The sequence below is a fragment of the Zingiber officinale genome, chromosome 1A (assembly GCF_018446385.1).
Source record: "Zingiber officinale cultivar Zhangliang chromosome 1A, Zo_v1.1, whole genome shotgun sequence".
In the NCBI taxonomy this organism is placed as follows: domain Eukaryota; kingdom Viridiplantae; phylum Streptophyta; class Magnoliopsida; order Zingiberales; family Zingiberaceae; genus Zingiber; species Zingiber officinale.
Genome location: NC_055987.1, coordinates 33,740,640 through 33,812,728, shown reverse-complemented (window position 1 = coordinate 33,812,728; position 72,089 = coordinate 33,740,640). Strand labels below are relative to the sequence as shown.

The following is a 72,089-nucleotide window of genomic DNA, read 5'->3' as shown; positions in this document are numbered from 1 at the left end:
TGGATACTTCTAGAGGACCGTACGCTTGACGGTCTAGAGATCCGGCACCTTGGACGAGCGGGATTCGCGAAGGGCGCGCTTCAAAGGTATAACCTTTTTCTTCATGTAGATCTAGAAGTAGATCTAAGTAGAAACTCGTACATGTAAATTTTTGAAATCTTTCCTTCGCACGAGATCCAGTGGCATGGGTGATTCGGGGTTTCCGCGATGCGAAAACGCGGTTTTCGCGGCCCGAAAAACCCAACATGTATACCATTACTTGATACTAAGTCCATTAAATAGGATTGTGCCCCTTCAGTTGGAGAAGATCACACACTCCTAAATAATTTCCTATAACCATCCATTAGGGAAATTTGATCTAGTGATCCGCAACAAACCCATCCGTTGTGGAGGGAGGCACGCAGAGCCAACACGCAAGCTTGTTACATCACTTACAAACCAGTAATGGAGACCATGGGATTTATTAAAATCCCTCTCCCACTTAGTTATTTAAAAATGAGGATTTTAAACTATCCTAGCATACATCACATGCATACACACACATCACAGTAAATAAAAGTAATATATATGGAAATTATTTTCCAACTATTATGGCATTATTCTGTTACTATCCTCCATGTGCACCAACCCTAGCTGCTGCCATCTTTAGCCACCGCCATCGGGTCGAGTTGTCGCATACATCTTGCTTCTTATTCCGCTGCGCCTCTGGTGCTCCAAAAGTACCACACCTCGCAAGAATCCGATCCGCGACAAAAATAAAATTTTACATATATCGATCCTATATTCCACAAGGGAATGTACATATATTCTAGATCGAACAAAAAATAAAATTCAAAAAATAATACAGCTCCTGCTGTATTTGATACATACAATCATGCACACAAATAATGCCCTTGACATGTCCAAGGATCTAATCACACACAACATCAATAAGTCATAATAGTTGGAGCCTGCAACCAAAGAGTTAGCACATTCTACTATTATCCTGCCTAAATTATGTATGACATGTGCATAACCTATTTGAATTCTAAACACACAGAGGCAAACCCTAGCTCTGATACTAATTGTTGGTTAGTCCTAGAAAAACGTATCGATTCCACTGTACAAAAAATTTTTTGTACAAGTGTCGAACCTTTCCTTAAATAACCTATTGTGTTCTTTAGAAGTTAAATTAGGAATCGCAGACGGAACTTAACATCATTGATTCCAAATTTAACTTATATGTTCTTAATGGTTTAGATTTGAATCGCAAGTGGAACTTAACACTATTGATTCAAATCTACCTAAGTTATTAATTCCATAAATATTAATTTCCAAAATTGGCTTCCAGAACTGCATGGTGAGGCACATGACCTTCTTAGATATGGGAGCAACCACCACCGCCTAGGCAAAGCCTTTTAAGGAAAGCTCATATTTATTTCCTTAAATAACTCTAGGTTAACCAAAAGGAACAATCGAATCACAAATTCGAAAAAGAAGAAAACACAAACTCGAAAAATAAATTCGAAAAACTAGATCTAATTGCCTCTTGTATTTAGAATTCTTACAAAGAAAATAACTAGTATGATGTGGAAGAAAATTACTAGTTATACCTTCTCTTTGTAAGCTAATGACCTCGAGATCTTCTGCCGTATTCCTCGCCTCGCCTTGGACGTCGTGTGGGCGACGATCCTCAAGATGAACACCACCCAAAAGCTTCCTCCTCTTCTTCTAAAATCCGGCCGCCACCACCACCAAGGAGAAGAGAGCAAAAGGGAAAAGAGAAGGGAGAGAGGGGGTCGGCCACTTGATGATCTCCAAGCAAGAGAATAAGAATTGTATCTCATGAAGCCCTCTCACTCCTTTTTTTATATTACTTGTCCAAGGCAAATAAGGAAAAACTTTTACAATTTTCCTTTTCCCTTTTTATTTTCCTTTTTTTCCTCTTGATTGAATCAATCACCAAATCAATGGTTGTGATCAATCCTATTTGGTTTAGGATTGGGTTTGGCCGGCCCCTTGCTTGGGCACCAAGCAAGGTGGCCGGCCACCATATTTAGGAAAGAAAAAATAATTTTTTATAAAATTTTACAAGAAGAAAAAACTCTTATAAAATTTTACAAACTCTCTTTCCTAAAGTTAAAAAAAGGAAAATTTTAAAAAATTAAAACCATGTTTTAAAATTTAAAACTTCTCTTATAAAATTTCCTTTTTTAACATGAAGATAGAAAATTTTAATTTTAAAACTTATCTTCCTTTTTTTCTTAAACTATGAGGATGGTTAAAAAAGGAAAGTTTTAAAACTTTTAAAACTCTCTATTAAAACATGTTGCCAAATTCAAATAAGGAAAGTTTTTAAAATTAAAATCTCTTTTTTAAAACTTATAGTTTTCTACAAAGAGAAAAACTTCAAAAACAACCCTCCTTGATTGAATATTGTGGTCGGCCCCTACTAGCTTGATCACCAAGCAATAGGGCTAGCCCTTTAAGAGAAGATATGGTCGGTCATTGCTTGGTGACCAAGCAATGGACCGACCCCCTTCTTGGACACCAAGATGAGTCTTTCTTTGGATGGACTTGAGGCTCTAATGAGGCTACGATAGAGACCTAGAAGAGAAATTGGTTTTGTCCTTCCGATGAGCTTGAGTATCCCGTGTTCGCCCTGAACACACAACTCAAGTTCATCGATAATAACTCATTCCACTAGAGAGTTATTATCGCACAACCGCACCAATCCCAAATTACATTATGGGCTCCTTCTTATCATGAGTGTGTTAGTCTCCCTGTGTTTAAGATTATGAATGTCCACTAATTAAGTAAGTTACTGACAACTCACTTAATTAATATCTAGCTCCAAGAGTAGTACCACTCAACTTCATTGTCATGTCGGACTAAGTCCACCTGCAGGGTTTAACATGGCAATCCTTATGAGCTGCTCTTGGGGACATTCTCAACCTAGATAACTAGGACACAGATTCCTTCTATAATCAACAACACACACTATAAGTAATATCATTTCCCAACTTATCAGGCATATTGATTTATCGAGCTAAACCTCACCCTTTGATAAGTTAAAGAAATAAATATTAGATATATGTGCTTGTTATTATATTAGGATTAAGAGCACACACTTCCATAATAACTAAGGTCTAGTTCTTTTACTAAGTCGGTACAAAAAGAACTTACCTAAATGATCCTACTCAATACACTTAAAGTGTATCAGTGTAATTTATTAGTCAAGATAAACTAATACTTAATTACACTACGACTATTCTGATAGTTTGTTCCTTTCCATCTTAGTCGTGAGCTACTGTTTGTAATTTATAGAGAACCGACAACATGATCTTCTGAGTGTGACACTACACTCCATGTTATATACTATATAAATTAATTGAACAATTACATTTAACAAATAAATATAAATATTGACCAATGTGATTCTTTTATTTCAAAAATAAATGTTTACAAAAGCTAAGCTTTTAGTATACACTCCAACAAAAGTAGCCTTTGACCAATAGCTTAAGAACAACATTTGCTACGACTTTCATATTTACGCGCTACTCCGAAAAGGCTCCAGCGACACCGAAAGACTGCTCCGAAGTTCGAAGAACGAAGATTTCTTCATATTTCCTTTCTATTTGTCGGTAATGTTTACATTTTATCTATTGTACTTAATTTTATAAATACATTTCGAATTGATAGTGATTGTCCATTGAAAGCACTCTCACGTGCGGGCCTTGGAATGAGAATCGTCGAAGGTTCCAAACCAAGTAAAATTACTTGTGTTAGCGTATATTTTTGTTCTCTCTCTTTTCCATTGCGTGACTTATTTTAAATCGTAATTTTTTATTAACGTTTTTCACCCTCCTAGCATATTTATGGTCCTACATCCCTCCTTTCTCTCAACTTCTCATGCAAACCTCCTCTCATTTAATTGAGTTTTTTTGTTGTTCTTTTCCTTTTTATTATTATTATGGGTTGGTTCTCCTTTTTCATAAAATAGGTCATGTTTTGATTAAATATTAAAAATTAATTAAATTTCACTTTAAAAATTAAAATATATCAAAAATATATAAAACTATTGAACTTATGTCAGCAGGGGCAAAATGTGTAAATCTCTCTGTTTCCTTTAAATCTCGATATAAGATAGTGTAGCAATCTCATATAAATTAGATTTGAATGGGCGATCGAGAGTTCTCTAGATCTGATCTAACGGTGGAAGTCGCTCTAAATTTGATCTAAAGATACTGATCTTCATCAAAGATCCTAATCTGCTCTCTCTTAAATTGGATGGGTTGTATCATGATGGATGACTCAAGTCTCCTAAAATCTTAGATAAACGATCTAGATTGCTTTAAAGTTTGATCTCCTCATTTAAACTTGGATTTGAGCTCAATTTGGTATGATATGACTTCGATCCATGATCTTGATGCCTACAAAGAATACATTCAAATATTAGCATCAAATACAGTAAATATGAAATAATTCATAATTAAGTCTAAAAATAAATGTAACTTATGAAATATGATATAAATATGAAATTAACACGTGAACAAATCTTATATATATATATATATATATATATATATATATATATATATGAGTCAAAATATCATATTAAAATGATGATTATCAGTGCTCGATCAACCAATCTATTAGGGCTCATTTAGTTCCAGGGACCTCTAAGACTATAGAAACTATGAAGGAAAGTAAGCATAAATAACATGGCAAGGACCAGTTTTTATTAAGTATTGTAGCAAAAAGTGAAATTTTTCATCCTAACGGTCTCACACGGTTGGCCCATGTTCATCTTATAAAAGATAAATTGAGAAACTCTAGTTAATTTTTATTAAGCATAACTTACCTCACCTCACAATTATGATATTGATGTTTGCCTCACCTAGGGAAGAGGACTTTCTCTCATTTTAATATTGGTGTTTACACTGTCGTAGCTTTGCCCTATTTCACACAAGCAAATGAATCACTTCTTGTTATAAGTATATTATTATTATTATTATTATTATAATATATATATATATATATATATATATATATATATATATATATATATATATATATATATATATATATATATGATTTAATTACTGTCAGTTAATTTAATTTAGTAATTGCTAACCCTAGCAAACACAAGAAGTTGACAAACAATCCTCTATTTCATAGCCGTTGTCCAGGAGGTTGGATGATCTATCAATCTTGACCGTCGAATTTCATAATTTTCGGCGCCGAAGACGACTCGAGCGTCGATTTCTCTAGGGTGACGATAAACGCTCCAGACTCTAGATTGACGCAATCGGACGGTCAAAGTTGAAAGCAAGTAGCCGTTGGCGGTTCCAGGGACCGTTCTCGAACGTTGAGGTCATCGAATGTCTACCGCGGCGACCGTTACAGATGCGCGACTTTTTTTATTTATTTATTTTGTTTTTTTTTCCCATTTCAAACTCATTTCTTCCTTCAACGGCCTGTAGTTTTTCCCAATCTTTTCTCTGTTTCCTTCCGTTCGATCCCCCAAAATCTTCGCTTTCTTGTTTCTATTTGTGTGATTCTGTCTCGAGTTTGCTTTTCGAGAAGATCCATGGCGAGCCGGCGGGCATCGTCACCCGCTTCCCCGGTGACGATCACTGTCTGCTCCTCTGGTGGGAAGGAAGGCGGCGATGGACCCCTCCGCCGGAGCATCGGCTTGACTAGTCCGGTCCCGCGCCACTCCTTCTCCAATAAACCTGACTCCCCTGCCGCCAGGCCTTCCAGCTGCGGCCTCTCAGGCAACGGGGCGCGGTACTGCTCCGTGGCCGAGAACGACGAGAGCCATGAACGCACCTCCTCCGACTTCGTCCGTTACACCGTCCACATCCCGCCGACCCCGGACCACCAGCCGGCACCTCCGCCGGAAGAGACCGACGAGCCTGAGCTTCAGCCTCACCGAAGCTTCATCTCCGGCACCATCTTCACCGGCGGGTTCAATTGCGTGACCCGCGGCCACGTCATCGAGTGCTCGGCCGAAAGCGTGCAGGTGGCGAAATCCGCTGGGCTCTTCTGCAAGATCAATGGATGCGACGGCGAGGCGCTCCTCAAAGGGATAAAACCGCCGTGCGAATGCGGGTTCCTGATCTGCAAAGACTGTTACTCGGAGTGCGCCGGGGACGGAGGAGGGCTGTGTCCTGGGTGCAAGGAGCCTTACGGGACCGTGATCGACGAGGAGGGTGAGGGTTCGGCTTCTGAGGACGAGGGGAGAACCCTTCCTTTGACCTCGATAGCGGAGTTCAATCTCAAGTCCGGGAAGAGGCTATCGATGGTGAAATCGATGAAAGCACCGCACCAGCCAGGGGAGTTCGATCACAACCGTTGGCTCTTCGAGACCAAGGGAACATACGGGTATGGCAATGCAGTGTGGCCGACAGATGGATTCGGCGGCAACGGAGCTGAGTACAAGGGTTTCGAGGAGCCACCGGACTTCGAGGGAAAATGCAGAAGGCCACTGACAAGAAAGAATGCGGTGTCCCAAGCAATTCTCAGTCCATACAGGTAATTAACGCAATAATTTGCTAAAAAAACAAAAAAAAAATTTCGAATGATTACATAACACTTCTGTTTGATCGGTGAATCTATAGATAGCATTTGCTTCTACAATTGAGAATGAAATTTGCTCAACAATTTCTGATTGCTCTTCAGGATGCTCATAGTGATTCGCCTTCTTGCCCTTGGCCTTTTCCTTACTTGGAGGATTCGACACCCTAATCATGATGCCATATGGCTATGGGGAATGTCTGTAGCTTGTGAGGTGTGGTTTGCATTTTCTTGGCTCTTAGACCAGCTTCAGAAGCTTTGTCCAGTTAACAGAGCAACGGATCTCTCCGTCCTCAACGAACGCTTCGAGTCCCCGAGCATTAGAAACCCCAAAGGCCGATCTGATCTTCCCGGAGTCGATGTATTTGTGTCGACAGCTGATCCAGAAAAAGAACCGCCTTTAGTCACAGCAAACACAATCCTCTCCATCCTTGCAGTCGACTACCCGGTTGAGAAACTTGCTTGTTACTTATCAGATGATGGAGGTTCTCTTCTGACATTTGAAGCCCTGGCTGAAACTGCTAGCTTTGCAAGAATTTGGGTTCCCTTCTGCAGAAAGCATGCCATAGAGCCAAGGAACCCGGAGTCCTACTTTGGCCAGAAGCGCGACTTTCTAAAGAACAAAGTCCGTCAGGATTTTGTTCGAGAGAGGAGGAAGGTTAAGAGGGAATATGATGAGTTTAAAGTAAGAATAAATTCTTTGCCTGAATCCATCAGGCGGCGATCTGATGCATACAATGCACACGAAGAGCTCCGATCTAAGAAGAAACAAATGGAGATGAAAGACGACATTTTGGAACCGACTGAGTTTGTCAAAGCAACCTGGATGTCTGATGGATCACACTGGCCTGGGACATGGTTTTCAGCTGCACCTGATCATTCTAGAGGCGATCATGCTGGAATAATTCAGGTAAAATATTACTTAATTACCTCACTCTTGTTCTTTGTATCGATTCAGTAATTGTCTATAACTTCAGATATTTGATACCATTATATCTTATCATTCATAGGTGATGCTAGTTCCTCCAAACCCTGAACCAGTAATGGGAAATGTGGAACAAGAAAGTTTTAATCTTATAAACACCACTGACGTCGACATCAGACTTCCAATGCTTGTCTATGTTTCCCGCGAGAAGAGACCAGGATATGATCACAACAAGAAGGCTGGTGCGATGAACGCTTTGGTTAGAACAAGTGCAATAATGTCCAATGGCCCCTTCGTTCTGAATCTGGATTGTGATCACTACATCTACAATTCCTTGGCTCTAAGAGAAGGGATGTGCTTCATGCTTGACAGAGGTGGTGACAGGATATGCTATGTCCAATTTCCTCAGAGGTTTGATGGAATTGACCCTAGTGACAGGTATGCTAATAACAATTTGGTGTTCTTTGATGTCACTATGAGGGCCATGGATGGATTGCAAGGTCCGATGTATGTTGGAACAGGCTGCATTTTTAGAAGGACTGCTCTTTATGGGTTTAGCCCTCCTCGTGCCACCGAACACCATGGTTGGTTTGGAAGGAAGAAGACTAAACTTTTCCTGAGGAAACCTACAATGGGGAAGAAGCATGATCGCGAGGAAAAGGACATCATATTACCACCTATCGCAGATGATGAGAACGACGAGTTAGATATAGAATCAGCATTGTTGCCAAAGAGGTTTGGTAGTTCAGCCACTTTAGCAGCATCCATTCCAATAGCTGAATATCAAGGAAGGCTACTTCAAGACATGCCTGGAGTTCGACAAGGCAGACCTGCCGGTTCTCTGGCTGTCCCTCGCGAACCACTCGATGCTGCAACGGTAGCGGAAGCAATCAGTGTTGTATCTTGCTTCTACGAGGACAAAACGGAATGGGGCCAACGAGTTGGTTGGATATATGGTTCTGTCACTGAGGACGTTGTGACAGGTTACAGGATGCACAACAGAGGGTGGAGGTCGATCTACTGCGTCACCAAGAGGGATGCATTCAGAGGGACAGCTCCAATCAATCTAACCGATAGGCTGCATCAAGTCCTCCGGTGGGCGACCGGTTCAGTCGAGATATTCTTCTCCCAAAACAATGCAATCTTTGCGAGCAGGAGGATGAAGTTCTTGCAAAGAGTAGCCTACTTCAACTGTGGCATCTACCCCTTCACTTCAATCTTTCTATTGGTGTACTGCATTCTTCCAGCAATCTCTCTATTCACAGGCCAGTTTATTGTTCAATCCCTCAGCGTTACATTTTTGATACTGCTCCTCGCAATCACCATTACTCTCTGCTTACTCGCATTGTTGGAGATCAAGTGGTCCGGCATCACATTGCACGAGTGGTGGAGGAATGAGCAGTTCTGGTTAATTGGAGGTACTAGCGCTCACCCAGCTGCTGTCCTGCAAGGATTGCTGAAGGTCATTGCCGGCGTTGACATATCATTCACTTTAACATCAAAGCCTGCGACGGATGATGACGCTGCTGCTTTCGCTGAGCTCTACGTCGTGAAGTGGAGCTTCTTGATGGTGCCTCCAATTACAATTATGATGATGAACATGATAGCCATAGCCGTGGGGACTGCGAGAGCAATGTACAGTCAGTTCCCACAGTGGAGCAGGCTTCTGGGAGGTGTGTCCTTCAGCCTCTGGGTTCTTTGCCATCTGTATCCGTTTGCTAAAGGCCTGATGGGAAGGAGAGGGAAGGTGCCGACGATCGTATTTATATGGTCTGGTCTACTCTCGAGTATCATCTCCTTGCTTTGGGTTTACATAAGCCCCCCAGCAGGAGGAAGGAGGGATTACATGAGCTTCCAGTTCCCTTAGGAAGGAGGGTACGGGTTTGCTTTCAATATTTTCTACATGAAGCTTCCTCCAGTTTCCTTAGGTGGAAGGAGAAGTACCATACATGAAGATGACTCCAGGTTTAGTCTCCACCTGGCGCGTACAAAATAGCTGAAGCTTTTTTAGTTCATCTACCGGTTATCAGTGTTTTAGCTGTTAGATTCAGTTAGTCTGCAGTTTTAGCTACCTTAGAATTTGCATCTCACATTATGTCTCAATTTGTGTGTGTTTGTTATGATATAGTTGAAATATTTGAATCAGATGTTGATCTGTACATGGAATTATTAGTCTAGATAAACGAACTCTGCAGTCTGGAATCTGGAGTAGATGCACCAGCGGATCAACAATTCCAACAACTATTTACATAAAAAATTCTCTAGTGTCCAACAACCGAAATAGAGTTTGGGCAAAAAAAAATTAATAAATAAATTGTAACTATTACTGACTGCTTGCTATAAATAAATTATAATTGTTACACTATAATATTAATTAGTGATTACGGCGGTTTTTGTTTGAAATAATTATAACTATAATTTGTTTTATACAAGTATCCCGATTTTACTAATTTTTGAATAGACGGTTCATTCCGTCCCCACTAAGTAAATTCAGAAATTATATGTAATAGAAATAATGAAATTAAAATAAACTAGAAAAATAGGAAAAAATCAGAATGGACATTCCATTTCTGATTAAAATCACATGAACAGTCCATTTAAAACGATCCGTCCAAGATATTTTTATATTATCTGGTTATTTGGCCGTGTATAAACTAGTAATTAAAAAAATAATGAATCAGATGACACTGAACCTGAAGAGAGTAATCCGGTTCTATAGAAGATGACACTGAACTTGAGGTGAGTGATCCGGCTCTATAGAAATTTTCCATCGATAACTAGGATAAATTAGAAAGTGTTTACGGTATGCGGCCTAGAAGTCTAACATCTTATGGTTGCGCACACCATTTAGAGGAAAAATCCCTACAAATATATCATAACTAGGGATTAAGTCATGAGCGTCTAGATGACAACTTAACGTTCTTCAACTGCACCATAGCCTCGAGGATAAAAGTTAGCAACTAGCTTCTATAACAATGATTTTATATTATTTTTGTTTTACTTATTTGAGTGATAATAGGATTAAAATAAATGATAGAAACTCTAGATATTTATTGTATTTCAAATTAATATAATTTAATCATAATCAAGTGAGTAGGCAATAAATATAATTTCTATAACGAATAAAAACTAATCAATAATAACTAATTAGAAATTAGAGGGGGCGAACCTCCCACCTTAGGTCCGTCCCTCAAATGACGGAGCGTCTCCATGTTTACGGAGCTACTCCGTTGTCAGTGAATTTTTTTAATTAATTTTGTTTTCAATATTTGTTATTAAAAAAAGCTTACACACACCACGTTGAACAATAAATGTTCAATGTTTATTTTTTCTTAAAAAATAAAAATATTAAAATATTTAAAAAAAACAAAGGGCTAGTCAACGTTGAACAACAAAGGGTTAGTGAACGTTAAAATTGAACTGTTGAACAACGGCTATTCAACAGTTAATTTACTTTTATTTAAAAATTTGTCTATAAATATACTCTCAATATTTCATTATTTTTATCATTTTCTTAATTCTTTATTTCTTTCAATCATGAAAATATATGAGAAGACTTGATGTCTAAAAAAACTACATCGATTTATGCTCCGTGAACTCTAAATAAATGATTGAAGAAAATGCGGAGGATATATATGAACAAATAATGCTCTGGCTATATGAGTAACAACAAATTGTACATCAAAGAGTTCAAAGTTCTTTTGACAAAACATATATGAGAAGATATTTAAATCTGGATCGTGAAGTCAGATATGCTCGTCTTTTTAACGATTATTTCTCTGATGAGCCAATATATCTTGATTATATATTTCGACATTGATTTCAAATGCAAAGAGGGTTATTCCTTTGTATAGTAAATGCCTTGAAAATCATTTAGAATATTTTTAATGAAAGATCGATGCGACAGGAAAAAAAGGTTTATTGTCACTTCATAAATGTATAGCAACTATCCGCCAATTGGCATATGGAGTCCTTGCTGATAATTATGATGAGTACCTACGAATTGTTGAAACAACTGTCATCCAATGCTTATTTAACTTATGTCGATGTGTAATTGAAGTGTTAGCGGCTTAATATTTGAGAAGACCTAATGTTGTTGATATCCAACACTTGATTAACATGCATGAGCAGAGACACGACTTTCCTGACATGTTCGGTAGTCTTGATTGCATGCATTGGCAATGGAAAAAATCGCCCCATCACTTGGAAATGCCAGTTTACTTGGAGAGATCATAACATTCCAACAATTGTGCTTAAAACAATCACATTTACAGACTTGTGGATATGACATGTCTTTTTGAGATCGCAAGGTCGCGTAATGATATCAATGTGTCTAATGAATTACCTTTATTCAACAACGTTTTATAAGGAAATGCATCTAAGGTTAATTTTACAATTAACAATACACAATATACAAAAGGATACTATATAATCGATGAGATCTATCTGGAATTAGCTACTTTCGTCAAGAGCTTTCCGTGCCCCGAGAATCCCAAGAGAAAAATATTTAAGGAACGACAGGAGGTCATGAGAAAGAATGTCGAATGGGCATTTGGAGTGCTCCAATTTCGATGGGCAATGATAAGGGGTTCAATATGATTTTGGTACCAGGATAATTTGAAGGATATCATGTATACATGTATTATTTTATACAACATGATTAATGAGAATGAGGACGATGCAGTAGTCAATTGGGCGGATGATGAAGGAGATCCTTCATCACAAATATTTCAAGGCTCCACCCAAAAATTCTAAGAATACTTCCGGAGGAATTGCGAACTACGTGATAATCAAATGCATTATCACTTCGAGCCAATATATTTGCACACACTAAGATGTAATCAGTAAAAAAAATAATTTATTAATTATGATAATGTTATATTTTTATTTGATATATGGTAATATTTATGTATTTTTTAATTATTAATGTTATTTAGGGGTTAGTAATTTATGGATTTAAATTTTATAAAATTTTAAATACATATAAGGTAAAATAGGAGGAAGAGATAAGAAATATATATATAATTAAAATATATATATATGGGACCACCGAGAATTTGTTGAGCGCTTTATTTATTTATTTATTATTTTTTTTTTACTGGTGACTATGGATGCTCTGAAGGTAAAATGTAAGAGTATTTTTGGAATAAAATCATGAAAATATATATATATAGAGAGAGAGGTGTGATCTCCTGGCGCGCAGGAGATCGCTCGGTTTTTTTTATTTTTTTAATATTTTAAATTAAAAAAATTAATATTTCCTTATATAAATTTCTAATACATTAATATATCCTCTCAACATATTATAATACTCAATAACTACTTAAATTAATTTTATTTTATTTTATTTTTTAAAACTAAACACTATAACCTAATTGGGAAGTCTGAACCCTAGAGGTAAAATCTAAAAAAGAAAATAACTTTAATACTATAACCCAAAGTCTGAACCCTAAAAATAAAATTTTTAAAAAATATTTTAATTATTTTTTAATTCATAAATAAAAAAAACGATTGATATCCTGCGCGACGTGCACACGCAGGATAACAACTTCGTATATATATATATATATATATATATATAAAGATTTAATATGACATTTCTATTAATTTGAGGTATCATTTTGATTTTTTCAAAAAAAAAATTATATAAATTTCTACCTTCTTTAATGAGTTGTTGAACTTAACACCAACGTTGCTTTGTACAGCCACAACTAGATTCAACACGGATTGCAAGGATGCTACAAGAAGCGGATCCGAAACCCGAATTATGGATCCGCCTATTCTATCCTAAGATCCCTCAACGATCGCCGTCCTTCTGGGCACAAATGATGACGTGGACGGAAACGGACGGTTTAGTCGTATGTTAGCGCATGAAGCACCGTATGCGGACTGTTCAGGCCACGATAATAAACCGATGCGTTCTGAATCGCTTTTGTAGCAAAGGAGAGTGTAGGGGAGGAGATCGGGCATTTCTTCGAGGTGGAAATCTAGGGCGCAGGCGCAACGAAGGAGTTTGTGGATTGGATTACGGCGGACGCTGCTCCTCTCGTCGTCCTTCGTTGCTCGAGGGTTAGGGCATGCAGGGATGGAACTCGAGGAGCTGGTTAAGGAAGGAAAAGAAGGCGAGGAGGTCGTGCACGACGTTGCCTGCTCGATCTGCCTTGAGGCCGTGAAGAGCAGAGGGGGCCGAGCCACTGCTCGGCTGCAATGCGGGCACGAATTCCATCTAGGTTAGTTTCTCTGGATGATTTTCTTCTTTCATTTTTTCTTTGTTTCTGCTCCTTATATATGTTTTTTTCCCGTTGGTATCTGGTGTTTCTACATGGTAGGCAGTGAGATTTGATGGAAAGATGCCTTTTTGGTGGTCTATTTAGGATAATTTCTGGTTTGCAACACAAAATTTCTAAAGAGAAGTAATTACTTCTGTATTTTCCCCTCTTTTCTAATGATGGAAAGATGCCTTTTAGGTGATCTACTTAAGGTTAATTTTTGGTTTGCAATACAATTTCTAAAGAGAAGTAATTACTTCTGTATTTTCCCCTCTTTTCTTATGATGTATATTTTTTGATTCTGTCAAATCTGGCAAATTATTATGAATTAGAGACAAGTACAACTACTTCCATCCTACATGAGCTGCTTGCGTTTGTGAGAATTCCTGCTGATTCTTTACACTAAGTTTGTTCATTCTCTGGAATTAGGAGTAAGGGAGAGGAAAAGGAAGGAAAGATAGGGAAGGGCAGTCACAAAAAAATTTCAAAGCAACATATATACTTCTTCCTTAGTTTCCGGTAACACCTTACTGAGAAAGTGGGCGCGATTTGTTCCAGAGAAAACTCTCTCCATAGTTTGGTATGCTATTTTTCTATTAGAAAATCATATTCCAACAGACAGGTTTTAGCTTCACTTGACCACTACCACTGCCCTGTTCTCTCTTTGACAGACCAATGCCGCAATTGAGATTTTACTTACTTCTTAAGATTCATGTTCTCAAGTTACAATGGGAAAAAAATTTAAACCAAAAAGAATCATGTTGCGCCGTATATTCAAAATTACTACAATTAATATACCGCTTCAATCAATCTTGACCAACAGGTAAAAAAAATGATATAAACTATATTCCACCAGGAGAAAAAAAAATGCGTGCACTTTGGTAATTCGGTAACAAGCTTTGATTATTCTCTTTAGAAGTAAGAGTCATGTTTTGAATTTTGATTTATTAGACAAGATATAAAAGGGACAAAGTTAAACAACATAAACAGTAAAGAGCTAGGGGAGATTCAAAAAAGTTAATTTGTAAATCTTGAATCTATTGAAAGATAGCAAAATAAGCGATAGCGGCATCTGAATGCTAGATGATATTCTAAACAGCAGGAATAATAATAAGTTGTTTAGATCAGATGAACTCTGTGAACAAAAATATCAAAGAAATGTGAAGCAAAACCCCTCAATATCTACTGAAATGGCGTTCAGATGGACATGTGGTGCTAATCATAGAAGATTGTACGATATAATGCAAATGGATGTTGGAGATAATTCTGGCAGATAAATAAGAAAAAGGTATCCAAGGTTAGACTGCTCCGTCCTTTGACCAAGCAAGATATACAATGAAATGATCAATAAGGTGAGTCTGTGCATTGAACATGCCAGTTGAAGTAAGATGATCATAGTAAAAGACTTTGAGATTATGATGCTAAGATATCCAATAAAACTGATCTAAATATTCTTACTAGGTACAATCAGAAAAAAGCAACTGCACTTGCTGTGCTAGTGCCTGGGTTGTTTACCTCATCAATAAGTCCTGGAATTTGGTTGCTCTACTACTATCAATGCTTCTTGAGGAGGCTGTGCCAGCAGGGAGGAGGAGGGAGAGGGTCGAGATGGTAAAGCAAGATTAGCTGCGTCTGCTGGAAGGGATGTGTTCTCTCGCTGAAACCAAGCCTCATGAGAGTTGGGTTTCTTGATTGCTCAAAATGGATGATTGGAGGAGTTGAGGGCGAAACTGGGAAAAAGGAGTGTGGTAGCAATCTTGCGGGGAGGAACGACTCCTGGTCCAATGTCTGAGAGGAGGATGAGGATGGTCATGTTAGAAAGCACAAGAGGTTGTACTTGCATTATTGTGGGTTCAGTTCTATGGAGAGGGCTTCACGGGGGACCATAAATTCTACTTTTTGCAACCACCTCTCTCTCATAATTTATGATCGGGCACCCTTTTTTCATGGGAGGGCCCTTACACTTTAAGGACATTATAATAGGATTTTTTTACTGCATTTACCTCCAAGTTATATCCAATTTTTCTGTTTTATTGTCCTTCAAAAGCAAATAAGCTGGACATCCATATTGTAAAGTGCAGACTAGGTTGCACATGTTGAGTTTTCTTTGATTTAATTTACTGCTACAAAAGAATTCCAACTCTATGTTAGTAAATAATTCTTAATTTTCTGAGTTCCAACTTTTATATTTGTTTTTGCATGAGGAAATGAGAATTGAAACTCCATTTCTTATGTTTGGAATTAAAGGATACCATATTTGATACTATATATTATATATGTTATAGAATTCTTTAGTGCCATGTTTTTTAGAAATTTTCAAAAATCATAAGACTGTGATAAGAAGGGGAGCCTTGGCGCAATGGTAAAGTTGTTGCCATGTGACCAAAAGGTCACGGGTTCGAATCCTGGAAACAACCTCTTGCACAAAGCAGGGTAAGCCTGCGTACAATGGATCCTTCCCCGGGACCCCGCATGGCGGGAGCTTCGTGCACCGAGCTACCCTTTTTTTTTTATAAGACTGTGATGATATAATTCTTTTTACTGGAGTCTTCTGTATCCTCACTTTGTGATAGTAGAATTGTAGTTCTCATTTTTGTTATTTTCCAAAAATTAGTAATCTGATACATACAAACAATTATAATTTTATATTTGTTGCACTAAAAAATGTTCTTGTCAGCACTATAGTCACTCTTCACTTTGCCTATCTCCTAGTATCTGTGGTGATGATATATTCTGTTAAATATCTTGTTAAGCTATTCCAAAATAGCAGACGGGTGCTGGTGCAACTGCTAAAACTTGAGAGTGTGTTGGGCCTTTGTTTATTTATGATGACTTTAACATGATGATGATTAAATGTTGCATTTTCTCTTCAGAAACTTGTTGTTTTTGGTCATTTCCAGACCATGGCTCACCATATCAAACTTCCAGATTTTCATTTCCCAATTAGAGCTCAATAACTACAATCTTATTCTCTCCAAGGTTTCTTTTATCTTTCACTTTATGACTGTTCTCCCTTCTTTTTTCACAGTTTGTAAAGAGACACAAACTGGTGTGATAAAAGGTTGCCAAATAATGGTTCCTATTGTGGAATTGCAAATCCTATCAAATCTTAAATTCAATTACAAATTGTAATATAATTTAAAAAGTTTTCTACCTGGAATAAGTTTTACATTCTAATATTCTATATGATATCTACAATAAGGCAATTCTATTTTGTATCGCAACATGATTAATGGGGCATGTTGATTGATACGGGTTATAAGGAGTGGATCTCGTGTAATAATGTGAAAGGGAATATAAGGAGAAGAGGGAAGAAATAGGGAGGCTCGGATAAGATGAATGCACTCAATAAGAAAATCCCGATCGGAAATATAGGGCCGATTGGGATAAAACTAACGGAGCGCACAATGTAAGTAGGTATATTCGGTAGACAAAGCTCGGCCAAGCATATAGTGCGAACGAACCCAAATGGGTGAAGTATTAGCAAGCACACCTACGCCCAATAGGGGAGCTTCGATCGAGCATGAAATACCGACCGAGAATATAAGTCCGGTCGTGTATATAAGCCCGACTGAACTAAAACAGACAAAAAATTGGCGCGTTCAGATATGCCCGGTAGTAGAGGTTCGACCAAGCATAAAGTACCGGCCGAGTTAAAATAACAAAGGGTCACTGAACCTAGGAACACTTAGCAAGAAAAGCTCCACTAAGCTTAAAGGCGTGTATCCCTAAGCAATCTCTGTAATTGGTCAAGCGAAGATCGATTGCATATCATAAGGCCCAACATGACTCAATAGGCAAAGCCTGAGCGGGCATCAACACAATGTAGGCACAATACACTCCGTAGTAGAAGCCTGGTCGAGCATACACATAACTCGTTCGGTAATATAATCTCGGGCGATCGAGCAGGCATATGAACCAAGGTTGTCAGAAGGGGTTCGACTCAATACGCTCGATAGTAGAAGCCCGGTTGAGCATACACATAACTCATTCGGTAATGTAATCTCGGGCGATCGAGCCGACATACAAACCAAGGTTGTCAGAGGGGACTCGGCTTGGAAGTATCCGGTCGGACATAGGGACAATACACTCGATAGTAGAATCCTGGTCGAGCATACACATAACTCATTCGGTAATGTAATCTTGGGCGATCGAGCCGACATATAAACCAAGGTTGTGGGGACTCAGCTTGAAAGTATCCGGTCGGACATAGGTACAATACGCTCGGTAATACAATCCCGAGCAGGTATATCAACACGCACCTTTATGAGGCTATTAGTATGAGATCGGCCTGGTAAAATTTGGTCGGGCATAAAGACACTCACGTTTATTAAACCTCATGAACATAGCCAGTAAGGAGTATTATAATTAAATATGAGTGGGGTATGAGAATAATATATGATCATATGACATTTTGGTTAATTTAGCGGAAAACAGTTTCTAGAAACTTCTGTAAGTGCGCTAGACGACAAAGAAGGTACATATGGGGTATAAAAAGATTCCTTAAACTATTATTGTAGGTACTTACGTCATCTCATAACAAACCGGGGTCCACTTCATGATCGCGGAGGTTATATGAGGTGGTATAAAAAGGGGAATCCTCTCCGTTGGCAAAGTACGCAAAACGCCACCGCTGAAACCCTAGTTCCACTTCGATTTTTACTATATTTCATCTTCTTCCCACTTGAAACAGAGGGGACTGACTTGAGCGTCGGAGGGCCTAGCCAGGGATTCCCACCCCGATCTTGGGTCACTAGCGCTTTGTTGGTTGGTTCCGTAGTGCGCACGAGGCGACAGCATCTGTCGTAATATTGAGTTGTGGTTTTCTTCATCACGGTGCTCCAATTCGTCGGAGTCTTTCCTAGATCTGCTTTGGGTTTCTCAGATCTAGCTTCAACCTGCTATTCTCATCGCTGAAAGGTACTTTTGACTGGATTTCTTCGGGATCTTCTTTGGTTTTCTTAGATCCATTATTATTCGCTTTCCTCGGGGTCGTCGCCTATCTCTCCTCCAGAGTCATCGTTTGTCGTCCCCAGCTTTTCATCCCGTTACGCTTTCAGACATGATCAAATTTGGCGTCGTCTGTGAAATAATAGGTTGAAGCTAGATCTGAGAAACCTAAAGCAGATCTAGTGAAGACTCCGGCGAATTGAAGCACCGTGATGAAGAAAACACAGCTCGATGTTCCGGCAGTTGTTGTCGCCTCCTGCGTACTACGGAACCAACCAACAAAGCGTCAGTGACCTAAGACCGGGGTGGGAATCCCTAGCTATGCCCTCCCACGCTCAAGTCAGTCCCCGCTGTTCCAAGTGGGAAGAAGTACAGTAAAAATCGAAGTGGAACTAGGGTTTCAACGATGGTGTTTTGCGTACCTTGCCAACGGAGAGGATTCCCCTTTTTATATCACCTCATATAACCTCCGCGATCATGAGGTGGACCCCGGTTTGTTAGAGTTTGTTATGAGATGACGTAAGTACCTGCAATAATAGTTTAAGGAATCTTTTTATACCCCATATGTACCTTCTTTGTCGTCTAGCGCACTTACAGAAGTTTCTAGAAACTGTTTTCCGCTAAATTAACCAAAATGTCATATGATCATATATTATTCTCATACCCCACTCATATTTAATTATAATACTCCTTACTGGCTATGTTCATGAGGTTTAATAATCGTGAGTGTCTTTATGCCCGGCCAAATTTTACCAGGCCGATCTCATACTAATAGCCTCATAAAGGTGCGTGTTGATATACCCGCCCGGGATTGTGTTACCGAGCGTATTGTACCTATGTCCGACCGGATACTTCCAAGCTGAGTCCCCTCTGACAACCTTGGTTTGTATTTCGGCTCGATCATCCGAGATTACATTACCGAACAAGTTATGTGTATGCTCGACCGGGATTCTACTATCGAGCGTATTGTGCCTATGTCCGACCGGATACTTTCAAGCCGAGCCCCCTCTGACAACCTTGGTTTGTATGTCGGCTCGATCGCCCGAGATTACATTATCGAACGAGTTATGTGTATGCTCGACCGGGCTTCTATTATCGAGCATATTGAGTTGAGCCCCTTCTGACAACCTTGGTTCGTATGCTTGCTCGATCGCTCGAGATTATATTACCGAACGAGTTATGTGTATGCTCGACCGGGCTTCTACTACGGAGCATATTGTGCCTACATTGTGTTGATGCCCGCTCGGGCTTTGCCTATTGAGTCATATTGGGCCTTATGATATGCAATCGATCTTCGCTTGACCGATTACAGAAATTGATTAGGGATATACGCCTTTAAGTTTAGCGGAGCTTTGCTTGCTAAGCGTTCCTAGGTTCATTGACCCTCTGTTATTTTAATTCGGTCGGTACTTTATGCTTGGTCGAACCTCTACTGCTGGGCGTATCTGAACGCACTAATCCTTTGTCTGTTTTAGTTCAGTCGAGCTTATATACTCGATCGGACTTATATTCTCGGTCGGTATTTCATGCTTGATCGAAGCTCCCTTGCTGGGTGTAGGTGTGTTTGCTAATACTTCATCCATTTGGGTTCGTCCGACACTATATGCTTGGCCGAGCTTTGTCTGCCGAATATACCTACTTACATTGTGTGCTCCGTTAGTTTTATCCTGGACCTATATTTCCGACTGGGATTTGTTTATTGAGCGCATTTATCTTATCTGAGCCTCCCTATTGTAGGATCGAAAAGAATTTAGATATCTCCACAATTGCATGTTATTGTCCACTTTGGGCTTAAGTCCTCATGGTTTTGCTCTTGGGCTCTACCCAAAAGGCCTCATGCCAATGGAGATATCTTTCTCTTATAAACCCATGATCTTTCCCATGTGTTTTCAATGTGGGACTATGTTTGCAACCCCAACAATCCCCCCTTAAACAAAGGACCACATATTTCCCATGTCCGATCCTTGATCCACCAGGTCTTCGTACCCCTCGGTTCACCTGACCTACTAGGATTTCCTTGCCTAGCCGCAACTAGGACTTCCTGCCTGGTGTCTGGTCCTTTTGATCCGAATATTGGAGCCCCCACTTTCTTTGTTAAAGGTCAATATTGTACCCACATGGGTCAACCATAGCTCTTGTGCACAGTCGGCGGTTAAACCTTCTGGCAGTCCGGGCTCTGATACCAATTGTAGGATCGAAAAGAATTTAGATATCTCCACAATTGTATGATATTGTCTACTTTGGGCCTAAGCCCTCATGGTTTTGCTCTTGGGCTCTATCCAAAAGGCCTCATGCCAATGGAGATATCTTTCTCTTATAAACTCATGATCTTTCCCATGTGTTTTCAATGTGGGACTATGTTTGCAACCTTGCAACCCCAACACCTATGTCTTCCTTCTTCTCCTTATATTCAGTGTTGCAGATTTTGCTAGGCGCCAGTCGGGCGCTCGACTGGCGCCTAGCGCCTAGGCGGTGCCTAGGCGCTCTAGATACCATGTGGTCTTTTAGTGAAAATGTGAAATACACATTGATCTCAATGAAATACCAAAATTCAAAACAAGTAACAACTAGCAAGTGATACCAAAATGAACATCAAGTAGCCTAAGCTAAATAGCAAATAGCATCAAGCTATTCAAAGTTCCAACTTCAAAGGAAAAAAAACATGGAAACAAACTAGTAGTCTAGTACAAACTACAAACTACAAAGTACACACTACAAAGATAACAATCATAACATCAGTTTGTACTACAAATCCTTAGGAAAATTCCTCTCCTTCTCCATATTCTTCTATGATATGCTCTTCATCTGATTCAAAATCAAACTCATACACACTCACTTCCTCCTCACTCTCGGATTGAAAGTCATCCTCATCAAGTTCTCTAAGTCTACTACTTCTTCTAAGCCTAAGCGCTTCATCTGCTCCCATAGCATCACTAACAACTTTCCAAGTCATGCCTGTGTCGTGTTCAACTTCATCATCAAGCCCATCAACAATCCAATCTTGTGTAGAATTTGCATCACTTGCTAGAAGAACCTCAATATTCCTCTCTTTTTCCCTATTTTTCTTGTTCATCAGTTTTGCATTGAATTGAACAAAGACTAGATTATTTAATCGACGTGTATCTAGTCTATTCCTTTTCTTTGTATGCACCTACAAATACAATTAATATTTATGAGAACATAATGAACTATTAGTCTATTAGTATTAAAATAGTTTAAGACTTTAAGCTACTAACCCCTTCAAATGTACTCCAATTTCTTTCACACCCCGATGAACTAGTAGTTAAAGAGAGGATCTTCATAGCAATTTTCTGCAAGTTAGGAGTCAATGCACCAAAAGTCGACCACCAATTTGCTGCGTAATTATAAAAAAATAAGTCAATAACATGAATAATATTAATAACCTCAAACAATAATAATATTATGAATATTTATTTAATTACTTGGATCAAACTTGTCATCATTCAATGAACATACTTTTACTGCAATGGGTTTTCCAAAGATAGACTCCTTTTTCTTATACATGGGTAACTCCTCACTCAAAATGATATTTTGCATATCAATATCCCCAAAAAAGATAACATCCATACAATCAATGACCCCAATTGAGACAGTTTGATCCAAATAAAGAAGCGGATCCTTATAATGATAAAAAGGATTCAACAAATAAGCCATCAGATGCAGTGGACTATCTAGCCTATCTTTCATCTTTGCATCAATAATATCAATAATATGCTGATAGTTTTTTGGAACATTACTTAGAGCATTCTTAATATCTTTCTTAGCTTGCAGAAGCTCACCATACACAAAACCCATAGATGGTTTCTTATCAGCATCAACAATTCGAAGCACCTTCACCAAAGGTGCAAAAACCTTCAAGCACAATGACACACCAGTCCAAAATCCAATACTCAACACTGTTGTGTAAGATGTTTTCCCTTTAACACTCTTGGAAAATTTGCATTCTTCTCAATCAGTGCTAGTAAACATTGTCCTTAATTGACTTTTTTTCTCAGATAAACTTTGCAAAGTTAGAAATGCTGAAGCAAATCTAGTCACCCCTGGTCTCACAATATCTCTCTTCTTTGTATATGATCTCATCAATGTCAAGGTCTTATGGTGAGCATAAATAAATATAGTTAATGCCTTGGCTTGATCAATGACTTTCTTGAACCTTGGTATACTTGCAATACTTTCAAGCATAAGATTTATAGAATGAGTAGCACATGAGGTCCAAAAGATTGTTGGCCTCTTCTCCTTCAACAACTTTGCAGCTCCCATGTTATTTGAGGCATTATCAGTTACTATTTGAACAACATTTTCTGGACCAACCTATTGAATGCATTGCTCTACATACTCATAAATTAGTTGACTTGTATGAGTTTCATCTGAAGATTCTTTAGAGGAAAGAAAAACGGTGCCTAATCTAGAATTGACACACAAGTTCATAATTGACCTCCTTTTTCTGTCACTCCAAGCATCTGTAATAATTGAGCACCCATTCAATTTCCATTCTTCTTCATTTGTCTTCAGTGAGCCTTTGATCCTGTCAACCTTTTTCTTCAAATACGGCTCGCTCATTTCATATCTAGTAGGAGGTTTAAACCCTGGCCCAAATTGACCAACCGCCTCCATCATCACCTTAAAGCTATCTCTATCAACAACATTAAAAGAAACACCAGCTTCATATGCCCATCTACAGACATTCTTTAACCAAACTTGTTCTTTCTTTGAAAAGAGCATCATTGATGTTTTGTTCCCGCTTGCTCTTTGCTAAGTTCAAAGGAGTCTCGGGGTTAATGACACTTGAAAACTTATCCATAGGACCAAGGGTACGTGATGGTTTCATGGTCCCAAAAGATTCTTGAAATTCATCCACATCAATGTCTTTTCGAATATTCACATCCAATCTTAAAGATTCCTCTTCAATTTTCTTGTTTCTCTTCTTCATCTTTCCCTCATTAATTGCATTCCTACACTTAGCTTGATCATCTTTTGAAGACTTTGGACATGCAGACACATTTCCCATTATGTGTGCTACGTGTTCTTTTATTCTGTAAACTCCTCCGGACATAACTTTCCCACATAAAATACATTTGACTTTGTCCAAGTTCTTTGCATCAATTAACATCCCATACACCCATCCAACATCATTCGATTTTCGTTTTAGTACTTTACAATCTTGAGAAGCTTGAGAAACACTAACCGAGCCCGAACCCTCGGGAGCAGTTGAAGATGCCATAATTGCATAATAGTAGCAGGCCAATGAAAAAGCTTCTAATGAAAAATTGAAGAATTGTAACACTAACAAAAGCTTCCAATGAAAAATTGTAACCGGTAAACCTCATTAATTCAGTAAGTATTACTGTATTAGCAATTTAGCATGTCAAATCTCTTTAATCGACCAAGAAGCATCAAAGAAGAACCAAGATGCAAGATGGCAGAAGCACCGAGAAGCATCGAAGAACCAAGAAGCATAAAAGAAGAAGCAAGAAGGAAGAAGCACCAAGAAGCATCGAAGAACCAAGAAGCATAAAAGAAGAAGCAAGAAGGAAGAAGCACCAAGAAGCATCGAAGAACCAAGAAACATCAAAGAAGAAGCAAGAAGGAAGAAGCACTAAGAATCATCGAAGAACCAAGAAACATCGAAGAACCAAGAAGGTAGAAGCACCAAGAAGAACCAAGAAGCATCAAAGAAGCAGCAAAGAAGAAGTGAAGAACTAAGAAGCAAGAAGGCAGAAGCACCAAGAAGCATTGAAGAACCAAGAAGGATCAAAGAGGAAGCAAGAAGGCAAGCAAAAAGCATGGAAGAATCAGAATTCACCAGTGGTGCAGATTCTTGCTTCTTCGAGTTTGATGCAGAGATATTAGGGCGCCGGAGAGATTCTAGCGAGGCGTGGCAGAGAACGGTGGAAGGGTGGACCAGAATGAACGCAGCGACGCTGGCGGCAGAGAGATGTGCAGCAAGATTAGGGTGGGTGGCAGAGAGATGTGCAGCGAGATTAGGGCGGGTGACAAAGAGATGTGCAGCGAGATTAGGGTTGGAGCTGTGGAAAGAAACATAGTAGTTTTGGGCTTTTGGGCTATAAATAATTATAGAAAAAAGGGTTTGGTCCAAAACAAAAAAAAAATCTGTTTGGTCTAGGCGGCGCCTAGGCCGAACAGACCGCCTATTTGGCGCCTAGGACCGCATATAAATAGTACCGCCTAGTTTGGCCGAATATGAGGTTTTCGGTTCGGCTAGGGGCCGCCTAGCGCCTAGGTGGCTGCCTAGGCCGAAATCTACAACACTGCTTATATTCCCTTTCACATTATTACACGGGATCCACTCCTTATAACCCGTATCATTGATCTTGATTAACGACGATAAAATATGGTTCATATTTCACTTATAAAAAAATTTCAAAATATTGTCTTTCAATTAAAAAATGAAATGACAATAGTACATTTCACATTGACTATCTTTAGCAATGGAACACTCACCATTGATTCTTTGGGCCAACATTTTTTTTTTCTACTTCAAACTTCATCCTTCCTAGCCTCTGCATTTGTATCCTTTTATAACATTCATATTTATTTATTTATGTGATAGGCTGGCTTACTTTTTGATGGGTTGGGTTTATTTAAATTAAAAAGGGCAACTCGGTGCACGAAACTCCCGCTATATGGGGTCCCAGGGAAGAATCCATTGTACACAGCCTTATCCTACTTTTTTGCAAGTGACTGTTTCCAGGATTTGAATTCGTGATCTTTTGGTCACAAAACAACAATTTTACCGTTGCGCCAAGGCTCCCCTTCGGTTGGGTTTATTTAATTTATTGGATTTAATTTTGATGAGTGCTATTTGATCTTTAACGAGGATTCTTTCTCTTTTTTTTTCTCTCATAATATAAAAATGTAGAATCACATTTAATTGAATTGTCACTCTCCCTTTAAGTTCTGATTCAGATGTCTACACCTATCATGACAATACAGATTGCCAACCCTATGGTTTTATTAACTACGATTGGAATTTCTTAAGTTTTGGTTGACATCCACCATTGATCATTCAACTCTGAATTCCTGATGTTCACACTCTTCGGAACATACCTTTTTGACTACAATATTTTCTGAGTTTCAGAGTTTAAAGGTCAGCTACCTTAGCTCTTCATAACGTGAACCTGTTTAGTGTGCTTAGTTTTTCTCATTACATGCTGTTTAAAGTTAAACTAAAGACGAAGTTAACTTATGCTCACAGGTGAATCATCTAATTTTTTTTTTCAAACAATTATTCTTATGCTAAATATGATGATTACCTGCCATGATAAATTGGCTTTTCCAGCTAGAACTTTAGCGGACTTACTAATTGTCATTGCCAAATTATTTGTTTCAGATTGCATTGGTTCTGCCTTTAATGCTAAAGGAGTGATGCAATGCCCGAATTGTCGAAAAGTTGAAGAGGGAGGAAATTGGCTCTACTCAAATGGCTGCCATCCAACTCCAGATCTTGTTGTCGATGAGTGGATGCACAATGAAGACCTTCACAATCATAGTTACACTGAACCTGTATGTTGATAATGATGAATTATTACTCCTCATTATGCACATTTGTATTTGTTTAAACTTTCAATAACCCATCCCATTTAGATATTGAACATTTATAAATCTCACTAAGAAAAAAAAATTCATACCTGACTATGCATGACTTCTTGAGTATAATGGTTTCTGTGATTCCATTTCTCCTGTTGTCTCTTATTATTTGTCAGATCTTTTGTTTCAATTGAATTTTTTTTCTCATCACACTTTTCTATTTGTTTCTACAGTCAGATGGAGGTCATTGGTGCCCTTTCAGTGGCTTGGCAAGAATTCAATCACTGTTTGAGTAAGTTAGACATTATATGATCTTTCTATATTGTATAATGGCAACCACTTTTTACTATTTGTGCTTTGACAAGATTTGTAACCATCCTTATTTTTCAGAAATAAATGCCATTGTTTTTTGTTTTTTATGTTGAAAATTAAGAGTTGGAGATTGAAAACTACGGTAAGCTTGGAAGCAGCCCCCCATTCCCACCACAACATTAGATCTAATGAGGTTAACTAAGTTTTGGAGGAAAGGACCTATATGATATCACAACCAAAATTTATAAATTTTAAGGATCATATTTTGGCCTGACCAGAGAACCGAACACCCGTTCGGCCTAGTTGGAGAATTGGACATGCACTCAGTTTGACCGGAGAAATACTCTTGCAACTTATAGTGTTCAGTAAAAGTGTACTTAGAAGTACTCTTGCTTAAGTAAAACAATGATGATATAAAAAATATATTTAAAATAATTATTTTTAATTGAATTTAAGAGTTACTTATAAATTGTATATTTAATCTTGATTCTTATTTTTATATGTGATTAAATTATCAGTATTTTTATTTTATTTTAAAATTATTACTATATGATTTATATTAAAATTTTAATTATTTTTCAAACCTACAATTTGCTTTACACGCTAGAATGCTTATAGTATACTCCCATGAGCTGATGTAGTTGGTTCATGCAAGGGTGTTGCTGCCCGGGTCGATTCCCGGGAGTGCGAAAGGCCTGTTGCTTCAATCTCTTTTTGCATGTGCTGCTGTTGCTGGGTGAAGCCATCGTGATTTACCTCCCTTCTAGATAGTGGGGGCCACCTTGGAGGAGTTGTCGAGGTGATAGTTTTATCTATTGCTATCAATAGAATGCTTATAGGATATTCATAATGTACAATATCTTACTATTTTATTAAAAATCTCCCCCCTTTTCTAACTAACTTTTGGTGAAGCCTAAAATGTATTTACGTTAATGTCCTTTTTTCTATTTATACTAAAAATAATTCCAAGGTTTATTAGTAATTCCACAAGCGAAACAATCAGTGATCTAGAGTTCGAGACTCAGCTATAGCGTATTATTATGAATTTTTCTCATTATTAATTTTCTTTGGTTGTTTTATATAAAAAATATAGTTCTCTTTAGTCTCATATCTTAGAATTGATAATACTATGATCAAAGAAGGTTCTATAAATATTTTAGACCGACAATGTTAAAAAATATACTTTTCTTAGTTTTTTTTACTAAGACAAGTATAATATTAAATTAAAATAATTTTTTGCATAGAGAAACCTGTTAAAGTAGTTTGTTGCTGGGATTCTCTAGCGTCATTATTATATGGGTCTGACGAATCTTACCCAAATAATTAATTCTTAGTTTATAAGGGTGGTACTAGAAAATCCAAAAAATTCAGATTTTCAAAGACCCAAATAATTTATATATTATTATATTATACACGCAACGCGTGTGCACGATCACACTAGTGTTTATAGTTAAAATTTGCTCTATACGGTATAAATTTTATTGTTTTTCAAAGCTACAATTTGCTTATTTTATAACCATCCCCCTTTTTAGGGGAAATCAAACCCAATGAAGCAGAAATATGATTGATCAAAGATTATAAGCTTTGATCATTCCAATTATTTCACATGTCATGGTTCTTAGAATTTGATTATCAAATCTTGTGTAAGATACAGAGCTTCTTGTTCAAATTATGAAACATCTCAATTTATAAATTTATAAATTGTGTTCTTCCTTTCTGCCTCGTAACTAACAAAAGTTGCATTTATGGTCTGTTTCCTTTCTGATGAATTTGGGTGTCAAAGGTTTATCGGTAACTGCTAGAAGTAAACCTTGAGGTAGATATACATAATACTGTAAATCTAACTGCATGTTTGAATGACTTTCTCTTGTGTGTTTTTTTGTAAACTCATGTTGCACGGGAATTGCATTGGGTTAGTTAATTATTGAACTTTTGTTCATAAATGGAGCACAGTTCGCATAATTCTTTTCTAACGCACTCCCTTATTGTTGGTGGTGACCATATTCCTTGCTAAAAGCCGCAATCTTTATAGTACATTAGTGACCTAACTTATCTTTTCTATTTTCTAGGGAAGGTGAATCTTCTTCAGCTGTTGCTTGTAAGTTGATGCTTCGGAAATATTAAATAGACACAATGTGAACTAAATTGGAATAATCAAGGATAATTTTGTTTTCACAGTTCGTGATCTTTTTGGATATCATGGTATTATGACTGAGCACCAGGCTACCATGTCATCAACTCATCCCTGCCCTTTCATAGCTCACACACAATGGCTCCAACCTCCTCCCAATCATTCAACATTTGATTTACAGCCTGATGGTCTTGGATATCACCAACAATGGAGTTATTTCTCGAGACCAAGAGATACTCACACTCGAATTGCGGCACTAAATAATTTGCGAAATCATGCTTGGGGACATCACCATCATCCATATTACCCTCCTAATGCCCACATTAACAGTGCTGATCTAGCATCTCACTTTTCAAGGTCTGAAACAGATGGTTTTCCTAGTGCCGATTCTGTTTTCCCTCCATTTGTTTTCAGCCACAGGTGAGTTATGTTCATCTATCTATTTATGATATGCCAACTTGTGCATTCATTCAAATAATATGACTGGCAATTGTCGTATCTACAATCCCTGATTAATATGTTCGCGTGTTTAACTTTACTCGGTTATTATTCATGCCCCCCACATAGTTCAACTTTGCTTGATGTACACTCACTGTGTGATGATTCTAACGTCTCTGTTTCTGTTTCCTTGCAGAAATGGCTCGAGACCTGGAGCTACCAGTTCCTCTGTTCCCCCCATGGTTCCACCGCACCCTAGAACCCTTGCCAATTTTCCTGAAGTCTACCAGCGTCAAAATTCTCAAAATGTGCACGGAACAAACATGCCACAGCCAGCAAACTGGAGGGGTGTCAATTCAGGAGAACAGGCATGGCCTTTCTTGATATCTTCAACCGTTTCTTTCAATGCCGGGGCAATTCAAAATATCGGTCGCCATCCATGGGAGCCTGATGATGCATCGACACATCTGTTTTCACCTGTTGGCAGGGAATTCATTGCCGGGGGCCCTTACCCTCAGCCAAATGGTGCATCAGATTCCAACTCTCCGATGAACTACTTGCTGCTGCCGAATGGCCCCGAGAGGTTATCAGTGCAAGCTGGATACAACCAAACAATACCTCCAGCTTGCATGCTGTCCCTGATGTGATGCAAATCTGCCATTTCTAGACACTGATCTATATTTCATTTCGGGATATACAAATAGTCGACTTCCTCAAGTCTCTCCATAAACTATGATTGGCTGCCCTTGGTCGCAAAGCTTCGAAGTAGTTCTGTTTGGACTGCATCCATCGTTTATAAACATCGCGGACATGTCTATTCTCATGGATAAGATGAATGACCAGAAATGGCATGATTGAAACAATCTGTTTTTAAACTCTTAGTGATGGGAAGACCCTCATAAGTTTAAAAGCCTGCACATTTTCTTTGTGGGAAAATGTATCGTCAAATTATAAGCTATTTTCCCGAGTCTTCAGTGAAACGAAGACCATCTGTACATTCGAAAAGCAGATGCTTTACTTCTCTTTTTAGTCGCATTTTGACTGCATGGCTGAATGATGCACATTAGTACACGCGTCAACACTGGTGGGCGTGTTTATGTATTTGATTATTTAAATGTTTTGGGTTTTGCCTTCTCGCATGGTTTGATTAAATTTAAAATATAATTTATTTAAATCTAAAAGTCGAGTGTCAAGAAATTCGTTCCCTATGATGTTTGATATACTGCTAATAATATCTGATTAATCTTGAAAGTGATCCGTTCGGCTTTAGGGAATTTTTTTATCGATTATCAGTTAAATTAAAAAGCACAAATAGATCATAATTGATGGTCTAATATCATAGTATGTTTAAACTCCCTAAATTTAATATACCCTAAGTGATATTTTTCATAATTCATAGTTTGGGAGTAATATATATAGTGTTTATTATTTTTTTATACCAGGTATATCTTATAATTTGAATAATTATGGGGAAAACGGTTCAATCTCACATTTCATCCACAAAGTAAATCTAAAAAGTATAGTAGTTCTTGACGTGATGTCCAATTTCACCTATAGTTTAATTATCGTAAGTACGTTCTACGTGAGAATTGAACTCTGATTGTTTCGGAAAAATACTATGCTTCTTACTCACCACACTAAGCGCTGGGGCATATGATGCTTTATCATTTGTATATCAGATATTTAGATCTTATAGCTTGATTAATTTTGAAATAGACGGTTTGATTTCACATTTCACCCACAAAGTAAATCAGAAAGTATTCGCGATGATCAATATTCGCGATGGTCCGTCCAAAGCTACCAACGTCCTTAGGTTTGTCATCCTATGGAAAGCAAAATATCCTGTAATACATCATTGTTGAAATTTAAAACTTAGGTGTCTGAGCGCAACACCAAACCCATGAGAGCATATGATGTTTTATCATTGCATAAAAAATGAAGTTAGTCATCTTAGCGATACTTCTAGGATGACCCCACACATTTTGAAAAAGATAAATCAAAGGGGGCATTTGTTATAGCGTAGCAGTCTTCTATATGAGAGAAGTCAAACAATCAACGAGTTTACATCCACTGAACAATAACTTTAAGACTTATTGTATCAAATATCCATATAGACATCAATTGCATCAACTCGTGAGGGCATATGATATTTTATCATTGAAGTAATAAGGTGATATTACTAATTTCAAATGTTCTAATATCATCCGCCCCATAGTAAAATATAAATAGATAAATTATAGAAAATATTTTACTTAATACAGTATATATATATATATATATATATATAGCTTATTTTTTTTTAAAAAAAAGGTTTGCTTTGCTTTAAAAAATACTTTATCAAAATGGCTAAATTTAATTCCCAAGAGATTTTATTTATTTATTTTCCAAATGTTAAAAAAATACTTTTTTTATGTAATTAAATACACATTTGCTTTCCATTTTTATTTGTTGAATTTTGTACTGATTCAAGCTCAATTTTTTTTTTTTAAAAAAAAGTTTTAAAGTATTTCCAAAAATTAAGCGCGTTCTAATTTGACAATTAGGAAGGTTTTAAAGGGCCCATGTTTTAAAACTTCTTATTTGGGCATTCGAAAAAACTGAGGGACCAACCCTAGCTTGAACAAAAAGCTACGGTGGAAGTTGTCAAGGGGCATCCCCCCTTTCCATCTTTAAATTGCCAACTTTTCTCCGCCACCCCCCTGCGTGCCGTTTCCAACTCTCTTCGACGAAAAGCGAAAGAGACCAAGACAGAGCGGAGGAGCGATCGTCCGAGGAGGATGGCGGAAGGTCCGAACTCGTTCGAATCTTTGAGGAAATGGGTGGTGGAGCACAAGCTTCGAGCAGTCGGTACTTCTCTCCCCTTCTTTCTGTCGATTGTGTGTGCGAGGGGGATCTGATTGGTTTGGATCTGACATGATTTTTTATATCGTGTTTTGTTTGTGGCGAAAAGGTTGCCTTTGGCTCAGCGGGATCGCGGGCTCCATCGCCTACAACTGGTCTCGCCCTAACATGAAAACCAGCGTTAAGCTCATCCACGCGAGGTTTGTTATCTCTGATCTCTTCTTCTTCTTCTTCCCTCGGCTTATATATTCTGAAATTTATTTATTCGCAAAGAGTTGTATCTAGGAATTGCGGCTTCTGATTGTAATCGATTGTTTCAAGGGTTTACTTTTTGAGAATTAGGATTTTTTAGTTGGAAAAACATTAAATAATGTCTATGGTTTAATTGCCGAAAAGAAATAATGTTTACCTTTTTGGTTTTGATTCTTGTTAAAGAATCGGGGTGGTTTGAATAGCTCGTCGCACTTCAGTTGCTTGCTTTGATGATGTTGTTGCAGCGGAAAACACTCAAGCAACTCTCACAATGCTAACACAGGGAATTTACTTGGTATCCACCTCAAGAAGAAGTGACTAATCCAAGGATCCAACCCTCATTCACTCATCTACTATGAAATAACTCTTTCTCAGTAACTACCGGAGGCGGAGAAGCCTCGTATAAACTCACACACAAAGATATACAAGAAGAAATAAATACAAGCTAATACAATATCAAATCTTACAAGATTTACAATGAAGAAACCCTAGCTTGCTTTTTTTCTTGCTTGTGTGGAACGTCTCTTGACCTTGGAAGTGCAGCAACATTTTTTTCCAATAAGCTTCAAGAACTGGCGAGAACATGTGAGAATCGTGAGAGAGGAGAGCATAGAGAGATATTGAGGCGCTGCGAGGAAGACGACTTTAAACTTGATGCTTCCTTCGCAATGGTCACATCCCAATCGATTGATCAATCGATTGGGGAGACTTGAATCGATCGAATGATCGATTCAGAGCGACTCTGTGCTCTGTTGGAAAAGGCCTGAATCGATCAGCTGATCGATTCAGCCTTTATCGCGACTTGCGTGATTTCCAGCTCCCCAATCGATCGACCGATCGATTAGGAAGGCTTCTGTGCCCGTGATTCAGGCTCTCAATGTTGATCGATTGGCTTCCCTTTGACTTGTTTAAACCAAGTTTAAGATCCCCAAATTCAACATCCAGTCAACCGTGACATGTTGGAATTCCTCATGCCTAGCATCCGGTCAATTTTGACCTGCTGGTGAAGATGTCCGGTTAATCTTTTGACTCACTTAGACTTTCACCAGATGTCCGGTCACCCTTGACCTATCTGAATTTCCTCGTGCCAAGTTTCCGGTCAATCCTTTGACCTACTTGGGCTTTCCAACACCAGGTGTCCGGTCAACCTTGACTCACCTGGATCTCCACGTGCCCGACTTCACTCACCAGATTTTTCTATCTGTCTAGTTTCACTCACTAGGACTTTTCATATGCCTAGCTTCACTTACTAGGACTTTCACCTAGCTTCACTTACTAGGTTTTTCATCTGACTTCACTCACTAGGATTTTCCAACTGCCTAGCTTCACTCACCAGGATTTTCCAACTGCCTAGCTTCACTCACTAGGTCTTTCACCTGGCTTGACTTACCAGGATTTCTCCTTGCCTAGCTTCACTCACTAGGTCTTTCACCTGGCTTGACTTACCAGGATTTCTCCTTGCCTAACCTCCAGTTATGACTTTCTCAGTCAAGTATCCGGTCAACCCTTTGATCTAGTTGACTCTTCTTTACATCAGATTGGTCAAACCTTGACTAGAGGAGAATTGCTCCAACAATCTTCCCAATCGGACAATCGCATCTGCAATCTCTCTATATTGTCAAACATCGAAAGTCAAACATCAAGACTCAAGCTTGAGCCAACTCAAGCTTAGTCAACCTGGTCAACCTGACTTAGGAGATATTGCACCAACAAACATTTTCTCTCTTTCTTGAATAATAAAATTTTGTAAAATAAGTCGAAGATTAGTGTAAAGAGAAATGTGCTTACGAGGCTTTTCTTAAAAAGTTTTCTGTAAAATCATATTTCTGGAGTGATGAAAATACCTTGAGTATATATAGTTGTGAGAGTTTCGGTAAGATATTTTAGGTTGTAGAACGGATTCTGAAGTGTTAATTTTGAAGCCAATAAAATTATATGCATTGTTTTCCTTAAGCCAAGCTAGATCATGAGTTTGGTTCTTTTCATCTAAATTTTAGTCATTGATGCCAATTATAGGTCCAGACACCAGAATATGTGATAAATATCAGTCACATGTTCAAGTGGTGTAAAAGTCAAAATGCTTCAATTTACTACTGTCTTCGACTACTACTTCTTTGTGTTCACATGCAAAGAAAAATGTAATCTACAATTTCATCCTCAGGATGTATTATTCTAAAGATGGAAAAGTACCTCATGGAGGAAAGTATCTAAGAAGATAATGAGACAATTTATGAAATATATGGAAAACTTACCTTGAAATAGTCCAGTTCAAAATAGATAGAGGTTGCAGCTCTGGATGGGACTCTTAACTTATAACTTGATACTTATTAGAATTCAAGCCAACAGTTTTATATAAATTACCAACCAATTGAAGCAGAGGGGAAAAGGCAATTTTGCTATATATTCCTACATGATTTTGTCAGAGAATTATCCTTCAAACTTCTGCCTCCCTACTTTCAGGCTTATCATTTTTCTTACTCATCTCAACGCATGACTTTCTTTAAGTAATTGGAATAGGTCATGGCTACAACATCCAGCCCTGTTAACTTTGTTTCTAGATAATCCAGAATCTTGCCTTACCCTTCATCATTTTGCTTATACACACTGCAAATTTGTCCTAAATATCTGATAAGTGTGTCAAATACTTAATTTGGTGTCCATTTGCAAGAAAGAAGCAGTAGTCTGCTTGGGACAAAGTGCTAAACATTTGGAAGTCTTATGCTCTAGGTCATATGCTATATATCTTGAAGTTTGTATCAAGAAGGTTTAGTAAACCTTTCAAGTTTCTTAACCCTTATTGGTCAACAATTGGTGATTGGTGATGATTATGTTTTTTACTTCATACATTAGTCTGGTATTTATCCGTCTAAGTTAACTAACCCCTAAATGTTGGATTACATCAAGTCTAAACTTGGCTGAATCTATATTTGTTTCTGTAACTTGCGAACTGTTAACCATGGAATTCTATGTCATCTTTTCTTGTTGCCGTTTTGTTCCTAAAACTTGCAGGTTGCACGCTCAGGCGTTATCATTAGCTGCCGTAACTGTAGCTGCGGTGGTCGACAACTATGATCATCAATCAAAATCAGAATCAAACGTGCCCGCATAAAGATTAAGGATTTCCTATGATTCTTCCCCAATGATAATGGGCAGTTAATTCTTGCACCGCATAGTGTTCCTGTGACGGTTATTATTCTTCTCATAGTCAACTCATTGGATGGATTTACATAAAGTTACTCAAACCAATATTTTCTGTTGAGGCAGAGTTTTAACTGTCTTTTTTCTGGCAATATTTCTCATATTTTCACTTGTTTGGTTCATTCTATTATGAATTAGCTTAATTATGTATATGCAGGATATGACGCGTTACATAAAAACACCAAATTATGGTTCCTATTTGGAGAAATTCCTTAAAGCTTAAGAAATGCATAATTAAAGTATATTGGGCAAAAATTATAAGGGTATTCTTTTTTAAAAAAAATATTAAATAATATTTCCAAGCTCTTGCAAGCTAGCCGTTGAGATCACTTGATCTCAAGTATCTCCTTAGTCTTTCACTTTTGCTCAGTATTCATCCTCGGCAGTTCATCCTTTTGTGACAGTTTGATTTTGAGATTATCAATTCTTCATTCTTCTTTGACCGTTTGAGATTATCAATTCAAATTATCTGCTTATTACTTGGCAATTCATCCTTTCTTTGACAATTTGAGATTATCAATTCAAATTATCTTTGACAATTTGAGATTATCAATAAATTATCTGTTTAATCATCTTAATGGATAAGTTTGATTTTGATTGTTATTTTAACTTTACTATGCGAAGTACTTTACATGCCAAGTTTAAACTTGTGTTTATATTTTGATATGCTATTCTTCCTAGATATGCTTATAATATATGCATAGCTGATTTCGATAAAAACTAAATTAGCTGTCATATATTATAAGCGTCTACAAAGAATAGTAAGTACTATTACATGTTATTTATTGACACTTGTGTATATATTTTGATATGCGGTACATTTTTGAGTAATTTTTTGTTAGAGTTTAAGGTTTAATGTTTAGAATTTAGAATTTAGAGTATAATATTTAAACTAATGATCCTCATGAGTTGTGTAACATAAGATGTGCAACAAATCATTCCTCTATATTCTATCAATTATAAATCATAATTACTAATTAGTATTAACTTGAATTTAATAAGATTTCATGGTACATATATTGTATCTATTATATATTATGATTCATAATTACTATAATATTATATTCATCGATGTTCATTTGAGTTGAACGGATCATATATTGCAATACTTAATATTTAATTGTTGTTATGATATATTATTAATTAATATTGACTTGAGGTAAATAAATATTTACCTTTATATATATATTATAGCCCCTAACTATCATTAGGGGTGTCAAAAATGGATCCGACCCGATGACCCAACTCGAGTCGACCCGAAAACAATCAAGTTAGGGTTGGGCATTTTTGGGTTCGGGTCGGGTTCGGGTTGGAGGGTTGGAGAGTAAAAAAGTTTCGGGTTGGGTCGGGTTGGGTTCGGGTTGACCCGGGTTGACTTAAATATAGGATTTTGCGAGTTTTTTTGGGGTTAAATCAAGTTTTATTTTAAAAATTTAGATATTTTTATGTATATTAATATCATGTTTATATGATAATGATGGAGTATTGAGATAAAAGTGATGAATTATAGGGAAAATAGTTCAAAAAAATCGTTTTGAATAGGATTTTCGGGTTATATGGGTTGGGTTCGGGTTGATCGGGTTAGTCAGGTTCGGGTTCGGGTTGAGGTGTTTTGGGTTGAACTTGGGTTCGGATCGGGTTCGGGTTGGGTTTTAAAAAAAAAATTTAATCCGATCCAACCCGATCCGATCCACCCGAATTGACACCCCTAACTATCATAATCCATTAATCCCTACATATAGTAACTTCAATGCAAAATTATTATTATTTTGATAATTTAAGTACTTAGGATTGGACAAATCGACTATCAAATAAATTTAAAAATGTAAGTGACCGTGCATCCAACTAATAATATTTCAAATTTTTTTATCTCCTTCCATATTCGTGGGACTGAATCGGGTCGTTGATATGACCATTCCATATTTTTATTAATATTCCAGGTTTTTCATCCTAAAATTGTTATAAGATTCATTGAGATAAAAGCATTGAATAATAAAAATGATATGGAATTATATGTTGACAAAAAGAAATTTTAATAAAAGCACACTTTTAATATTTTACTCTTTTAAAAAATATTTTCTACAACTTTAATAAAAAACTAATACTATTTACTTAAAATTATTATAAATCATTTTGATTAAACTATTTTAATAACTTAAAATTTTTATAATTTGAATAATTGTAACGAAAGTTAGTATAAAAGTAAGCTTTGATCAAACCCGGATCAAAATTAATTTGAGGGCCGAAGGATGTTTTATTGCAGAAAAAAAAAATGATACTGCTCGTTAGCATCGGTCCTAAATTTTTTTTTAGATTTAATTATTTTAGTTTTTTTATTTAATTTTAAATTTTAAATTTTATATTATTTTTATTAATTTCATATATATATATATATATAATCTACTATTTTAAAAAAATACAAATATACAATAAAAAATATTTTAAAAAATAAAACTGATAAAAAAATAATCTTTTATTTTTTTTAATATTGTTTTTAATGCTAGCTGATATAAAAAAATAAAACTGATAAAAGGATATATGAGCATCCACGTCAGATACCATATTTAAACATTTTACCTTAAATTTTGGATAGGGTAGTTAAAAAATCTTTACATCAGCTATCCTATCGATTCCCTAAATGATGCATTTATGAACAGTACTTCTCTAAATTTAGAGAATGGATTCTATTTCTTAAATATTATAGAGGAAAGAAAAGAAATAGGAAAGTTGATATATGATGTATTGAAAAGTGGATATCCAAATTTAATAAAGTAACTTTTTTACCCTAAATTATATATTTTGGATAAGAAAACTGGTGTGAATGAGTATATTTTAAGATGAAATTGAGGAAAACAAAATTTCAAGGGAAGTGAAATCGAGAGGAAAAAATGTAAAAGGGTGAGAAAAGCATGTCTTAAATTGCTTTTCCCACCTCCTCTCTCTCTCTCTCTCTCTCTCTCTCTCTCTCTCTCTCTCTCCCCCTTTTAAATGATGTTTTTATCCCTTTTTTTTTTAAATAACAAGTTTTAATTTTATTTACTTTTTTCTTTAGTTTATTTGTTTTAATCAAATTTTTTTTTAATTTTTCATCATTTTTTTATCTTTTATAATATTTTTATTTTTAGACTTTTAAAATTTTTAAAAATAATTCCTAAAATCTACTATTAAAGAAAAACAAAAAATTACAAGAGATTGAATCCTTTGTCCCCAATATCACCTATTTTTGTGTTCCACTCGTCGCTCCAACCCATCTCCAGCAGTCTACGACCGTCGTCCCAATCAAAAACTATATCCTAGGGGAAGGCAGGGGCGTAGCTATATAAGGCTAGGGGGTGCGGTCGCACCCCTTGAAATTCAAGATAAATATTAATACGGTGGGAAAAAAAGTATAGTCATAAATTTTGAAGCTTTTTTGTCTTTTTAGCAAAAAAATTTCAATTAAAATCTTTTCTATTAGGAAATAATTATTATAAGTAAATAGTTATTTATTTCCTAGTTATTAGAAAATAATTATTATTAGAAAATAATTATTATTAGAAAATAGTTATTTATTTCCTAGTTATTAGAAAATAATTATTATTAAGAAATACTTACTATTTTCCTAATTTATGTATTTTCCTATTTTCACTTGTAATGGTATATATATATATATATATATATATCATATGCTATCATTAATAATATGTGTGAATTCTATCGTTAATATGGTATCAGAGCTCTAAGCTTAACAACAATTTTTTTTTCCGTCTTTTTCTTTCTTTTTTTTCTCCACAATACCTATCAACCGCCTTCTACAATGGCTGCCATCGACGACATCAACCGTCGGCTCCAGCCGCCTTCTATAATGGCTGCACCCGACGACATCACCCGCCGGCTATCTCTCACAAATACTCCTGATTCTCCTGCCTCTCTTGTGGTTCTCAACGTCGATGCTCAAGCATCGTTGAAACTCACCACCTCCAATTATTCTACCTGGTGCTTGCAATTCATGTCTCTTCTATTTGGATATGACTTACTGGATTATGTTGATGGTTTACGTCCCCCCCTGCGCAGATAACGCTTACAGATGTCACACTCCCTCAGACGAATCCTGATCATATTCTCTGGCTCTGCCAGGATAAACTTCTCCTCAACGCTATTATAGGTTCGATGTCTCCTACTCTTGTGCAATTTATTTCTTCATCAACTTCATCTAGAGACGCATGGTAGACGCTGGAGATAACCTACGTCGCTCCCTTACGTGGCAGGATTATGACTCATCGTCAAAATCTTGTCAACCCTCAACAGGGTAACATGTCTATCACTGATTATATGTAGGACATCAAAAGAAATATTGACGCTCTTGCGTTTATGAATGTCAAAGTTAACTTTGATGAGCTCTCTATTCGTGTCCTGAATGGTCTTAGCCAATATTACTACAATATCTCACATGCTCTGCAAGTTCATGACGTCCCTATTACCTTTGATGAGCTATTCGAGCAGCTCCTCAACTATGAAGCCCAGTTAAAAGTCTCAACACCATCTCCATCTTCGATGTCAATGACTGCTCTTGTGGCTCCAACAGGGAATTCTCGTAATCGGTATTCAAACTATCGTGGTGGTTGCCAGCAGGTTCCGCCTATATCCCATCAGCCACGCATATCTACTCCTGGGTTATCTACGTATCCTCCTGCACATCCAGCTGTGTCCAATCCCAATTGTTATCTTGGGAATTGTCAGATTTGTGGTGTCAAAGGTCACTCTGCTCGCCAGTGCGGTCATATGACTGCCTCGATACTTGTTCTGCTTCCGCCGGCTCCTCCGCGTGCTCTGCATCCCACTTATAGTGTGTCGTTTGCACATACTGTCGTTCATTATACACCTTCGTTTGATTTTCGGGAATGGGTTGTTGACTCTGGCTCCTCTCATCATGTCACCACTGATCTTGCTACTCTCTCGTTGCATGAGCCTTACTCTGGGAATGATAGCGTCGTCATTGGTGATGGTTCTATACTACCTATTACACACACTGTTCTTTCTCTTTATCTATTCCATATTTCCCTTTAGTTTTCTCCAATGTTTTATTTGTGTCATCTATGTCTAAAAATTTGATTTCTATCGTAGTACTTTGTGCTACTAATCATGTTACATTTCTTTTTCTTTGATTCCTATTTTCAGGTATTGGATCATTGTACGGGAGCGACACTGGTCGTTGGGATCCATAGAGATGGTGTTTATTACTGGCCAAAATTTATGTTTATGCTATCATTGCCTTCCGCCTTTTCTGTCTGTCTCGTCATCTATTTCCTTATGGCGTAGTCATTTAAGTCATCCGTCATTAGATGTTTTGTAACGTTTTTTTTATCCTTGGGTCTTTCGTTTCTTGTGAATACTTTGTCTAATTGTTCATGTAACGCCCCACCTTCTGTACTGGCTAGGCTGTAAGGCCGGGGGTTACATTCTGCTGTGCTAAGCTATATTTTAAGGTGCGGAAAACTGAGTTGATTAAAAATTTTGCTAGCCAATACAATTTCTTCTGCTACTTTCTATTAGATCTGAAATTCATGTTTAAACAAAGGAGCCAATACAACACCTTGAATACTACTCCTATGCTAAAGGAGGTAATCTAGAACTCACATATGATCAAGGGCTGAAATGAGGGGTTTCCAACTGTTATCAAGCCTCCCAATTGATCGGTCGATCGATTGGAGTGGCCTCATCGATCCAGTGATCGATTCAGCTCGCTACTGTGCACGGGGTACAGTCTGGATCGATCGGCTGATCGATCCAGGCTTGTCAATCGATCCAGTGATCGATTCCAAAGCTCTCTGTTCGCGAGGCTAATTCCCCGATCGATCCAGTGATCGATTCCAGAGCTTACTGTTCGCGACAATAGCTCCGATCGATCGGCTAATCGATTGAACTTAGTCCAATCGATCGGCTGGTCGATCCAAAAGCTTACTGTTCGCGGAAATCAGCTCTCAATCGATCAACCGATCGATTGAGGTCCCTCCAATCGATCGGTCGATCGATTGGAGTTTCTGATTTCGCTGCAGAACTATGATTTCAGAGCTCGATCATACACAACTCAATATAATAAACCTAAAATACCTAGAGAACATTGTAATAGGTCTACACTAACATTATGCATGATCTACTACTCATCAATAAGCTAGCTAGTGTCCTAGGCATGACATAAGTATGGTTTCACAATTCAAAATTCTTAAACATTCCAAAGGTGCATAAACATTAAAAAGAACAAAGGTTCTAATTCTTTAAATTTGCTAATTCCCAAGAGTCTTCATTCCAAGTTCCTGCCCACACACATCTTTGTAGCATTGACCTCCAGCCTCCGCTAGTCCATCTTTCCTTTACCTTTATCTGCAGTATAAGGAAAAAAAGTATCTGTAAGCTTGGGAGCTTATTAAGAAACCATCTACCTCACAAAACATGCATACGATGCGATTCATGCTTTTAAAACATGCTATTTGAAATATGTGCTGAGCATTGCTAAACATGGATTCTAAAACATGGTATAATCACATACAATACATGACAATCGTAGCTAAGCATAAAACCATCATGTGGATCCATAAGAACTAAACCGAAATAAAAACTAAGCTACATTACTGCTAGCTGATGCTAAACTACTCTGTATTCTCATAAACCATATTGTGAAGTTTTAAAAGCTATTTATCATAAATAGATGAAAATACATAATCATGCTGCTGATGGGCCCGACAACTGTACTTGTTGTGCGCGCATCTCTAACTAGACTCGGGGTTGCAAGTCCCGAATTTAGTAGAATTACTAGGTTATCTAAACCTAGGGACGACTATGGGAGCCCAACCCAAGGACAACTGAAGTCCAGTACAGTGCCACTGAAAAGTAAAATACTGTTTTGTAGCTAATATACCTTATCTTGCTCTTACTAGGTTATCTGAACCTAGAGGCGACTGTGGGAGCCTACCCATTGGACCGTAGTCCCATAAAAGTTGTAGCAAGACTAAATGTGCTATAAAATGCTTCTACTACATTTATCTAACTATTGAAATGCCTATGGTGGCATTCTACTGAGCTAAGCATTAAAGCAAACACTTGGTGTGTGCTAATTTACACCCGATATGCTGAAATTCTGTAAATGACTAAACTAATGCATAAAACGTACGAAAAGCTACTTATACTGCAGGTGAGGGGTTTCTTACCTCCTGCGCTAGATTTCCTTACAATCCAATCGTTAGGTTTTCCGAAAAGACGATCTTCTCGACGATCCTCCTACGTCTTTGTGTTCTTCTCACCGAGGGGAGCGTCCTCGTACCGGAGTTGTCGCCGGAAAGTGCTCCTATAGCCCTTGGGACGGAACCCTAGCCCCCTTTGGCTTGGTGCGCCGAGAGAAGAAGAGAAAGGAGAGGGGCGGCGTGTGTAAGGGTTTGAGGGAGAGGAAGTTGCGTTAAAACAATTCTTCACTTAATAATTTTCCTATTTATATTAAGTGGTTAATTCACCCAACTTAAATATAAATATAATTGATTCCCTTTTCTTTCAGCACGGCCCTACTGGGTTCACTTGATTACTAGAGTTATCTATAAGACTTAGAGTCTTATAGGTCTCGGGATCAATTCCCGCTTAAGCTATTTTACGTTTCTATTTATTTTTGCTACTTCCACTACTCTAAAAATTCCATAAAAATATCCTAAAATTTCAGAAAAAATAGTAGGATATTTATAAAAGTCTTTTGAGAATTTTCGGGCATTACAGTTCATGCACTTCGCTCAATATTAATAATAGTAATAAATTATCCTTTCATAAATCTAGTATTTCGTCTCGTGCTCCTTTGGATATTATCTTTTCTGATGTTTGGACATCTCCTATATCATCATTTGATAGGCTCAAATATTATATTATCTTTGTTGATCATTTTACAAAGTATATATATGGCTTTATCCTTTACGCAATAAATCAGATGTATACTCTACCTTTATTGCATTCAAAACTCTTGTTGAAAATCGGTTCTTGATGACTATTAAAACAGTATTAACTGATAATGGAGGTGAATTCTTAGCCCTTTGCTCTTTTCTTACTACTCATGATATTAGTCATCTTACCACTCCTCCACACACTCCTGAACACAATGGATACTTCGAACGTCATCATCACCATATAGTCAAAATTGGTCTCACTTTCTTGCACAAAGCATATATTCCACTCACTTTCTGGCCTTATGCCTTTGCTGTAGCAGTCTATTTGATTAACTGCATGCCTAAGGTCGGTCTCTCCCATATTTCCTCTTTTGAAAAATTGTTCACCGCCATTCCTAATCTTTCTAAGCTTTGAGTTTTCGGGTGTCTAAGCTTTCCGTGGTTGCACCCCTACTCTCACCACAAGCTTGATCCCAAGTCAACCTCTTGTGTCTTCTTTGGCTATTCTCTCACCCATAGTACCTTCCTGTGCTATGATGTATCTCTCAAAAGAGTCTTTGTATCTCGTCATGTTAAGTTTATGGAGCATGTTTTTCCATTTGCCATCACCTCCTTAGATTCCACAATAATAGACACTGACTCTGAGCTCTCTACTGCACCAGTTCTCTCGTGGGACTCTCCAGCACCGATGCAGCAACCTGCCACTAACTGTAGCCGTCCGCACTTCACTGCTATCATCATCGCCGCCATCATCTCCCCCATCATCACCTCTTGTTGTTGGGTCGTCCACGTTGCCTGGTGGCAACCGACCCTCTAGCCCATCGACTCTTTCTCCCTCTCTTGCTTCTCTAAACCAACATCCCATGTAAACTCGATCCAAAAATGTCATCTACAAACCCAATCCAAAGTATCTTTTTCATACTAGTCTTCCACAACCTTATGAACCCTCCTCTCTCACACAGGCACTCAAAGATCCAAATTGGGTACAAGCCATGCATGAAGACTATGATGCTCTTCTCCGTAATCAAACTTGGACTCTTGTCCCACCTTCATCAGATCAAAATCTTGTGGGTAATAAGTGGGTGTTTCGCATTAAGCGTAATTCTGATGGCTCAATTGATCGGTATAAGGCTCGCCTTATTGCCAAGGATTTTCATCAGTGCCCTGATGTTGACTTTCATGATACATTCAGCTTTGTTATTAATCCAGTAACAATGCGCATTGTTCTTAGTTTAGCTGTGAATCGAAGGTGGTATCTTCGCCAACTTGATGTAAACAGTGCGTTTCTTAATGACCATCTTGCAGAGGAGGTTTATATGGCGCAATCTTCGGGTATGCGCAGTGCTGAGTTTCCGGAACATGTGTGTCGTTTGCATAAGGCGCTTTATGGCCTGAAGCAGGCTCTGCGCGCCTGGTATTTGGAGCTTTGCGCTTTCTTGGTCTCTCTTAGCTTCATCGCATCCCGAGCTAACACCTCCTTATTTGTTTATTCTCAGAATGATACAGTTATCTATTTCCTTGTATATGTTGATGATCTAATCATTACAGGAAGTGATGCTTCTTCTGTTGACATCCACTATGTGAAAATTTGGAATAGACTTCGCAACTGTTTACTTCGGCAATTAGTATTTGTGAAGTAATATATTACAATCAACTTCGATAATAAATTTGGTGTAGTAAATACTATTTTAGACTTCATAAATTAAAAAATACGGCTCTCACTTCTAATTTTATCTAACATTTTACTTCGTACTATAAATTTGATGAAGTAATAAGTCATAATATCAAACTAATATATCTAAGTGTTGAAGTAATAACTTTGAACCGGTTTAAAAAATTTTCCTTGTTGAACCGGTTAATTTTTTCCACGCTTGAACCAAACCCTATGCCCTCTTAACCTTTTTTTTTTCCCTTCTATTTGTTTTTTTTTCTTTCTTCCCGACGCCATTTCCTCGCGTCGAGCCTCCTTCTTCCGATCCGTGCCCTAACGGCATGAGACGGTTCTCCTCCTCTCCTCGTCTTCTCTCCCGAGCCTCAGCCGAAGTCACTCTCCCTAAACCCTACTGTCCTCTCCCTTTTCTCTCCTCTACCGCTGGCCAAGCTTCGTCCTCCCTCGAAGTTATCTTCGGCCAAGGAGAGAGGTTTTTGGTGCCGAGCCTCCACCTTTCGTCTCCTCCCCAACGTCGACGCCATTGGATTGATTCGGTGTAAATCCGATCGCCGGCCGCCCTCCTCTGCCTCCCGATCCTCACCTCCCATTCTCTCTCGTGACGCTGTGCCCTAGACTTGTCCCTGCGCGCCACTGCCGACCGCCGGATCGGGCTGTTCCAGCCTCTCTGAGCCTAGCCTCTCCACACCGACCCCTTATCTGAACCCTAGTCGCGACGAGAGGCTTCTGGGAATACCCCCTCCGAGCTGTGCCCTAGCAGCGTAGTCTCGCTGCGCCACACCAGTCGCCATTGGATCAAGCCGAAGCCACCACTGATCGCCGAAGTGGAAGGGCTATCAGGACTCCAAGGGTCGGCGATCGAGTCTTCTTCTTTTCCGACTTGGTTCCCTAGCAGTGATCTTTGAGGTAGTACTCGGCCCTAACCTCTGTTTTGGATATCTGATCTTTAAGAGGGTTGATTCTGGATTTCTGGTTTCATGATCTACTGGTTTCAGCCACCACATCACTAGTAGCTGGAAGTTTTCTCCGCCAGAATCATTGATCGTCATCAGCAACCGGAGAGGAAGAGGCTATGGGAATGAACTATCACTGGAATTAGGTTGTTAGGTGGATGCCTTGTTGATTTCTTGATTTCCCTTCTTGATCCAGTTGGTGAAGTAGTCCAACAGCTATGTCTTCCAGCAGTGAACACATAGGCAAGGATGGTTTATCTACCTGGAAGTCATTTATACCAGTCATAAGTGGTCTTCTTGCTGGTTTTGTTTTCCGAACCAATCTATTTGCATCTGAAAGCTTAAGGTTATCACAATTTTCAATTTGAATTTGCTAATGTTGATCCACTTTCACTTATGGGACCATGTGTGAACATTAAGCTTCTTTTACTGCCATTACATTAGTTTCTGTATTTTTTTCTCAAATATATGAGCTATTTATGTTTGTTAAATTAAGTTCATTTTCCTGCCATTACATTAGTTTATGAAACTATCACTAAAAGTTCACATACATAGAATTAAGAAACTGTTCTTTTGTTCAGGAACTGTCTTATGGTTTTTGCATGCACAACAAACAAAAGGCTGATAATAAAATTTATCAGTTTGAAAGAAATCAATGATTCATCCCTGGGTTGCCAGGTATCCTTTGTGGGAGGGCGTGGGTGTGTGAGATTCTTTATTGGAGGTTCTTTATACTTGTATGTGAACGAAGGATTTGATTACGTGCAGATTTCTTTTTGCACATGAATACAACAAATTACCGTTTGGGAAAAGAAAAATCAATGAGTGGTGAACTTGTTGCGGGTACAATGCAATGAACCAGGCAAGCATATTTGAATATAATAAATATTCATTATGGTGGCAACTATGGTATCATGATTTAGAGAAAAAAAATATTAATATTAAAGGGAATTTAAGCATTTGTTGAATAGATATAGTCAAGGATCAAGGATAGACAAAGTATGAGAAACATAAGATTATCTACTTCATCTTTGTTATTATCTTTCATTTCTTACTGTCGATTATGTTCTGACAATTTCTTATTCTTGCAGTTCCCCAAAAAGTTAACATCACTATTTTCATGGTAATTTTTGTTGTATCCAAGTTCATCCCCTTCAAGTGTCAATATCAGAAGAAATGCACATATATCTAATATCGACCATCAGGTTCAGGCAAGTTTGTCTTCATTCTTTGTATGGAGCACATTTAAAAAAAAAAAACAAAATAGGAACAAACAAATATTTTGACCTGTTCAATTTATTGATGAAACCTCACATAATGTTTATATATAACATCCGTCTATTAGTTAGTTTCTTAGATCATATATTTTTCATTACTTTGTCATTACCTTGTAATTACTTTACAGTTACCTTTACACATACTTGAAGAAAGGAAAAAAAGCTGAGTATGTGTCATTTGTGGATCCTGGTCACATACTTACATGCGATGTGGGTAAAGAAGGCAGTAAATTATCACAACATATTGCTGCTCAGTTGAGAGTATCGAACGGAGATAACATTTGCTTCATCCCATATAACACTGGGTAAGATTTTAATTATTTATCAATTCTTCCTACATGTTAGTCAATGTTATATTTTCATTTGTAGAGGTACTACTGGATCTTGACTATAATTAATGAAGATAAGAATATGATATATTTATTGGACTCTTTGAGTAACAGGAACCGAGACTATGCTTGACAAACTATTGTGACCAAGTAAGTAGTAGATTATACTGATTTTGAATGCATTCAATTCATTATAGGTTATAAAAATAATGCTCTATTAAACAATGCATCAAGGGGTATTTCAAAAGGACCAGGTGTTAAACAATTGACAGTATGTATTGTGACCATGTATTTAGACAACAATTAATAATTTTTATTATTTTGATTGTGACTTCTTGCATGACATTTTTAATTTTATTAGGGTAATTTTAAACAAAATGGTGGTGTTGAATATGGATATTGTGTGATGCAGTACATGAAAGAGATAGTCTTGGATGAAGATCCACAATTGGAGAGAAAGGTGAATTTCTTCTTTATGAAATATTTTCTTTATAAAATATTGAGTCATTTTTTATTGATCCTTAAACTTTTGTTAATGTTTCAGTTTGCAGCATCAAAAAATAAACAGTATTACAATCAATCTCAGTATGATGAAGTCAGAAGTGAATGGAACGAATTCATCTACTTTTATGTGGGTGCCTAAGTGTAGGCTATGATATAAATTTTAGACATGTATTTAGGGATTTATGGATACAAAAGTTTTTAGGTTATGGTTAAACATGTCTTTTATGAATACACTTTTGGATTGTATTTGATACATATTTGTGATATATTTGTTTAATTTTGGTGGTAAAAAATATTATGTTTTAGTAAAATATTATAATATAAATTTTTGTCAATTAAAATTTTATTGCAGTAAAATATGGTCAATTACTTTGATATTATAAATAAATGATGAAGTAATACAACAAAAAGACTTCACTAAATTTAAATAGTGGTGTAGTTAAAGAAACTATTTACTTCACTACTGATCAAATTTATGAAGTAGTTTGTATAAATTATTTCGTTATATTGAATTTTTTGTTGTAGTAAAATATACTCTATTACTTCTATACTACGATGAAGCAATACAATAATAAATACTTCAACCAAGACAAATTATGCAGAAGTAAAATTAAACATTTCCTGCACCAGAATTCAAAAATTGTGAAGTTGTATACCTATTTTACTCCGACAAAAATGAAATCTATGAAGTAATAAACCATCAACTACTTTGGTCATTTTACTGGTCTCGATGAAGTAATAGAGTTTTTTTACTTCGAAAACGGTCCGATTTTGAACCGGTTTTGGACCGGTGATAGACTTCAGTAAACGTGTGGTGAAGTAAAAAATTAACCCTTTTACTTCACATGCGTCTACTTCGGTAATTATCTACCTATTACTTCGGATAATATCCGAAGTCTATTATCGATTTTCACATAGTGATCATAGTATGTAAACTTCATGCAAAATTTGCGATTAAGGATCTTTGGGCTCTTTCCCTCTTCTGTAGTATTGAAGTTCGTCCAACTTCAAATGGTCTTCTCTTGTCTTAGCAAAAGTATGTCACTAATCTTCTCTCCAAACACAACATGCTTGATTCCAAGCTGGTCTTCACTCCTATTGTTGTTAGCTCTCGTCTTACTTTGCATGATGAGTCTTCATCTTTTGATACGACTAAGTTCTGACAAGTGGTTGGAGGATTACAACATCTTCGTATGACTCGTCCTGATATTTCCTTTGTGGTCAACAAGCTTTCATAGTTTATGCATGCTCCTTTAGAGACGCATTGGGGTGCTGTGAAGCGTCTACTTCGGTATCTCAATGATACTAGGGATCTTGGTAGATTCGTCTTCGTGCGGATACACCTTTTACTCTTCATGGTTTCTCCGATGCAGACTGGGTAGGAGATCCAGATGATCGGTGTTCTACGGGTGCATTTATTATTTTTCTAGGTGCTAATTTGGTTTCCTGAAAATCTACCAAACAGTGCACGGTTGCATGCTCTTCGATTGAGGCCAAATATCGTGACATTGCCTCTATAGCAACTGAGATCCAATGGATTAAGTCATTTTTGACAGATCTGCTTCTTCCGGTTACCACGTCTGCTGTGTTTTTTATTGATAATTTGGGTGTCACGTATCTTTCAGCTAATCCTATTTTTCACTCTCGGATGAAACATTTTGGCTATTGACTATCACTTTGTTCATGATCTGGTGCAAGCCTCCGAACTACAAATTATTGATATTTTTGCTGAGGATCAATTGGCTAATGCACTTACAAAGTCGCTTTCTCGACCTCGATTGTTTGCTATTTGCAGCAAGATTAATGTCATTTCTGGGACACCATCTTGAGAGGACATATTAGAAAATAATTATTATAAGTAAATAGTTATTTATTTCCTAGTTATTAGGGAATAATTATTATTAAAAAATAGTTATTTGTTTCCTAGTTATTAGAAAATACTTATTATTTTCTTAGTTTATATATTTTCCTATTTTCACTTGTAATGGTATTTATATATATACCATATGCTATCATTAATAATATGTGTGAATTCTATCGTCAATACTTTCAACCTAATCTATTTTCCTCTTTTCCCAAGTCAATTTTTTTTTTCTTTGTGTTTTTCTTCTTCCTCTTCTAATCCCGAACTTTTATTTTCCTCTTTTCATTTTTTTTCTTCCTATAATTTCTTTCATATTTTTTTTAACTGTAATTTTACCCACAAATTTTTTTGCGACATGTCGCTGCCATTATAGCCCAAGTCGCTATCGCCGGACACCGATTGCTACCATCGTCACTGTTATTTGTTGCATGGTCGTTGTCTTTATTTGGCTAATTAAAGTTGTCGCTTCACCGACGCTCCATAAAAAAAACTCCTTTTAATTGAGGTGAAATTTACTTACTGAATTTCTTTCGCTTAGCCGACACCGTTGTTTGCTACCAGCATTACCGTCATCGTTCGTCGACTCCATCACTTTGCCCCTCCTGAGTGAAAATCCTAGCTACGCCATTGGGGGAAGGTGAACGCAGGGGGTCACTACCAGAATGATCGGCGTCGAAATTCGACCGAATCCGAACAAATTTTCCTTTGCCATCGATCTGAGTCCCTGTTTAGATTCGGCCAGATTCTAACGTCGATCGTGCGGGTGACAACCCCTTGGGTTCACCTTCCCCCTAGGATATAGTTATGATTGGGGCGTGGGCTGGAGGCCGTTGGTAGTGGATTGATGGTAACGAGTGGGACACGGGGATAGAAAAAATTAGGGACAGAGGATCCGACACTAATTGCTTCTCTCCCTATTTGACTGTACCCCACCTTTCAAATGTCCTTTATACTTTTTTTAATTTAACTTTTTAAACAATTTTATTTATGAGTTTTTTCATCAAATTTTTATATATATAATTTTTTTATTTTAGATTTAATCAATTTTGTTTTTATTTTGATTTAATTTTAAATTTTATATTATTTTTATTAATTTCACATATATATATATATATATAAATACAAATATATAATAAAAAATATTTAAAAAATAAAACTGATAAAAAATAATCTTTTGTTTTTTACTTTTTTTTTAATGCTATCGGATAAAAAAATAAAACTGATAAAAGAATATAAGAGTAAATTTTAAGGTGGGACCAGGGAGAAAAAGTGTTAAGGGGTGGGAGAAATAAATCTCAAATAAAGACTAAAGTACTAATAAAGAAAGTTGATTATGAACAGTGGGCTCTAATATCTATTGAATATTTGAACGTTCTTTAAAATTAATTAACAGTAAAAACCCTTTAAAAAATTTATTTTATTGTTGAAATATTTATATTTTGTGATGATTTTAAAAGGTAAAATAGATAGTTTGATCCGGAGTATTTTGATGATCAGTGTGTTTTAGAAAATCTTGAAAAAGTCGAGGGTGATTTGAAAATTCCCTAATTAAGAAAAGCACTCCATTGACGATTTCTCTTCCCCTTCGTGTTTGATCTTCTCACTCCATCATCTTCCCGGCGTCACTACTCACTAGACTAGGGTTCTCCGCTGTCCGCTTCGGTATTTGACGGAGATCGGAGCAAATTCTGCGGTGACGATTCAATTCTTGTTCCCGGACGGTGGCGACGCCGATTCCGGTTCTGTTCGGAGATCTCAGCTCCTGGGAGACAATAAAGGCTTCACCGAGGTTATCTTTTGACTGCTTTCTAGTTTCCAGTCATTTTTTTTGGTTTTTTTTTCCTTTCCCTTGTTTCGCCCGCCGTTTTCGTGTGTCAGTATTAGAACTTAGACGGATCGGTTGAGAATAAAGAATCTGGACGCACTATGCTTTATGAAAGGAAGAATCTTAACGCCACGCTGTGCGGAAAGCACTATGGATTTTTCTGTTCGGTGAAGTTTCTGGTTCGTGTAGATCTCACATTGTATGATGGCGATCATGGGAAGCGAGTTTAGTGCTAATTTAGAGTTAACCTGAGGCTCATCAACGCATTAAACTATGCTTTAGAAAGGAAGAATTTAACACCTCACTGTGCTGAAATCACTATTGCTTCTTCTGTTTGTTGAAGCTTCCGTCCATGTAGATCTCACATTGTATGATGGTTACCACGGGAAGTGAGTTTAGTGTTTATTTAGAGTTAGCCTGAGGCTCATCAATGCATTGAACTTCCTGAACTTTTCGTGTTTCTTTGTGATTGCTTGAGTAACCTTTGATTTGTTTTCTAAGTTCGCAATCTTTTTATCTACTACATTTTAATAATCTAATATTCATAGGTTTGGGGAAGGTATTTTGTCACTGCCATTTGTTACGATCTCACATGGAATAAGTCTCCATGGAATATAGATAGACTTAATAAGATAGATGTGAAGCAAGCCTTAAGGGATCAATCTTCAAGGTATAAATCAAACCAGATGTTAATAAACAAATTAAGTCATTAGAGTAGGTCAAATTAGGAGTTCATAAAAGAAGAGCAATTGCACACTATAATGGCATCAAAGTAGTAATAAAGTTTCTTCCCATCTCATGTGTTGGGCTCTATCTCTCTCTGATGCTGTTGTTCTCTCCGACATTGCTCCACTATTGTACCATTGCCTATTCTTGGCTCTTCCCTTTTCTCTTGGTTAAATTGCTTTTCCCCTGTAAATGATGACTCTTAGAGGTAAAAAGAGGGTCTTGCTACCAACTCCAAGCTAGACCTGAATATGTCTCATCATGAACTCAATCTCTCGCACATACCTATAACAAATTTGTATCATAGCTGACTATGGGCGACAACGTCCTACAACACTTGCTTGATGCATTTAAGTAGATTACTAACGAATTGGCAAAAATCAACATGGATCTCTTCAAAGGTAATCCTCTGTCAAATTAGGAGTTCATAAAAGAGTTGCAATTGCACACTATAATGGCATCAAAGTAGTAATAAAGTTTCTTCCCATCTCATGTGTTGGGCTCTATCTCTCTCTGATGCTGTTGTTCTCTCCGACATTGCTCCACTATTGTACCATTGCCTATTCTTGACTCTTCCCTTTTCTCTTGGTTAAATTGCTTTTCCCCTGTAAATGGTGTCTCTTAGAGGTAAAAAGAGGGTCTTGCTACCAACTCCAAGCTAGACCTGAATATGTCTCATCATGAACTCGATCTCTCGCACATAACTATAACAAATTTGTATCATAGCTGACTATGGGCGACAACGTCCTGCAACACTTGCTTGATGCATTTAAGTAGATTGCTAATGAATTGGCAAAAATCAACATGGATCTCTTCAAAGGTAATCCTCTGCATCGTTTGCACCATAGAGAAGAGCTCCAAGAAGGGATAACTTATGAGATCTTGTCTCTCCAATTGCTTCAGTTGTATGGGGATTACGGCTAGGTGTCCTACCATCTTTTATCATCTTGAGAGTTGCTTGAATGGTTTCTAATGAATTGGTGAAAATCAACATGGATCTCTTCAAAGCTCGCAATGGTCCCCCAGTCTATCATTTGCACCATTGAGAGGAGCTCCAAGAAGGAATAACTTATGAGATTGTGTCTCTCCGAGTGCTCTTCTACAAGCTGGACCTGTTGAACCAAGAGTGAAGGGAAGACAATGGTGAGATATTGGAACGTCAGAGAGAAATAAAGCATCACAGAGATGGTGGACAATGGTGAGATGGTGGAACAATGTCGGAGAGAAATAAAGCATTCTAGAGAGAGAAAGGCACAGGAGGGCAAGAGAATTGCATTATTACTCTGATGTCATAATAATGTGCGAGGATTCTCCTTTTTATAGACTCTTCATTCAATGACTTGCCATTTGATTTATTCTCCCAAGAGTAATCCCTTGAAGGATTGTTCCATGCCTATCTCATTGACCTTATCCCGATCTCATGGAGACTTATTCCATGTAGGATTGTAACACATTTATTTGATAAGCGTAGAGTTATTGTGTTATGTTTGCTATTTTCATCAAATATTTAGTACTTCTATTCAATCATCCTTGGCGCTTGTTCTGACAATATGTTGTCATTTGACAGTATGATGCAAGCCATGATTTAAGATGTTACACAAGAGCAAGATCAAGTTAGCTGCACTAGTGGGGATCACATTTTCTGTATTTTCTTTGCTTGTGCATCTCTTTGTTGCAAATTACACGGTGGGGGGATTTAGACAGTACAAGTTACAAGATGACTATCCATATCCATTGGGACATGTATGTCATTGTATATCTGTACTTATCTGCATGCTTTTCTTATGCTGTTGTTTCTAATAATGATGTAAATTGAGGACTTTTCTTGGGTAGCCAAATTTTAAACTCATTCTCCACCTTAAGATCTGCCAATGCGTTTTCAATTACAGTAATTTAATTGTACTGTTATTCTTACAGAAACCTCGGCCTCGAAGGTTATGGGGTCCCGTGGCCTCTTTGGAGGTCTTGCATTCATATGCCAAGCCGAGAAGTTCATACCCCCATGGTATTCATGTTCTTTTGGTTTTCATTTGATAACAACATATTTCTCATGTGTCTTTATATCAAATTGTCATTGGATGATCAGTATTTCACTTAATTGATAGGCACAAGTCAGAAACAGTAGGTTTGTAGATGTTTTTGTGTGTGTTTTATAATGCTGGTAAAATAGGCAAAGCAAGCATCAGTGTAATAGTTAGGAAAACATCAATTTTAATTGATATATCTTGGGGTAACTATTTTATTGCTAAGAAGATTCATTGACGTCCATTCTTCTAGCTGTATTTGTGCATCTCTGAACAGGAATAAGGTACTTGTATGACTGAAAAACTTCTACCTTCTAAACTTGCTAGGATGAGTTTATTTAAATCCAAAGTTTTTGGGTTCTTTTTTACTTCACTAGTCTTTTTTTTTGGTTAATTTTCTCCCTTTTCAAGTTGTTACTATATTGCAGTTCCAAATCAGCAGAGTGGTTTCATATATGCAAAGATCTTTGGTGGATTCGAGAAGATAAGATCTTCGGTATGTCAGACTTTCCCCTAAAGTCTACACGCTTCCAAAATTAGATGTATTTCTTTTTCATGGAACATTGCTTAGTAATCTTCGAGACTTTTATATTTCCATTATTGTGTGGGCATATATTCAGTCTAACTTCATCGCTGTTTTGGTTTCTTGTTGACAAATCGAGCTTGCCAGTATTTTACAATTAGCATTACTCATAAAATATTATTTTTGCAGATCTGTGACCTTGCTGCTATTGCAAAGCTCTTAAATGCAACACTTGTCCTTCCAGAGATCCAACAAAGTGTCCGATCGAAAGGCATCAGGTCTACCTGAGATGCTTTTGTTTACACTTATTGTTAATGCTTTACATTCTTCTTCTGATCATCAGTTTTTGCATACCAGTCCAAGATTTAAGAGTTTTTCTTATCTTTACGATGAAGAGCAGTTCATATCAGCACTTTCAGAGGATGTTGTCATTGTGAAAAGTTTGCCAGCAGACTTGAAGGAGGCTAGGAAAAAGGCAAAATTTCCTTCAGTATCACCCAAACCCTCAGCTTCCCCAAACTTTTATATCAGAGATGTGTTGCCTAAATTTAAAAAATCTAAGGTTATTAGGATATTAATTTCTGATGGAGGATGCCTTCAGGTATGATACAACGGTCCATTTAAGCTATTAAACTTAAAACATTTTCTTTTGACCTATATATATATATATATATATATAAGTAGAAATAAATTTGAAATGCCCTTTGGATATAGTCTCTTAAATAGGAGCAATGTCTTCTCTGAGAACTAGCATATGAAAGTTATGTTAGATCTAGTGAATAGTGCCTGTGCTCTAGTGAATAGCGACAGTTGCTTAAGACATCACATGCACAGTAATTTCTTTGAAGTCTTAAAGTGTTCATTGAGAAGATTTTGCAACCATTCCAATCTTTGAATGCTTCTCATAGATCATCACAGACTGTTATTAGTTGTAGCATATTACTCTGATGAAAAGACTTCTTATATCTTGCAACTAATGCAACTTTATAGGTATATAGCTAAGTCATCTATGAAACTGATATTGCCTTTTTAGTCCAATATTTTGGTGTTGATGTGAAATCCTGAATATTTTCACCTCTTGTCCATTCTCCTTTCTGTAGGCAATCCTTCCCTCAAGCATGGATGAATATCAGAGACTTAGATGCAGAGTTGCTTTCCATGCTCTTCAATTACGCTCAGAAATTCAGGCACTTGGTAACAGGATAGTAGAGAGGTATCACTTTAGCAAAATCCTGACGTGCATTAAATAGTTGAACATTTATTCTTAATAAAATTTTGTTGATGTTCATGAGAATCTACTGAACTTCAATATGTTTGAGCTTATGAGATAATGTCTATTCTTCATCAAAACTTTTGAAGTGGATTTGTCTTTTGCTGAACATTTTACAGTTTGAAATGCCAGCTGTTAGTATTTGAGTGCATTTAAATACAGTTGATATGAAATTGAATTCAACTGCAGGTTACGAGCAACTGGCAGTCCTTATCTATCTTATCACCCAGGACTTATGAGGGATGTTCTAGCATTCCATGGCTGCGCTGAACTTTTCCAGGTTTGGAATAGTGATATAGTAAAATTTTGTTTTTCTGTTTTCAAATATCATTCACCATTTACCTAATTTCTCGGTTATTTAACATGCTGCGTTTTAACACTCTTTGGCCAGGATGTTCATACTGAACTTATCCAGTATACTAGGAAGCAGTTGATAAATCAAGGAGTGATTGTTAATGATCTTGTTGCTGATTCATTTGCTCAAAAACGAAATGGTTCATGTCCTCTCATGCCCAAAGAGGTAACCGTACTCAATCATTTGAAGTGTATCTCATTTTGAAAGGGTTAGAAAACCGAAATATATCTCATTTTGAAAGTGTTTTGAGAAGTACTTTATGGTTCTCTACCTCCCTACAAAAAGTTCAAGGTCATCTTTAGCATGCCTACTTAAGTTTCATTGCCTTTATGTCAAAGTTCAAGAGTCTAATGTTTCTACATTAATAAATCATGGCTGACCAAGGTCTTCCAGCTTCCAAAAGAAGATTTAATATTTTGTTATTCACATATTGGTTGCATTTCTGCTCACTTATGAAATTTAAATTTCCCACTCAATTGCCTTAAAGATTTTTTTTTCTAAGAATATTTCAAAGTGCAATAGCTAGAGAATGTAAGAGGTTCTCTCAGAAAGTACAATAACAACAAGTTGTTTCCTCTCTCTATCTCTCACATGCATGCACACATGTAAATACATGTCCCCACGGGACGGTCTAGTGGCTAACACATGAGGTGTTGCCACAATGAGGTATGGGGTTTGAATTTCGGCAAAGCCGAGATAAATGCCTCCTTTATGTGCTAGTCACTATTTCAAAGGCTAGTAGCCGTCCGTGATTTACCTCCTCCATGTTGGCCTTGGGACGGGTTGGCGGGGGCGCTGGGGGCGAGCGTACTCGTCTTTTGCCACCATGTAAATACATGCATAGGAAAAACTCTTGCCACCCTTAGTCACTTGGCGGTCGGTTATAAGCCGATTCCGTGATTTACCTCCCTTCACATAATTTGGAGACGAGCCGTGAGGGGCGCTTGGGGTTAGCGTAATTACCTTTGCAACAATGTAAATACATGCACAAATTGCGCATCTTTAGCTTGGTCTCTCTTGTGGACCTGTCATTCTCGATGGGCATTGTTATCCTCCATTTGCAATAAGATGGTACACTTTCTCACTTTGAATGATATAACTTTGTATGCCACAGATTTGGACCAGCACAATAAACCTTCCTAGTGCATTTGATTTATTTCATTTCGTGTGGTGGTTTTATTTGGACTATCATGAATTGCTATTACCTAGACTTTATTCCAAGTGACACAATTTTGGATATTTCCTTTACTGAGGTAAAAAAAAAGTACTATCTATTAGTCAGTTGTATGTTTAGGGCACTTAATAAAAAAATAAAAATTTCCCCTACTAATATCTTATATTGATTTTCTTACTCTCGGTTGGTTTCAATGAAGATGCTTTAAGTTTTACTTTGAACTATGAATAACTCTACTATATGTAGATGTTGTTTTGTTTAATTTCTATATATTCTGTCTACTTGTGAGTGATGATTTCTTTTATATTTCTTCATTTAAATTTTAGGTTGCTTTTCTGCAGGTTGGACTTATTCTTCGTGCAATGGGTTATCCTGCAAATACTATAATCTACTTGGCTGGTTCTGAGATATTTGGAGGGCAGAGGATTTTAGTTCCTTTACGAGCTATGTATATGAACTTAGTAGATCGTACTTTCTTGTGTAGTAAGAAAGAGTTGTCAAACTTGATTGGTCCTGAATATCCTCTCCCTTCAAATATTCCTCAGCTTCCTCTTGTGAAGAGTGAGAAACAACTTATTGAGGAGTGGAAAAAGGTTGGGCCCTGGCCACGACCTCTCCCTCCACCTCCCGCAAGGCCCTTTTATCAGCATGAAAAGGAGGGTTGGTATGGTTGGGTTGCAGAGACTGATACAGAGCCAGATCCTTTACCTATGGATTTGAGGAACCAAGCACACAGGTTAATCTGGGATGCACTTGATTATTATGTTTCTGTTGAAGCCGATGCATTTTTTCCTGGGTTTAACAATGATGGTAGTGGTTGGCCTGATTTTTCAAGTTTAGTGATGGGTCACCGAGTATACCAAACAGCATCCGGAGTAACCTATCGTCCTAATAGGTAATTTCTTCGATACTGATTTGTTACTTGTGTGAATTGGAAAACAAGGACATGCATGATAGTTTAGTGCTGTTGTGAAGCTCTTACTTATTTATTTATTTATTTTACATTACTACTAATGAACTTTTTAGTAGGACTGAGGTTCAAAGTTCACATGAGTTTTACTCTTTAAGATCCTTCCATTTATGTTGTTTACTTTTAAAAATCAAACTGCACCGTTGAGATATTAATTAAATTTAAATTTAGAGAAACTAATTGCAAAAACATATTAAAAAAACATCTTGATTAACAAATATCAGTCAAGATTTCATTAGTAGAATTCACCACACAATAAAGCATGCCTAGTTTTGCAAAATATATTTCTCTTCAACACTGCTATGCAAACCATATTAATGTGATAATTAATGTGATTGCAAATAAAATAAACACGAATCTTCAATGTGGAGAGAATTTTTTTAAAATAATATAGTTTTTAGATTATGTAGAACTAATATTGAATATATGTAGGTTTAGTATTGAAAACAAGTGAAGGAATAGTTAATAATTGATAGATAGGAAGTCTATGCAAGAGTAGTTAAATATTTTGAAAGGAATTTTTGGAATCTTGCATTATTGTGTTTCTATTATGCAGATATAAAACTTCATGAAACTACTGAAATTGACAATACTTTATGAGATAGAAAGTGAGCATTGAACGGTTAGCAAATATTTACCAGAAGTTAATGTAGCAGTGAAGAAAATGATAAGTTAGATGTGTGGAATTATTACTAAAAAATAAAAATATTATTAGAAAAATTAAATGTTAGATGATAAAAGATGCTTGCAACTCCGCCAATGACAACCAGCCATGGCTGGTCCCAAACCCAGATAAAGAAGGAGGGTTGCGTTAGGTTGTCAGCCAACGTTAAAACTATGACAAATATTCAATGAATGGATCCATTAAACTATTGTGCTAATGCTAGGTCCTTCCCTTGAAGGAACGTGTTACAGGATCCGACTGTAACGTCTCGGCAAGGATCGCTATATCTCCAGAACTCGGGTGTAGTGCTAAATATACAAGAATTCACGTTACAGGGTCCTACTGTAACGTCTCAGCAAGGACTGATACATCTTCATGAGAACTTGAGTGTAGTGTTAAATAGGCAAGAGTTCTCACACCATAGGTTAAATAAGAACAAATATGATAGGAAAACTAATAATCTAAGATTTGGAACATGGAACATGGAACATAGGAACTCACTGGTAAATCAATGGAGATAGTAGACATGATGATTAGAAGAAGAATTAGTATTTTGTGTGTACAAGAGACAAAATAGGTAGGCGAGAAGGCAAAGATGATAGAGAACTCGGGTTTTAAGTTATGGTACACTAGAAAGAGTAAAATAAGAAATGGAGTGGGTATCATTGTAGATAGTTTGTTAAAGGATGAAGTTGTAGGAGTAGTTAAAAAAGGGGATAGAATTATAGCCCTTAAGATAATAGTGGCGAAAGAAACTATTAACATAATTAGCGTATATACACCACAAGTAGGATTAGATAAAGCTACCAAATCAAAGTTTTAGGATGATTTAGATGAAATATTACAAAATATTCCACTAAATGAAATGATTTTAATAGGAGGTGATCTAAATGGGCATGTCGAAGTGAAAAATGAGGAATATGAGAGGGTACATAGGAGTTATAGGTTTGGAACGAGAAATGAGGAAGGGAAAATTATATTAGATTTTGCGATAGCATATGACCTTATATTAGCTAATACGTTTTTTAAGAAAAGAGAAGAACACTTAGTCACATTCAAAAGTGGGAATAATAAATTGCAAATTGATTTTCTTATGGCTAGGAAGAAGGATAGAAAGATTTGTAAAGATTGCAAAGTCATCCCAACATAGGTTAGTAGTGTTGGATATACGTCTCAAACATAGTATCAATAGAAAGAAAATATATACGATTCCTAGAATTAAGTGGTGGAAGTTAAAGGATGGGAAGCAAAATATATTTAAGGAGAAGGTAGAAGTACAAACATTAGGTGAAATATACGATGACTCTAATACAACATGGGATAAGATGGTATCGAAGTGAAAATAGTAGCGAAGAATGTACTCGATAAGTCAAAGGGACATGCACCACTAAGTAAGGAATTTTGGTGGTGGAATGAGAAAGTACAAGAGAAAGTGAAGGAAAAACGAATAGTTTATAAGGAATTATATATTTGTAAGAACGAGGAAAACTTAAAAAAATATACAATAGCCAAGAAAGAAGTTAAGAAAGTAGTGAGTAAAATAAAAAATGAAACTTTTGAATGATTATATCAAAAATTAGATACAAAAGAAGGGGAAAGAGATATTTATAGAATAGCTAAAGTGAGAGAAAGGAAAACAAAAGATTTTAGTCAAATAAAATGTATTAAAGATGAATGTAATAGGGTATTAGTAAGCGATGGAGAAATAAAAGAGCGATAGAAGAGGTATTTTCATCAACTTTTTAATGAAGGTTTAGATAATTAACTTAGATAATTTAAGTAAGTCAAATGAGCATAGAAATTTTAATTTTTATCGTAGAATTCAAACTTCAGAAGTAAAACAAACTTTAAATGAGATGCACAATGGAAAAAACGTTGGACCAGATGATATTCCGATAGAGGTATGGAAGTGCCTAGGGAAACAAGGTATTGAATAGCTTACAAAATTATTTAACATGATATTGAAAACGAAAAAAAGTCTGATCAATAGAGGATAAGTACTCTAGTTCCCTTATATAAAAACAAGGAAGCTGTACAAAATTGTGCAAACTATAGGGGTATTAAATTAATTAGTTATCTATGAAACTTTTGGAAAATGTAATAGAAAAAAGATTAAGGAAAGAGACCACAGTGACTGAAAATCAATTTGGGTTCATGTCTGGAAGGTCGCCAATAGAAGTTATATATCTTCTTAGACAATTAATTGAAAAATATCGGGAGCAAAAACAAGATCTATACATGATATTCATTGACTTAGAAAAAGCTTATGATAGAGTCTCAAGAGAAATTATATGGAGAATTCTAGAAAAGAGAGGTGTTAGCGTAACATATATTGAACTAATTAAGGATATGTACGACGATGTAATGACCAGAGTAAGATTTCAGACAGAGTAATTGAAGCATTTCGGGTTACATCAAGGATCAGTTCTAAATCCCTATTTTTTTACACTAATTATGAACGAACTCACTGCGCACATTCAAGACACAGTATCGTGGTACATGCTGTTTGTAGATAATATTATTTTGGTAGATGAAACACGTGAAGGAGTAAATGCTAAATTAGAATCTTGGCGGAAAACACTAGAAGGGAAAGATTTTAAGCTTAATAGATTAAAGACAAAATATATGGAATTTAAGTTTAGCAATATTAGAAGTAATGGAACAATTGTTAAAAAAATGAGAGGACGAGTTGCTCGGAACCGAGAGATTTAAATATTTAGGATCATTTTTGCAAAATGGTGGAGGGATTAAGAGAGATGTCTTATATAAAATATAAGCAGGATGGTTGAAATGGAGAGGAACATCGAGTGTTTTATGTGACCGTAAAATACCTCTTAAATTTAAAGGTAAGTTCTATAAAATCGCAGTTAGACCTGCTATGTTATATGGAGCTGAATGTTGGGCTATGATTCGAGGATATGAGCAGAAGATAAGAGTTGCAGAAATGAGGATGTTAAAGTAGATGTGTGGACATACGAGGATGAACAAAATAAGAAATGAAAGCATTAGAGAGAAAGTCAGAGTTGCATCTATTGAGGAAAAACTCCGAGAGACACGTTTAAGATGGTACGGGCATGTACTTAGATGACCAATAAATGCTCCAGTTAGATGATATGAAACTATGATAAATATGCATATTAAACGAGGAAGAGGAAGAGGAAGAGGAAAATCAAAAAAGACTTGGTTAGCAACAATAAAACAACATTTTGTTTTTTTTAAATATAGATGATGATATAGTAGGAGATAGAACTCAATGACGTAAAATGATTTATATAGCCGACCTCACCTAGTGGGAAAAGGCTTGGTTGTTATTGTTGTTGTTGTATAAAACATGCTTGCGATATAGAATTGCACAGATTAACAAGGCTTGATGTGTTGTATTCCTAGACAATATCCCTATGAATTAATGGATGAATCTAGCATCTTGTATCCAATGACCATAATTTTCAGCAGAAATTACTTTGATATTTAAAGGGCTGCAGGAATTTTCTTTTCCTCTGTAGCAGCATTTTATTTACGCACAAGCTACATGAGGAAAGAATCCCACAATTTGGACATCTACACGATCTTATATGGAACAGAAAAGATTAAACTAGATTGGTATGCTGCAGAAGTTACTTTGGTATTTAAAGAGCTGCAAGGATTCTCCTTCCTTTGCATTATCACTATTGTTTATGGCCAAGCTACTCCAGGAAAGAATTCCACAGATTTGGGATTCTATGCATTCTCATATGGTTCAAATTCCATTCCAAATAGTGATTACTATTATCTTTTTACCAGAGCTTTTAATTTAGTGCATAATTGAACTGATATGAAGATTACCATCTTTGGAAACATTATAAATGCTAGAACACCCTGTATCTTTTCCTTCCTTTCCCTCCTGTCTCATTTTCAGATCTGTGCCCCCAAATCTGAACAGGTAAAAGGTTGGAAGTGTTTTTTTTCCCCAAAAAAGTAAAACTGACGGACACTTTAGTCTGTACATGCTATGGAATCACTTGAATGATTTCTCAATATTAATGGTTGTCTGGTACTGCTTGCAGCTGTATATTGAGATGTGCAAATTCTCTCTATAGAAAATTTATATTTAAAAGACTTGGAACTGCATTTGTTTCTGTATGAACATAATGAAGTTTTGCTTTCACCAGACAAATACTTGCTGAGTGGTTCAGCTCTGTACATGATAATCTATATCATCCACCACATAATTGGACAGCATTGGTGCGGGATCATCTTAACAGGAGCTTGGGTGTGAATGGATTGATTGCAGAGTTTGAATCATCAAAATCTGTATCTTTTCTTTCACAACCTTTCCCAGAATGTTTTTGTAGAACTTCCAAATCTTCTGTTATCCCTGACCATGCCATGAGCAACAGTCTCAAGTCGCAATACATAAGTGAGGATGAATGCCCTGAATGGATGGCTCGTGGCCTAGCGATGGCCTTCTCTAATGCTCCTGCATCCAAAGATGATGATGTTGAGGAGGATGAGTTTCAAGAAGATGATGAGGCAGTGACTGAGGCTGAATCTGATACTGGGAATAGAAGTGATGTGAATAGATCCATCGAGCAAGATGAAGAGATGGATCCAGATGATTAAGTTCGTAAACAGTATGTAGATGTTGAAAATATTCAATTTTCATGTTGCCTTTCATCAGGAGGCTTCGAGCACATGTGCAGATAGTAATGGTCTAACCAGACTTGCAGCTAATGAGTTTGCCATGATTCTTTTTGCCGGCTGCAAGCAATCTCGATGAGCTCAAGTGCTTAGCTCCAAAGATATAGTGTGACTCTTGCTGTGTCTTCTTATCTTCTTATACACTCTCAGTATGAAAATTAACCACCCCAGAGCATTCCTTTTCTTGCCCGTTTCTTGAATCTTTGTTCCAAGTTGATCGTGTATATTTTGATTTGTATTTGTTTAGGATACAAATTAGCTTGGGAAGGAGTAAATTTTCTTAACTTTGTACAAGCTTCCCAGCTACATGCTAACCTTTGTGGACCTAAATTTTCGTGGTGGTTTTGTTTCAGCCAGCCAATAAGCCTTAATTGGACTCGCGTGTTTCTTTAGTTTTTACCTGCATGGGATGTGTGCGTGAGATGTGATAAAAATATTCCCTTCTTGTTTCTCTTTATGCGGTGAGTAAAAGGAGACTCACTCATTTCAAACGTTCATCGTTGAGATAGAGTAAATTATGATGATCACATCATCTTTTGAAGTGAGAGGGATTTTATTTTTCGAATGATTATTTTCTTGGAGAGTCAATCTATTCTCATGTGATAATTTATCCTTCAAGTACCAATTTGACTATACTTGAATTATTTGTTTCACTTTTTATACTTATCTTTTAATAGGATGGGATGCATTTTTACACTTATCTTTTGCAATTTTTTAAAAAAAAAATTAGCAGAGAGCTACTTTTTCTAATGAAGCAACTTTATCACTCGTGGAGGCAACCTATTTTTTTTCTAATGATTGTACTTCAACCAGCGGTCACAATTCACACTTGAATAAACTAAACGATTTTATTAAAAAAAGGTTGTAGTTGTTCCCGAGACAATTCTGTAGCGGCTAGTTAACTCTGCAGCGGTTAGATTTTTTTAAGGGCTTAATCAGGTAGGGATGAATCTTAACTTGTAGTGCAGGGATTTAAGACTTTTTAAGTGTTTAATCGTGTATTTAAAGGTCGAATTCCAATTGTAATGTAGTTGAGGAATTTTTTTTTTAAGTGGGATGATAACTAATCTCCACGAGCACTTTCTTATTTATACTAATGATCAGTAAAAAAAATTTTATAAAGTCGGATCAGTCATCTGAGATGAGATTTAGTTGGATACTGGATTATAAAAAGAAAATTATGATTGTGCTAATAAACTTGGATATATCTACATTAAATAGAAGACAATATAAAAGATACCCATAATTCTATAGTGGACAGGACTACTGAAAGTTAAGACGGAGAGAATGAAGCTTCTTTGTGCCCTCTGAAAAATAATCAGATTTTTTTTTTTTTGGAAAAAAAATAATATACATGTTTTCTACTATCGGATTTTTTTTTCTTATTTTTCAATAATTTATCAAAAGACGTACTTAAGTTTTTGAATTTACTAAAAGATATATATTACTTTAGCATTTACCAAATGACACACTTTTTTACAATGATCTTCCTATTCTATCCTCGTGACAAATTTAACTGATTTTCTTTTTCTTTTCTTTGTCATTTCTCACTCTTCTCTTTCCTATTATGCATGCAACGTATCTTCTCTTTCCTTCTTCTTTTTTATCTTCTCTTTGTTTTTCTTTTTTTTTTTCAATTTTTTTCTCAAATATATTACAAGAGATCAAACCCACGTTGGGTCTGATATCTCTCCATATCTGGCCCAATGTGGACCTGATATGAAGAGATATCAGGCCTAACAACAGGGGAAAAAAAGAAGAAGAAAAAAGGAGAGATTTAGATTTTTCAACACTTCTGGTCCACTACTAGAAATGCCGAAAATAATAATGGAGATCATATTTACACTCCTTATAATTTTAGAAATCTACAGGACATGAAATGATTGCAATCTGAGGTCTCTAAATCGATCAGTGAGTTTTGACCGAAACTCACTGATAGACCTAGAGAGCTCCGATTGTACCCATTTCAGTTCCTATGGATTTCTAAAATTGCAAGGAGTCCAAATATGCTCTCCATTATTATTTTTGACATTCCTTGTGGTGGACCAGAGGTTTTGAAAAACTCAAATCTCTCTTTTTTTGTTATTAGGCCTGATATGAAGAGATATCATGCCCACACTGGGATTGATATCTCTTCATATCATGCCCAATGTGGGCCTGATATCTCCCCATATCAGGCCCAACGTGGGCCTGATATGGGAGATATCAGGCCTAATAACAAAAAAAAAAAAAAAAAAAATAAAGAAAGAAAGAAAGAGAGATTTAGATTTTTCAAAACCTCTGGTCCACCACTAGGAATGTCGAAAATAATATAAAGAGCATATTTGGACTCCTTGCAATTTTAGAAATTCACAAGAACTGAAATGGGTGCAAATGGACCTAGAGAGCTCCGATTGCACCCATTTCAGTTTATATGGATTTCTAATATTGCAAGGAGTCAAAATATGTTTTCTATTATTTATTTCAACTTCTAAAAGATGTTAAAATATAATAAGAAAGAATCAGCAAAACAATCTCTATATATTTTAGATTTTTCAAAACTTATGGTCCACCACTAGGAATGCCAAAAATAACAATGGATATCCTTGCAACATTAGAAATCCACAGAAACTGAAATGAGTACAATCGGAACTTTCTAGGTCTAAATCTCTCTCTTTTTTTTTTCTTTTTTTTTTTTGTTATTAGGCCTGATATGAAGAGATATCATGCCCATGTTGGGTCTGATATCTCTTCATATCAGGCCCAATGTGGGCCTAATATCTCCCCATATCAGGCCTAATGTGGACTTGATATGGGAGATATCAGGTCTAATAACAAAAAAAAAAGAAAAAAAAGAGAGATTTAGTTTTTTCAAAACCTCTGGTCCATCGCTAGGAATGCCAAAAATAACAATGGAGAGCATATTTAGACTCCTTTCAATTTTAGAAATCCATAGGATCTGAAATGACTACAATCTGAGGTCTCTAGGTCGATCAGTGAGTTTCGATCAAAACTCACTGATGGACATAGAGAGCTCCGATTGCACTCATTTCAGTTTTTGTGGAATTCTAATGTTGCAAGGAGTTAAAATATACTATCTATTATTTATTTTAACTTCTAAAATATGTTAAAATATAATAAGAAAGAATCAGCAAAACATTCTCCATACGTTTTAGGTTTTTCAAAACCTCTGGTCCACCACTAGTAATGCCAAAAATAACAATGGAGAGCATATTTGAACTCCTTGCAACATTAGAAATCTACAGAAACTGAAATGGGTGCAATCAGAGTTCTCTAGGTCTAAATCTCTTTTTTTTCTTCTTATTTTTGTTATTAGGCCTGATATGAAGAGATATCAAGCCTATGTTGGGCCTGATATCTCTTCATATCAGGCCCAATGTGAGCATGATATCTCCCCATATCAGGCCCAATGTGGACATGATATGGGAGATATCAGGCCTAATAATAAAAAAAAATAAAAAAAAAGAAAGAAAGAGAGATTTAGGTTTTTCAAAACCTCTGGTCCACCACTAGGAATGCCAAAAATAACAATGGAGAGCATATTTGGACTCTTTTCAATTTTAGAAATCCATAGGACCTGAAATGGTTGCAATCTGAGGTCTCTAGGTAGATCAGTGAGTTTCGATCAAAACCCACTTATGGACCTAGAGAGCTCCGATTGCACTCATTTCAGTTTATGTGGAATTCTAATGTTGCAAGGAGTTAAAATATACTATCTATTATTTATTTTAACTTCTAAAAGATGTTAAAATATAATAAGAAAGAATCAGCAAAATATTCTCCATACGTTTTAGATTTTTTAAAACCTCTGGTCCACCACTAGGAATGTCAAAAATAACAATGGAGAGCATATTTGAACTCCTTACAACATTAGAAATTCACAGAAACTGAAATAGGTGCAATCGGAGCTATCTAGGTTTAAATCTCTCTTTTTTTTTTTTGTTATTATGCCCTATATCTCTTCATATTAGGCCCAATGTGGGCCTGATATCTCCCCATATCAGGCCCAACGTGGACCTGATATGGGAGATATCAGGCCTAATAACAAAAAAAAATAAAAAAAGAAAGAAAGAGAGATTTAGGTTTTTCAAAACCTCTGGTCCACCACTAGGAATGCCAAAAATAACAATGGAGAACATATTTGGACTTTTTTCAATTTTAGAAATCTATAGGACCTGAAATGGCTGCAATCTGAGGTCTCTAAGCCGATCAGTGAGTTTCGATCAAACCCACTGATGGACCTAGAGAGCTCCGATTGTACTCATTTCAGTTTATATGGAATTCTAATGTTGTAAGGAGTTAAAATATACCATGTATTATTTATTTTAACTTCTAATAGATGTTAAAATATAATAAGAAAGAATCAGCAAAACATTTTCCATACGTTTTAGGGGTTTTCAAAACCTCTGGTCCACCACTAAGAATGCCAAAAATAACAATGGAGAGCATATTTGAACTCCTTACAACATTAGAAATTCACCGAAACTGAAATGGGTACAATCGGAGTTCTCTAGGTCTAAATCTCCCTTTCTTTATTTTTTGTCTTTTTTTTGTTATTATGCCCGATATCTCTTCATATCAGGCCCAATGTAGGCATGATATCTCCCCATATCAGGCCCAACGTGGACCTGATATGGGAGATATTAGGTCTAATAAGAAAAAAAAATAAAAAAATAAAAAAAGAGAGAGATTTAGGTTTTTCAAAATCTCTGGTCCACCGCTAGGATTGCCAAAAATAACAATGGAGAGCATATTTGGACTCCTTTCAATTTTAGAAATTCATAGGATCTGAAATAACTACAATCTGAGGTCTCTAGGTCGATCAGTGAGTTTCGATCAAAACCCACTGATGGACCTAGAGAGCTCCGATTGCATCTATTTTAGTTTCTGTGGAATTCTAATGTTGCAAGGAGTTAAAATATGCTATCTATTATTTATTTTAACTTCTAAAAGATGTTAAAATGCAATAAGAAAGAATCAGCAAAATATTCCCCATATGTTTTAGGTTTTCAAAACCTCTGGTCCATCACTAGAAATGCCAAAAAATAACAATGGAGAGTATATTTGAACTCCTTGCAATATTAGCAATTCACAGAAATTGAAATGGGTGCAATTGGAGCTCTCTAGGTCTATCAGTGGATTTTAATCGAAACCCACTTATAGACCTAAAGAGCTCCGATTACACCTATTTTAGTTCTTGTGAATTTCTAAAATTGCAAGGAGTCCAAATATGCTATTCATTATTATTTTCAGCATTCCTAGTGGTGGACCAGATGTTTTGAAAAACCTAAATCTCTCATATTTTTTGTTATTAGGCCTGATATCTTTCCATATCAGGCCTAACATGGACTTGATATAGGAAATATCAGGCCTAATAAAAAAAAAAGAAAAAAAAAGAAAGAGAGATTTAGGTTGTGAACTTGATATGATTTATATATAATAAATAAAAGAGAGAGAGTAAGAAATAACAGTGAAAAAAAATCAGATTTGCCAGAAGGATAAAATAGAAAATATATTTAAAAAGATGTATTATTTTTATTTATTTATTTATTTATTTATTTTGACAAATATCAAATAGCATATATATTTTTTGATAAATTATCATTTTTTCTTTGTCGACCGTGTTTTTTTTAACAAAGTACTCAAAAATGTCCAAAGAAATTTATAAAAAATATTTTCATGCGAAATAAATAAGTGCAGGAAAATTCTTATATAATCCAAAATTGAGGCTTCGGCTGGTCAGCCTGCGGTTAGTGCCGAACACGTGACTCGGATCACCGTGCCCTGATTTCCATCCTCAATCCTCGCGAGTCACGCCCCGCCGTTTTTTTCCAGTCGCCTTTCCTCTCCTTCTTCGCCACCGCCGGGTCGCGCCGCGCATGGAGACTTCCTCCCCCGTCGTCGTTGACGCCTTCTCCATCACCAACGCTTATGGCCTCTCCGTCTCCGCCAAGGCGGTCGCCCGCTACTCCCTCTCCCTCTCCCTCTCCCTCTCCGCCCTCGACTCCGTCGCTCCGCCTGCCGTAGTCCGAACCGACATATTTCGCCATGCCTCCGCCCCGGCCGCCCTCGCCCGCCGCAGCATGCGCCGAATCAGGCGGAGGACTCACACAGAGGGTGGCGGCGAGGACGACGGCTTCTTCGGGGACGGCCACGATGGGCCTTTCGGCGGTGGAGGAGACGGAGGAAGAGGTTGGAATTCGGGAGATTCCGACCCTGGCTGGGACGGATCGGGCGATTCGTCTTCGTCGGATCCGGCGTTCGATTTTATTTATGAGGTTGTCTGCTGGATCGCCTTCTCCAGCTGCGCCCACTTCGCCTTTAAGAGGATGGGCCGGCTTCTGGCGCCGAGGGGGCCCTCGGTGTGCTGATCGAACTGTTCCCGGATAATGCAACTCACGGATTAAGGTCTCCTCCTCTTTGGATGCATATAATTTGTGTATAGACAGACTCTTCCTTTTCATCCGTTCATGTGAAAATATGATTATGCAATTGAGTACGGTTTATTTATTTTATTTTGACTGCATCATTAACTGCAATTGAGTACAATGTCCCCATTTTTATACAAGTTTCTTGTTTGAGAAGGTCAATGGCTAGTTGATTACACTTTGAAGCATACATGCTAGTAATTGGGATTGATATATGTTGACAAGGCATCATAATGTGAAACTGTTTTTAAACAACTAAAATTCCTTGTTTCTCACGTTGTATAATCATTTAAAACCTATGGGTTTCATATCTTGCCTTATCGTTGGATGACAAAACAGAATGTTCTTCAAAGATAATTATACAAGTATTTTGTTGCAACTACTGCATTGTAGATGCATCTACTTTTTTCTTGTTCTTGCGCTTGTATAAATACCATCCCTTTGAGCACTATTTTTCTCATAGGAGTGGTTTGGCACTATCTTGGTTTCAGCTTCATTAGAATCCAATTGAAACAGGAATTCGTAGTTACTTTCTACCAAGAATAGGCTAGTTAGGTAGCATGTTAGGGATAGAGGTTAAAGGTCATTGTGGTTTGATGTGTTTTTGAATATAATACCTTGTTTGAACTACAAAATTTCCACTATATTTATGAAATGGAAAATGAGTGGAGGCTTATAGTAGTAGATTGGTAGATGCACTGTCTTTTTTTGAGCTATTAGTGTCTATGACTAGTCTTGACGAAGTCTGATGTATCTTCAGAATATTACCACGAAGTAAAATTTGGTCTTGTGAATGCATTTATGTTACATTGCCACCTAAAATCTATCTGATGATGACCCTTGCTTCTAGGAGGCAAGTAAGAGTTTCATAAGAAGTGTTGGAATAAGAGATAGAGGCTTTGGTAAAGGAGAGTGCAAGTAATTTCACTTATTTTATGAAAATGCAAATCTGTAAGTTCTTTTTTCCAAGGACTTGAAATTCAGTCCAAATTTCATGCCAGGGTAACTAATCATGGCACATCATCCTTGAGAATCCAAGGATATAAAATTCCAGTTTTTTTTACTGAGACATGAATAGGCTAATGAATGGGACCACAATCTAGATGACATTGTCACTATCAGAACTCTTAAATTTCTTATCAGAGTTAAATTTTTTTGGATCATATAGAAGTTTGCCCCAGGACAATGGCGCAATAGTTAGGCCCTTCAATGGATAACCAAGGGATTTAAGGTTCGAGTCTTAGCTGCGACGCACTGCAAAGGACTTTTCCCTCCAATGAGAAATGGGCCTAAGAACACTGGTCATCTGTATAGGCCTCCATGAGCGTTTCTCGATTTACCCTACCGGTGGGCCGGGTTGGTCACCTCCAAGATTAATTGATTCAAATAGTTGGATACCTGGATTACAAAAAAAAAAAAAAATAAAATAAAATACCGCAACGACCAATGTAATTCAGATTTTTGAACTTATAATCTTAATTTGTATAGCGCTTGAGTATTATTTGCAAATTGT

The 72,089-nt window shown here is 36.8% G+C and overlaps 5 protein-coding genes across 5 annotated transcripts; all 5 read left to right on the top strand.

The window, feature by feature from the left end:
- Positions 1-5,444: 5,444 nt before the first annotated feature.
- LOC122023205 (cellulose synthase-like protein D5) lies at positions 5,445-9,645 on the top strand. Its single transcript, XM_042581287.1, has 3 exons — positions 5,445-6,519; positions 6,667-7,471; positions 7,572-9,645. Exons 1-3 carry the CDS (start codon positions 5,573-5,575, stop codon positions 9,351-9,353), a joined length of 3,534 nt encoding a protein of 1,177 aa, XP_042437221.1. The 5' UTR covers positions 5,445-5,572; the 3' UTR covers positions 9,354-9,645.
- A 3,743-nt stretch (positions 9,646-13,388) lies between these two features.
- On the top strand, positions 13,389-30,282 carry LOC122023194 (E3 ubiquitin-protein ligase RFI2-like). The gene is made up of 6 exons (XM_042581278.1): positions 13,389-13,716; positions 26,078-26,250; positions 26,508-26,566; positions 28,656-28,684; positions 28,765-29,137; positions 29,352-30,282. Exons 1-6 carry the CDS (start codon positions 13,572-13,574, stop codon positions 29,800-29,802), a joined length of 1,230 nt encoding a protein of 409 aa, XP_042437212.1. The 5' UTR covers positions 13,389-13,571; the 3' UTR covers positions 29,803-30,282.
- Positions 30,283-31,783: 1,501 nt separating this feature from the next.
- Positions 31,784-35,555, top strand: LOC122023182. Its single transcript, XM_042581268.1, has 3 exons — positions 31,784-32,002; positions 32,106-32,196; positions 35,258-35,555. Exons 1-3 carry the CDS (start codon positions 31,933-31,935, stop codon positions 35,355-35,357), a joined length of 261 nt encoding a protein of 86 aa, XP_042437202.1. The 5' UTR covers positions 31,784-31,932; the 3' UTR covers positions 35,358-35,555.
- A 15,934-nt stretch (positions 35,556-51,489) lies between these two features.
- On the top strand, positions 51,490-64,519 carry LOC122023173 (protein EMBRYO SAC DEVELOPMENT ARREST 30-like). The gene is made up of 11 exons (XM_042581259.1): positions 51,490-51,729; positions 54,059-54,234; positions 54,409-54,496; positions 54,944-55,011; positions 55,228-55,316; positions 55,396-55,639; positions 56,139-56,251; positions 56,498-56,588; positions 56,700-56,828; positions 58,179-58,732; positions 63,620-64,519. Exons 2-11 carry the CDS (start codon positions 54,082-54,084, stop codon positions 64,068-64,070), a joined length of 1,980 nt encoding a protein of 659 aa, XP_042437193.1. The 5' UTR covers positions 51,490-51,729; positions 54,059-54,081; the 3' UTR covers positions 64,071-64,519.
- Positions 64,520-69,892: 5,373 nt separating this feature from the next.
- On the top strand, positions 69,893-70,674 carry LOC122002067. Its single transcript, XM_042557119.1, has one exon. The coding sequence runs from the start codon at positions 70,028-70,030 to the stop codon at positions 70,517-70,519; it is 492 nt and encodes a 163-aa protein (XP_042413053.1). The 5' UTR covers positions 69,893-70,027; the 3' UTR covers positions 70,520-70,674.
- Positions 70,675-72,089: the final 1,415 nt, after the last annotated feature.

Bases quoted from the DNA above. Each gene is read 5' to 3' on its own strand.
- LOC122023205 (XM_042581287.1), top strand. From the start codon at position 5,573: ATGGCGAGCCGGCGGGCATCGTCACCCGCTTCCCCGGTGACGATCACT. The intron at 6,520-6,666 runs GTAATTAACGCA...ATTGCTCTTCAG, and splicing joins GCAATTCTCAGTCCATACAG to GATGCTCATAGTGATTCGCC. The intron at 7,472-7,571 runs GTAAAATATTAC...TATCATTCATAG, and splicing joins ATCATGCTGGAATAATTCAG to GTGATGCTAGTTCCTCCAAA.
- LOC122023182 (XM_042581268.1), top strand. From the start codon at position 31,933: ATGGCGGAAGGTCCGAACTCGTTCGAATCTTTGAGGAAATGGGTGGTG. The intron at 32,003-32,105 runs GTACTTCTCTCC...TGTGGCGAAAAG, and splicing joins GCACAAGCTTCGAGCAGTCG to GTTGCCTTTGGCTCAGCGGG. The intron at 32,197-35,257 runs GTTTGTTATCTC...TAAAACTTGCAG, and splicing joins GTTAAGCTCATCCACGCGAG to GTTGCACGCTCAGGCGTTAT.
- LOC122023173 (XM_042581259.1), top strand. From the start codon at position 54,082: ATGTTACACAAGAGCAAGATCAAGTTAGCTGCACTAGTGGGGATCACA. The intron at 55,012-55,227 runs GTATGTCAGACT...TTATTTTTGCAG, and splicing joins TCGAGAAGATAAGATCTTCG to ATCTGTGACCTTGCTGCTAT. The intron at 58,733-63,619 runs GTAATTTCTTCG...TGCTTTCACCAG, and splicing joins GTAACCTATCGTCCTAATAG to ACAAATACTTGCTGAGTGGT.
- LOC122002067 (XM_042557119.1), top strand. From the start codon at position 70,028: ATGGAGACTTCCTCCCCCGTCGTCGTTGACGCCTTCTCCATCACCAAC.
- LOC122023194 (XM_042581278.1), top strand. From the start codon at position 13,572: ATGGAACTCGAGGAGCTGGTTAAGGAAGGAAAAGAAGGCGAGGAGGTC. The intron at 13,717-26,077 runs GTTAGTTTCTCT...TATTTGTTTCAG, and splicing joins CGGGCACGAATTCCATCTAG to ATTGCATTGGTTCTGCCTTT. The intron at 29,138-29,351 runs GTGAGTTATGTT...GTTTCCTTGCAG, and splicing joins CCATTTGTTTTCAGCCACAG to AAATGGCTCGAGACCTGGAG.